Consider the following 72,089-nt stretch of genomic DNA (forward strand, 5'->3'; position numbering starts at 1 on the left):
TCTTTCTTTTTCTCTCTCTCTCTCTTTCTTTTTCTCTCTCTCTCTTTCTTTTTCTCTCTCTCTCTCTTTCTTTTTCTCTCTCTCTCTCTTTCTTTTTCTCTCTCCCTCTCTTTCTTTTTCTCTCTCTCTTTCTCTCTCTCTCTCTCTCTTTCTTTTTCTCTCTCTCTCTCTCTTTCTTTTCCTCTCTCTTTCTTTTCCTCTCTCTCTTTCTTTTCCTCTCTCTCTTTCTTTTCCTCTCTCTCTTTCTTTTCCTCTCTCTCTTTCTTTTCCTCTCTCTCTTTCTTTTCCTCTCTCTCTTTCTTTTCCTCTCTCTCTTTCTTTTCCTCTCTCTCTCTTTCATTTTCTCTCTCTCTCTTTCTTTTTCTCTCTCTCTTTCTTTTTCTCTCTCTCTTTCTTTTTCTCTCTCTCTTTCTCTTTCTTTTTCTCTCTCTCTTTCTCTTTCTCTCTTTCTCTCTTTCTCTTTCTCTTTCTCTCTTTCTCTCTCTCTCTCTCTCCCTTTTTCTCTCTCCCTCTCTCTTTCTCCTTTTTCTCTCTTTCTCCTTTTTCTCTCTTTCTCCTTTTTCTCTCTTTCTCCTTTTTCTCTCTTTCTCCTTTTTCTCTCTCTCTTATCTCTTTCTTTTTCTCTCTCCCTCGCTTTCTTTTTCTCTCTCTCTTTCTTTCTCTCTCTCTCTCTTTCTTTTTCCCTCTCTCTCTCTTTCTTTTTCCCTCTCTCTCTCTTTCTTTTTCCCTCTCTCTCTCTTTCTTTTTCTCTCTCTCTCTCTTTCTTTTTCTCTCTCTCTTTCTTTTTCTCTCTCTCTCTCTTTCTTTTTCTCTCTCTCTCTCTTTCTTTTTCTCTCTCTCTCTCTTTCTTTTTCTCTCTCTCTCTTTCTTTTTCTCTCTCTCTCTCTTTCTTTTTCTCTCTCTTTCTCTTTCTTTTTCTCTCTCTTTCTCTTTCTTTTTCTCTCTCTCTTTCTTCTCTTTCTTTTTCTCTCTCTCTTTCTTCTCTTTCTTTTTCTCTCTCTCTTTCTTCTCTTTCTTTTTCTCTCTCTCTTTCTTCTCTTTCTTTTTCTCTCTCTCTTTCTTCTCTTTCTCTTTCTTTTTCTCTTTCTTTTTCTCTCTCTCTTTTTCTCTCTCTCTTTCTTTTCCTCTCTCTCTCTTTCTTTTCCTCTCTCTCTCTTTCTTTTCCTCTCTCTCTCTTTCTTTTCCTCTCTCTCTCTTTCTTTTCCTCTCTCTCTCTTTCATTTTCTCTCTCTCTTTCTTTTTCTCTCTCTCTCTCTTTCTTTTTCTCTCTCTCTCTCTCTCTCTCTCTCTCTCTTTCTTTTTCTCTCTCTCTCTCTTTCTTTTTCTCTCTCTCTCTCTTTCTTTTTCTCTCTCTCTCTCTCTCTCTCTCTCTCTCTTTCTTTTTCTCTCTCTCTCTCTTTCTTTTTCTCTCTCTCTCTCTTTCTTTTTCTCTCTCTCTCTCTTTCTTTTTCTCTCTCTCTTTCTCTTTCTTTTTCTCTCTCTCTTTCTCTTTCTTTTTCTCTCTTTCTCTTTCTTTTTCTCTCTCTCTCTTTCTCCCTTTTTCTCTCTTTCTCCCTTTTTCTCTCTTTCTCCTTTTTCTCTCTCTCTCTCTTTCTTTTTCTCTCTCTCTCTCTCTCTCTCTCTCTCTTTCTTTTTTTCTCTCTCTCTCTCTCTCTCGTTCGTTGTGAAAGTGCCAGTTTCATTGTTTTTGAAAGCCGACCTGGGGAAAGATGATGACAATAGGAATTGTCTCATCCCTGAAATTACCAGGTCACATACCTCAATTTTTGTTTAACCACAGACACTGGCATCCGTGTATGGACACATTGCCAACCTTGGCCCTACGCCTTCCAAGATTTCTGTGCTCCTCCAATCCTGGCCTTTAGTGCATTCCCAATTTTCATTGCTCCATTATTAGTGGCCATGCCTTCAGCTGCTTAGGTGCTAAGCTCAGGAATTCCCTTTCTAAACCTCTCCGCCTTGCTATCTTTCTCTCTTCATTTAAGATGCTCCTTAAAACTGATCACTTCGATCAAGCAGACATTATAGTTAAGGAGGAGATATGTGAAATATTGGATGGGATAAACATAGTGAGGGAGGAGATATTAAGGCATTTAGCATCCTTGAAAGTGGATATATCAGCAGGCTGGAATGACTGCCAAAAGAAGCAAGGGAAGAAATAGCAGAGGATCTGACCATTTTCCAATCCTCTCTGGCTACAGGTGTGGAGCCAGAGGAATGGAGGATTGCTAATATTGTACCTCTGTTTAAAAAGGGAGGATGCGATAATGACTGATTACAAGCCAAGTCAGACTAACCTCAGTTATTAACCTCAATTATTAGTAAAATTCTGTGACAGGTTATAATTAATTATATAGAGAGGAATAGATTAATCAAGGCCAGTCAGCATGGATTTGTTAAGGGAAGGTCATCTCTTACTAACTTGGTTGAATTTTTTGAGGAGTTAACAAGGAGGGTCAATGAGGGTAACATGCTTGATGTAGTCCACATTGATTTTAGCAAGAGGTTTGACAGGGTCCCACATTGCAGGCTGGTCAGAAAACTAAAAGCTCATGGGATCCAAGGGAAAGTGGCAAGTTGGATGCAAGATTAGCTCAGTGGCAAGAAGCAAAGGGCTATGGTCAATAGGTGTTAATGTGACTGGAAGGCTATTTACAGTGGGGTTCCGCAGGGCTCAGTACTGGGACCCTTGCTGCTCGTGGTTGATATCTATGATTTAGACTTAAATGTAGGGGACATGACAAAGAAGTTTGCACATGATACAAAAATTGGGCATATTGTTGATTTATGAGGAAGAAAGATGTGGACTGCAGGAAGATATCAATGGACTGATCAGGTGGGCAGAGAAGTGGCAAATAGAATTCAATCAGGAGAAGTGTGAAGAAATACATTTAGGGAGGACAAATGAGGCAAGGGAATATCCAATAAATTGTGGAAGTTTGATACATGTAGAGGAGCAGAGGAACCTTGGAGTGTATGTCTAAGATCCCTGAAGATAGCAAGACAGATGGATAAGGTGGTCAAGAAGGCACATGGGAAACATTCCTTTATTGGTGAAGGCCTAGAGCATAATAGCTGGGAGGTTATGCAAGAAGTGTATAAAACACTAGTTGGACCACAGCTAGAGTCCTGTATACAGTTCTGGTCACCACAATACAGGAAGGATGTGATCTAACCAGTGAGAGTACAGAAGAGATTTACAAGGACATTGCCAGGAATGGAGAATTTTAGCTGAGGAAAGTTTGAAAAGGCTGGAGTTGTTTTCTTTGGAACAGCAGAAGGTGAGGGGGGCTATTTTATTGTGGTGTATAAAGAGTGGATAGGAAGGACCCATTTCCCTTAGCAGACAGGTCAATAACCAGGGGCCATACATTTAAAGTAATTGGTGGAAGGATTAGAGGGGAACTGAGGAGTAATTCTTTTCACCCAGAGGGTGGTGAGGGTCTGGAACCCACTGTCAGTAAAGGTTGTAGAGGCAGAAACCTTCATTGTATTTAACAAACACTTGGATATGCACATGAGGTGCTGTAACCTGCAGGGCTGCGAGCCTAGAGCTGGAAGATCAGGTTAGACTGGATAGCTCTTTATTGACTTGCATGAACATGATGGGCTGAATGGCCTCCTGTGCCACAAATCTTTCTATGTTTCTAAGCTTTTGCTCACCTGTTGTAATATCTCCTTTTATGGCTCCGTGTCAAATTTTGCTTCCTAACAGTTCCGTGAAGCTCCTTGGATCATTTTCTACATTAGTGGTATTATATACATGCCAACTGTTATCTACTAAACAGAAAGCAGAATCTCTAAAATACAGCATGAGAAATAGAAATTTGATGCATAAATATGAATCACATATATGTTGATTGCATTTTCACCTGATATGCTCCAGGCATAATGATATGCTAGTTTGTGCTCCATTATAAAGTGTACCATTGTCTAACACTGTCAACTTTCACATTAATGAACGCAGCATGAGGAAAAGAAAATACCATATTAAAAAAGGCACCCACATGTTAACAGTCTCTCAAAGAGCTGCTGTCATCTCAGCTGTTTTTCAACTGTTGCAATAAGACCAGATTATTACTAAGGACAATAATAAAGAAAATTACACTTTTATGCTGCTTGCACCCTGCTGAGAAAAAGATATGCTATTATTTAACCAGTATAAAACTTGAATAGCAATTATTTCTAAAATTATTCACTAAATACGTAAGATGAAAGAGTAACTTTTAAGTAAACTTTTAAGAAACAGAAACAAAAACAAGAAATGCTGGAATCACTCAGGTCTGGCAGCATCTGTGGAAAGAGAAGCAGAGTTAACGTTTCGGGTCAGTGACCCTTCTTCGGAACCCGAAGAAGGGTCACTGACCCGAAACGTTAACTCTGCTTCTCTTTCCACAGATGCTGCCAGACCTGCTGAGTGATTCCAGCATTTCTTGTTTTTGTTTCAGATTTCCAGCATCCGCAGTATTTTGCTTTTATTTTAAGAAACAGAGATGTCTTTTTTAGAATGTTGCAAGCAGCAGCCTTCTGCATTGATGGGGCTGGATTTTGTTCAGGCGGCAGTAGCCCCAGTGACGGGCTGGAAAGCCATGGGCAACCCTGCCTCGGCTGTTAGGGGGAGCCCCGGCTGGATTCTGTGCTAAGCTAACAGTTATTGAGCTGCCACTGGGCTTTTATCCCATTAAGGGATGAGACCCCGCTTCCAAGAGCTGCTGGCCAATCAAAAATGGTGGCCACTGCTGGAACTGTATCCAACTAAGAGATGCACGTTGTTCGCTGGCTTCGTAGCAAGTTAAAATCTGTCAGAGGTTACCGGAGCCATTCAGGCAGACCCTGGGGGTGGGTGGTGATGGGGGGCATGGTTGGTGAAGGTGGGGAGTGGGGTATTGCCGCAGGAGTGGCCAGTGATGCTAGGGACCCCTCCGTGGGCAACAGGGTGTCCAAATAAGAGGCCCCCTCCACCCCAAGACCGCAGGAAGGCTGCCACGATTAACAAATAGCGGAGAGCCTACCTGCCACTGGTAAAATGCCTGCGGCAGCAGGAAGAGGCACTTAATTGGCCACTTAAGTGACACAATTGGCCTCTGGGCAGTAGGGCCCTCCTCCACCTTCCCTGCCCCTGTCAAAATGCCATGGATAGAAGATTGGCCAGCTAACAGGAAACAGAGAGTAGGCATAAATGGCTCATTTTCTGGTTAGCAAGATCTAATGAGTGGTGTGCCATAGGGATCAGTGCTGGAGCCTCAAGTTTTTACAATTTATATAAATGACTTGGATGAAGGGATCGCAGGTATGGTTACTAAATTTGCTGATGACACAGATAGGTAGGGAAGTAAGTTGTGAAGAGGATATAAGGAGATTACAAAGGTATATAGATAGGTTAAGTGAATGGGCAAAGATCTGGCAAATTGAGTATAATGTGGGAAAATGTGAAATTGTCCATTTTGGCAGGAAGAGTAAAAAAAGAAACATATTACCTTACGACCATATGAATTAGGAGCAGAGAAGGCCATTCGGCCCATTGAGTATGCTTTGCCATTCAGTAAGTTCATGGCCGATCTGTTTGTGTCTTGAATTCTGCAGTCCCATCTAACCTTGATAATCTTTGATTCCCTTGCCTAACAATAATCTACTTACCTCCGCCTTAAAATATCCAATGACCTGCCTCCACAACCTTCTGAGGCACAGAGTTCCAAAGTCGCACAACCGTCAGAAAAAAAATTCTCCGCATCTCTGTCCTTAAAGGGCGACCCCTAATTTTAAAACAGTGCCCCCCTCGTTCTGGACACCCCCACAAGAGGAAACATCCTTTCCACATCCACCTTGTCAAGACTGTTCAGGATCTTCTTTACATCAATCAAGTCTCCCCTCACTGTTCTAAACTCCAGTGAAAACAAGCCCAGTCTGTCCAACCTTTCCTCATAAGACAACCTGCTTATTCCATGTATCAATCTAGGAAACCTCTTCTGAACCACCTCCAACGCATTCACATCCTTCCTTAAATAAGGAGACCAAAACTGTACACAGTATTCAAGATGTGGTCTTACAAATGCCCTGTATAACTGAAGCATAACATCCTTACCTTTATTTTCAATTCCTCTTGTAATAAAGGATAGCATTCCATTAGCCTCCTTTATTACTTGCTGTACCTGCATACTAACTTTGTGACTCATGCAGTCGAACACCTAGATCTCTTTGGAATTCTGCAGTTGTTCCCCATTTATGAAATACTCTGCTTTGTTATTCTTCCTGCCAAAGTGAACAACTTCACATTTTCCTACATCGTACTCCATCTGCCAGATTTTTGTCCACTCACTCAACCTATCTATATCGGTCTGCAACCTCCTTACATTCTCTTCACAACATACTTTCCTACCTATCTTTGTGTCATCTGCAAATTTAGCTACCATGCCATTGCTTCCCTCATCTAAGTCATTGATATAAATTGTAAAAGGTTGAGGCTCCAGCCCCTGCGGGACTCCACTTGTCACATACTGCCAATCAGCAAAGGACCCATTTATGCATACTCTCTGTTTTCTGCCAGCCAATCTTCCATCCATGCTAATATGTGATCCCCTACACCATGAACTCCTTTTATGTGGCACCTTGTCGAATGCCTTCTGGAAATCCAAGTACAGTACATCAATGGGCTCCCCTTTATCCACAGTGCATGTTACTCCTCCAAAGAACTCCAATAAATTGGTTAAACATGATTTCCCTTTCACAAAACCATGCTGACTATTCCCGAATACCTTGAGTTTTTTTAAGTGCCCAGCTATAGCCTCCTTAATGATCGATTCTAAGACCTTCCCCATGACAGACCTCAAGTTAACTGGTCTATAGTTACCTGTTTTCTGCTTCCCCCCCCTTTCTTGAATAGAGGGGTTATATTTGTAACTTTCCAGTCTGATGGAACCTTTCCATAATCTAGCAAATTTTAAAAAATTAGCACCAATGCATCTACTACCTCATTAGCCACCTCTTTAGATAAGACTCTTATCTAAATAGTGAGAGATTGCAGAGCTCTGAAATGCAAAGGGATCTGGATGTCCTAGAGTGTGAATCACAAAAGGTTAGTTTGCAGGTTCAGCAAGTAAGTAGGAGAGCTAATAGAATGTTCTCGTTTATTGCGAGGGGAATTGAATACAAAAGTAGGGAGGTTATGCTTCAGCTATACAGGGCATTGGTGAGACCACATCTGGAGTACTTTGTCGAGTTTTGGTTTCCTTATTTAAGGAAGGATGTTAATGCATTGGTAGCAGTTCAGCGAAGGTTGACTAGACTAATAGCTGAAATGAGTGGGTTGTCATATGAGGAACGATTGGACAGGCTAGGCTTGTATCCGCTGGAGTTTAGAAGAGTAAGAGGTGCCTTGATTGAAATATATAAGATCCTGAGGGGTCTTGACAGGGTGAATGTGGAAAGGATGTTTCCTCTTGAGTGAATCTAGAACTAGGGGTCACTGTATAAAATAAGGGGTCACCCATTGAAGACAGAGGCGAGGAGAAATTTTTTCTCTGAGGGTCATGAGTCTTTGGAAATCTCTTCCTCTAAAGGCAGTGGAAGCAGAGTATTTGATTACTTTTAAGGCAGAAGTAGATAGATTCTTGATCAGCAAGGGGGTGAAAGGTTATTGGCGTAGGCTGGAACATGGAGTTGAGGTTACAATTAGATCATCCATGATCTTATTGAATGGCAAAGCAGGCTCAAGGGGCCAAGTGGCCTACTCCTGCTCCTAATTCATATGTTCGTATGTCTGTATTCCATATCCCACCCTCCCTCCTGATTTTTCACCCTCCATCCCCAACACTGTAGGCCCCATAAAATTCAGCCCATATTGTGCATTGGAACTTGCAGAAATTAGGGTTTAGAAATTCAGTTGTGCCATGCTTGTTATACAGGTGCTAAATAGTTACATAACTGTTGTGTGACTGCCTTTAAGAGTGATGTCCCTTTAAGATTTTAGTATGCTAATCAGCTCAGTACCAGGACAGAGTCATGTGATTTCGAGCCTGAGTCACTCTGCTCCTGTAACACCTAGAGGCAAGTTATGTAAATAGTTCTGTACTGTATATACTAGTTAGCTGTTAATAAACCTGTTTTGAGATCTTCAACCAACTGGACTCCACGCATATAATTTATGCTGCATCAGGTAACATAAAAAGAACTGATTACATGGTGACAGCTGTGGTGAGAAGACAGAATCTAAGATTGAAGACCACCGGGAAAACAGCTGAAAAAACAATCTTCCTACTGCTAAAAGAGAGAAAGTTTCAAAGAAATACTGGCCCAAACAGTGAGAAAGAGAACTTACTGCCTGCTGTAGAAGACAGAGTGCTGAACAACAGGCTGAAAATCAATCATTGTGATTGGGTGAGTCATTGTCCCAATGATCCAAGAATCCCTGTTTTAAAAAAAGCTTTGAGGTGCTTGCAAAGTTGATTTTTTTTAAAAGGCTCAGTAAAGGAAAAACACAGGGAAAGCCCACTCCCTATCTTAGGCTGATCGATTGTTTTCAAAGGCTCCCCTCCCAGGCTGATCGAAGTTTGCGCCATTACAGGAGGCATTTGACAGCAAAAAGCCCGGTGATCCTCCATTCACGCAGCTAAAGCTTAAAAAAAACATTAAAACCACTCAGGCGAGAAGACCTTTTCTTCACTTAGCCAGGGATAAAAATCCCATTAAATCCACTCAAGCGTGAATAATTGCTCATTGAATGGCTGTATACAGCAAACTCTAGAAGAGAAACTAACACTTGAAATGCCTATTTCACAACTATGTAAACAGACAGACTAGAGTGCTGGAAGCAAGATAAACAGACAAGCACCTGCTCCTGTCGATCAAAGCAGCCAAGAGAGTTTTTAAGGGAAAGCAGTACAGAGTCACAGAACCAAGTCTTAAAGCAAGTTTTAAGCAAAAGAACAGCAGGAAGATGGATACCAAATTTCCTAGAATGAACTAGAAGGCCATGGACATCCTATTTGAATACCAACTTTTCAAACAAAGAATGCAGTTATGTTTTTCACACCAAGTAATTGCAGAATCAGGAAAAAAACAGGCTATAAAAATACTAATAACAGTTGGAAATGAGGAATTGCACAGAATCAAAAACTCCAGCTTATCTAAAGAGGGCCAGACAGATCCTGTAGAGATATGGAAAGTGCTAGAAAATCAACTCCAATTAAGAGTGAATTTTAGAATTCACCGCCTGGAATTGATGTCCTACAGACAACAGCCACAGGAAGCAATAGACCAATTCATCAGTAGAAGGCATAGTAAAGGTTCCAAATATGATTTCTCAGAAATTGAGCTGTCAGACAAAATAGTGGAGCTGGTGATTGTATCAACACCCATTGAAGCATTTCCAAAGGACCTCCTTGGGGGGGGAGAAAGAAAGGTCACAGCAAAAATGCAGTACTGGAAGATGGCAGGAAGGATGAAGCCATTGTAGCTGCACAATCGCATCTGCAAGCACTAGGTGCAGCCAGTAGTATCGGCACACTGACCAGGTTGCAAAGCAAACAAGCTGTGTGGTAGGTGTAGTTGGTCCCACTCTCGGTGAAGTTGTCCTGAATTTCAAGACCTGTGCAAGACGTGTAGTACAAAAGGACACTGGGTCCACCTATGAAAGGAATCTGGCTCTGAAGACAGAAATTACAGTAGGGTGCAGACAAACAGATGACAGGCGCAGAAACAGGGCAACAGCAGCACAGAGAGCTCCAGAGACCTACGTAAACACAAGCCAATACACAAAGTCCATAGCAAAACAGACCTTAGACAAGACTCAGAAGCAATTCTCAGCCAAAAGACAAGAAAGCATTCCACATTGTGAACCTGACACACCATGTTGATGAAGTCAAACAACTGGAAGCTTGTGCCACTATTAACATCACGTGCCCAAAGAAGGCTGGCAAAAACACAAGGTTAAGATTGGCACTGGCGCTAGTACAAATATCCTGCCAGTCCAAATCCTGAAAGATATGTACCCGAGTCATTGGAAATCAATGATAAAACCGACAACTGCCAAGTTATCTGCATACAACGGGTCACCCATCCTATGCAATGGCACACTAACAATGCAATGCAGCTATGGCAAGTCAGCATGGAAACCACATACTCTACATAGTAAACAAGAACTGTGGCATGACTACCAGCGTGTAAGGACTTCAACATCATAACTATCCAGGAGACCATTCCCAAAGGGAAATGTCCAAGCACCAGAACCCACTTATATACTCTGACCAGCATCAAACGGTGCAGTCTGGAAACCCAGCAACAGCACAAATATGCTGTGTTTTCACTTCTCTCTTGAGAATCGCCAACACCACAACAAGCCAGAACAGACAGGTACCTCCATAAGACCAAGTACTCTTGCCCTCACAAGTCCTCGACCTTGAGTCCCAAGCCTTCAGATGTGGAGGATGAAGAGAGGTGAAGAACACACAATGTCCTGAGCAGGCAGAGGAGGAATGAGTTGAAGCATTGTCGGTTGGATCTTTGAGATGAGGTGCCAGAACTTTCCAACAATGACAAGACCTCAGAGCAGTCAACTTGAGAAAAGCAACAGAGTATTCTAGAAGGCTGAAGCCAGAGCAACAGAAAATGAATGCAGAGAGGGAGAAACTTCAGAAAGAACAGCAACAGATGAGAGACACATTCCCCAAGCAAGAGTTGTCAAACCAATGAGATGATATATGGACTTTTGAGCCTCTATATTTGTAAAGTTCATAATCTCTATACATGTGTAAATAATTTTGATGCTACCTAATTTTACGTATTTTTACTTTTTGCATACAAGACCTATCTTTGGAAAAAAAAGGGTATGTTGCGATTCTGCCTTTAAGAGTGATGTCCCTTTAAGATCTTAGTACTGATCTCATTAGCATACTAGGACATAGTCATGTGGCTCGGAGCCTGAGTCACTCTGCTACAATAACACCTAGAGGTAAGTTCTATAAATAGTTAGCTCTGTACTGTATATAATAGTTAGCTGTTAATAAACCTGTTTGAGATCTTCAACCAACTGGACTCCATACATCTCATTTATGCTGCATTAGGCAACATAAAAAGAACTCATTACATGGTGGCAGCTTCTCATTACAATAACTATCCAAATATGGCAGACAGGAAGCACATACCCATTACAAGCTGTAAGTACACAACCCACCATATTGGATTTGGCTTTTCGTAGGCGTCCAAGGCACACACCAGGACTATGAAAACACTGAATTATATATTCAAATTAGGGTCCTACACTTATCCTGATATTTTCATGCCTCATCAGCTGACTCATATGACAAACTTGCCTAGCAACCCGTGGCAATAACAAGCAGGAAGGACCCCTTAGTAGCATCATTTAAAGGTTAGATATTGGTTTGTAATTTTGGGCTGCTGTTTAATTTCTGGGTAGCTCGGAGAATGTAGAGGGAGGAATCAGGAAGGATAGCTCAGTGCAGAAGGAGGAATCAGGAAGGGGAGCTCGGAGAGTCCAAAGTTAACTTTTGAGCTTTATAGTGGGATTAAGTTGGTGTAGACAGTGTAGTCTCAGCTTAGAGCACAACAAATTAAGATCCTGCTTCGCAGTTAGTTGCAGAGAGGAAGTGAAAATCAAAGTTGTTTGGCAGAAGAGTATCAGTGGGTGCACTGCTGGATTCTGTCCAGCAGATTAGAGATGTAAACCATGAGCTGGTAGAGGTTGATCCAGAGCTGCAGCAGTGGTGAATAGTGGCCTTAGATGTAGCAGAAACAAGGAAAGAGTACAAATTAAGTCTATGGAATCAGTGCAGATGAGAGAGCTAGTCTGAGGAGTAGCAGTAGGAATTTGAGGAGCCAGTGCAACTCAGTCAAGTGAATGGTGGCAGAGAAGATCAGCAGGTTGAGTGGAATCTGTGGCCATGAGTAGCAGCAAAGCAGAGTCCATTCAATAGCAACTATGTAGAATCTACAGCTTGGGAACGAATAGGAACAGGTCATGGTGAGCTCACTGTCAATTAAAAGAAATTCCCTCTGAATAGCAGAAAACTGAGCCTGCAGAAGTAGATCAGGTACTAAAATAGACACAGCCCAACAGAGGTTACAATCTCAGTGGAAAATGATTGTGAAAGTGTCTACCCTATCCACCCCCTTCAGAATCTTGTATGTTTCAATGAGATCACCTCTCATTCTTCTTAACGTCAGAGAATATGGACCCAATTTACTCAACTGGGCTGGATTATCTGCAAACTGGTAGTGAATGCTGTCTCCATATAATCCCCAAGGTCTAAACATATGCCAATGCTTCCCTTTGTGATGCATTGACTGGTCTGGCAGCCTCATTTATAAGAGAATGTATGCAGATGGCCCTCGAGATGCCACTCTCTCCAGAAAACATCGAATGGACGAAAATTTATCTTCTATTGTGCAACATTGGATACCTGAGCCCACCTGCCTCAGCTATGTTAAGAGGCTGCTTAATGTTTCCAGACTTGCATGTTGTTCTGTGTACATCCTTTGTTTCAGGACAGGACCCACAAAATCATCAACCATTTGCTATGCTGCTGTGGAAAGACATTTCAAATGCCTCCATTCGGCAATATTATGGTCCTTGTTTATCCTTTGGTCTCCTTGTGTTCACTGACTCAACCAGTGACCGTTTTTAATGTTGGCTATTCAAAGTAACTGTATCTGTCCTGTTGAATGCAAGTGCAAGTTAAAGAAAGGGTCATAGCATGTGAATTTTTGTAAGCAGTGCCAGATGTTTGCAGGCTTGATATCTCATCTTTAGCTGCTTCTTGCGCTGCTTCTTGGCTTGCTGGTTCTCAGAACACAAAAGAAAACTAATGAGTAGCACAGTTTTGCTGTCACTGAGTGATACGTTCAGCTCTTTGTTACTGTTTCTGAAACATTTTGTTCTGGCCTTTGCATTATTGTTGCTTTTCACGTCTGCACAGATGGCTGGAAGCCCTTTCCTGCCACTATGCCACCGGTGGAGTGGGAGACTGGGAATTTAAGGTCCTGATGAGTTTATCTGACTCTCCAAGCTGTTTAATAGGTTTCTCCATCTGTCCCAATTCCTGAGTGCAATTCATCTCCACAGCCCTATTAATCTCTCCATTCCAGTCTCTAAATTACAGGTCTGCATCTATGTTGCAATTAATTCCCCCTTTCCCCAGCCTGATTATCCACTGTCTCAAAATACAATGAGTGAGTAGCTCTCCTTCCAGTACAGCTCTATATTTCATCTCCAGCACTGTTTATTCCACTTGTTTAGCTGTAACTCTTCCCCTGCATTACTCCCTGCTTCTTTCTCCCCATCTCCTTTGCAGTTTCCTTCAGGCTTTTCCTCTAACTCAAACCTATTCTGTTACTGTCCCCTTTTCTCTATCACTCTTGTAAGTTCAAAGATCAGAATGTAATTGATTGCACACAACGCACTTGCTCCAGTCCAATTTCTTCAAGTAAATAGTCGTATGTACTTCCTCAACTGAAAACTGGGGTAATCCTATCTTTCAGATCAGTTTTTACATAACTTAACCTGCCTCAATCGCTGCTAAAGCACTGGTTGAGGTATATGATCAGTGCATATGATGCATCTTGAATATTATTGAATTACACTGCTGCACCATTGCATCGTAATCATGTTTTTGTATGAAAAATTGTCAGTCCCTCATATTATTTTTTATTGAAGTGTAAGATAATGAATAAATTCTGCACCTGCCACATTTTGTTGTTTTTCGGTATTCAAATGCCTCTTTTAAAGTTCAAGATGCATTTTACTCCAAATGATTCATTGGTTGAAAAGATGTTTCTCTCAGAGCATGACTCAATGTGATTAGCAAATCCTTCCAGACTGTTGGCATGTCAAATCTAAAAATATTCAATCTGACTGGTTTGCTCTGGGATAAAAAGGGAGTTGGCATTCCTCACAGAGACTGCTATACCCTCTTGTGTTGCATTTAAAACAGAGCTGTTCCAGTTGCTGTCAAAACAAAGCTCAGATCTTACAAAGCCAACTTAGAGTTTAAGTAATTACAAATTGATTAAAATACCTTAGTTGTGCTTAAGATTGTTGGTCAAAGCTAACAACTGAAAATAGTAACAGAATTATTCATCAAAATTGTTGTCTATTTTTGTCAAATTATCCCATTTTGTTCATGGCGACCTATTAATATATTCTGTTCACACTACCCTTTAATATAAATGCTTTTTTCTATTTTCTTAACTATTTTAAATATATTTTTGACAATGTTGTGTTTTCTTCTCCTTGTGTTAGTGCTGACCATATACAAGCACCAACCATGCAGAAGGAATCCGTTAACACAAAACATAGGTTCTTTATTAATGACTATGCTGCATGTGTATAACTAGGAGTGATCTTACATAGGTCTTGTCTGGACGACTTACTCTCTACAGACCAACACACAGAGTAGAAGTCACATGGCTCATTACATCATTATCCTTACACTATTGTACATCGAAAACATAATCCTCTTAAACGTGTACCACAACATACCCCATTTTTCCAAATGAAAATTATCCCCCTTAAATAAATAAACCATCACTATATACAATTCAGCAAATAGTGACAATATACAAATATAAATCTTATAAGGCTATAAACATAAAACGCATAGACTCAATAGTCTCGATGACACTGTGGTACTTTAATCATACACCCTGACTTGGTAACTGTAGATCTGCTCTCAGATTACTGAACAGTTTCACACAGATTCTTCTCTTTGGAATTAGTGTACATGGACTTTGCTTGAGACTTGGTTTTAGATCTTTTCCTGTTAGCAATGGAATCACGCAATGATCTAGGACCATGAACTTCTTTGATCTGACATCTGTTTTGTCTCTGTCGTACCATTGGGTGTAATAACTTCATATGAATGAGGTTCCGAACATATCTTGGAAACTTCTGCTGGACTCCACGTTCCACTTGTAGGATGTTGAATTCTGACTTACTGTCCTACTGACAGACTGGGTAACTCTCCACCTGCATGGCTGTCATGTATGTCCTTCATCCTCCCATTTGTCCAGAAGTGCTTCTTGGGCTTATGGATTGGTAGAATGATGGTAGCTAGGTAGATCTATGGAATACCTGTCTTCTGAACATCAATCCTGATGGAGATGGAATGGTAGAACTTAGAAGACTTGCTCTAAGATGCAGCATAGCTGTATGTAGATCTTGATTAGTCTGCCTGCACTCAAGAATGAAAGACTTTACTGTGTGGGTCATACGTTTGGCTGCATGTTTGATCATGGGTAATGAGGTCTATGCCCCATTTCTGACACACATCACGGAATGGCTTTCTGCTATATCGAGGCCCATTGTCAGAGGTTACCTCTTTGGCTTCTCCAAATGGACTGAAGATTGGAATTAATTTGTGTGTCACTGTAGAACTAGAAATGTCATGCAATTGATGAGTAATGGGAAATTTGGAAAAATAAATTGGTTACAACCAGAAAATCACCACCATGATGTGGAAACGATCAGTGGCTATTTTGGCCCATGGATAAGTAGGAACTTTTTGTGGTAAAAGTGGTTCCCTATGCTGACGAGGCATGTTGGATTGGCATGCCTGACATTACTTGACAATGGATTTGATGTCATCATTCATTCCAGGACAATAGACTTTTCCCCTGGCTAGTCTTCTGGTTCTGTCAATTCCCATATGCGACCGGTGCAATTACTGTAATATGTCAGCTCGCAACAATTCTGGAATAAGAACTTGCCAGCCTTGAAGATGACTTTTCGGGAACTCCCAAGCTCATTCCTATAAGCCCAGAATGGTCTGACATTCACATTCATGTCATGGACAGAGTCTGGCCGTCCTTCTATAATGGTCAGTCCTCCACAGTTCTTGAAAAGTAGAATCTTGCTGTTTCAGCTTTCATTCTATCAAGCTCTATCTTGAGTTTGCTCTGTAAGGGCACGCTGCACTTGCGGGGTGGATCAATTGATGGTGCAGCATCATCACATCGATGCAATGTGGTGTCCTCTTTGAAACTGCCAATCCTATTGAAGCAGTCAGGATACTGTGAAATAAGATCACTGATGGAATTGATTGTCTTTGACAATCGGTCTGCTTCCCTGTTGATAGCTAATCCCATGTAATGTAACTAATGTTAAGTCTCTACATGCCTGAAATCCTGAAATTGCTGATCGGGTAGTCAGAATGATGTAGAATACTAGGGATGTCCACGCCGATGGATTGATTATATCGACAGTCTAGCATGATGGAACCCAAACATGAAAATACTGACCCATTACAAGCTGTAATCTGGGTGCTCGTAAGTGTCATCATGGCTTGCCATGTCTTCCAGTACATATTCTTGAGAATTTACAGAGGGAATATATTCACACCCACCCCGTATCAACTTTTCCCCAAAGTATATGTTTGCCTTCTTTCCTAGGACAAATATTCTCTATGGATGCAAATGCTTCTAATCATGTAATGGAATCAATACATTCAATGACCTTCACTATGTGAAAAATGTGTTCCTCACATCCCCTGGAACTCTGATCACCATCATCATCATCATCTCTATGGTCATTTCCATTTGCTACCTCACGGATTTGTCTTTGTTTGTATCCCGAGCAGCCCCTGTGCTTATTTGGGTGTGGTACCTTCTTGTCAGCTTGACTCTGGTCATGATTCTTGTTCACCCCATCAGGTTTGGCTCTCCTGCACTGTCACTTCCAGAGACACTTTGTGCCACATGCTTTGCATACATCATAGAATACTGGACAGCACCTTGGGGCATGAAGGATCTCTTACATGTTTTTTTCCTGACAAAGAAACTTTGACCAATGTACTAATCATTGGGGTAGAACACAAAGATTGTAAACCTTGTTGTCCTGCAATAATCACTTTGTACTTGCATTCATCCTTGACTAGTGAATCAATGGTGTAACCTTTAGGTTTCTCCAAGAGATCCTTCTGGTATGCCTCAACCGGCATGGACACAATGATTGGTTATAGGGAGGTTTGGAGGCAGGACGGGCATAAAATAAGGTGGGATGATGGTGTGGGGGGGTGGTTTCCCACTACCATCCCACCTCCGCCGTAATTTAGTCCAGGGAAGGAAGGCCGGTGAACAGCCTTCCTGCACTGCCACCAATTGAGGCCCTTATCTGGGTAATTAACCCCCAATTAAGGGCTCCTTCCCACTGCAGCCTCAATTACCTGTGCTGTGGGCTACCCTGTCACTGCACAGAAAGCACGGTAGGAAAAACTATGTGGGGTGGGATGGGGGAGAGCCCTCATTCAAAGGCACTTAGTTCCTGAATGAGGGACCCAGAATCAGGAAGGGGGGAATCCCGCTGAGGGCCAACCCCTGTCCTTGCTGCCAACCCCCCCTCCCCCAAGACCCTCACCCTGCAAGACCCCTCCTGCCTGACTTAGCTGAGGCCTGGCTCTAGCGCTGATCCTCAGCCTCCAGGATGATGATCATCAGCAGCAGCCACCACCTCCGTGGTGATACAGCAGCTACTGGTCTGTGATCGGCTGGCAGTTCTGCAAGAGCAGGACTTCCGGCGACGGGGTCCTAAATCCTATGGAAGGTCCGCCGCTGTTCACAAGTGCTTGATTGGCACTAAATTTGGCAGTCCTTCCAGAAAAGAAGTGATGGATATCTCGGTGTCGGTTTCCCCCGATGTTGAGACCCCCGCCGCCAGCATAAAATTCCCCCCTTGGTCTCCTGTGCTGAGTCAGTTGATCTCAGCAGACAGTTGCTGTCAGGGTCCTCAGGATATGGGAGGGACTAGGATTCCTATTCACAATCACTATATAGTGACCTCTACTGGAAAATGTATTTACATGACGCTGACAGGCTCAGACTTGCTGAGATGTCATCCATGCTCAATGAGCTGCTTTTACTATTTATATTCATTTCAGAAAGGTGAATTGGCCAAGGCACCAATTGAACCATTCCGCAGTATCAATCATCATTTTCAAGATAGGAGGAGAAAAATGTGGAGAAAAGAAGAATTCGGATTAATTTTAGAATGTAAAAATAACTTTGAAATCTTATCTTCAGCAACCTTGCCTAAACACAAACTTTGATTGTTTATCCTTAGCATAAATTATAGCTAGGACAACATTGAAAATTTATAGGTTGCAAATCAAAATTGTGGCTGCCTCTTCTTAAAATAGAGAAATTCCTAAGAACGTAAGGATAGAAGCAGGCGTAGGCCATTCGATCCCTTGAAACTGCTCTGCCATTCAAATAGGTCATGGCTGATCTTCTACCTCAGCTGTACCTTTCTGCACCATTCCATGTCCCTTGATTCCCTATTGTATTGATATATGACTTGAATATACTCATCGACGAAGCATCTATAGCATTCTAGGGTAGAGAATCCCAAAAGTTCACAACCCTTTGATTCGGAGAAATTTCTCCTAATTTCAGACCTAAATGGCCAACTGCTTATTCTGAGACTGTGACCCTGTGTCTAGTTTCCACAGCCAAGGGAAAGGTCCTCCCAGTATCTACCCTGTCAAGCCACTTAACAATCTTAGGTGTGTTCAATGACATCACCTCTCATTCATCTAAACTTCAGGGAATATAAGTCTAATCTACCCAATCTTTCCTCATAGGACCATCCCCTCATCCCAGGAATCAGTTTGCTGACCCTTGGTTGCACTCTTTCTAAGGCAAATATATCCTTCTTTAGGTCAGGGAACCAAACCCGTACACAGTACTCCAGGTTTGTTCTCACCAAAGCCCAGTACAATTGCAGCAAGACTTCCTTAGTCTTGTACTCCAATCCCCATGTAATAAAGGCCAACATACCATTTGCTTTCCTAATTGCTTGCTGTACCTGCATGTTAACTTTCTGTGATTCATGTACAAGGACACTGAAGTTCCTCTGAATATTAGCATTTTCCAGTATTTCACCATTTAAAATGTATTTTGCTTTTCTATTTTCCTATCAAAGTGGATAATTTTACATTTCTCCACATTATGGCTGGATTTTGTTGTCCCCCCGGCATTGGGTCCCATGACGGGGGTGGGGGGAATGGCCTGAAGATGGATCCGGACGAGGCCCGCCACAGACCTACCGCTGGGAGGGCTCCATGGCTGCCCCCCCCCCCCGCCACTGGGCGACGGGACCTTAATTAAATGTATGTAATAAATGAACCCACCCACTTCCGGTTTAATCGTGGCAGATCTGGGGATGTCTGAGTAACCCGCTCTGGAGAGGTCGCTTGGTAATGATATTTTTTAAATGAGACTGTGTGCCACAGATTTTGGACGTATTTTGAGCTTAACTGCTGTGGGCTGGGTTTCCTAGGACTTGAGAAACATTGCATCATCCGGAGAAGCTATGGAAAGATGTCTTTTTTTTGGTTTGGCATCCCAAATTTGTATAGACGGCTGTCACTGGAACCTTCCAAGAACAGTTCTTTCCAGGCAATGTTGAAGATCAGTTTGGGTGGACTTTCCAAGAAATGTAGCTGCAGAGGCTCTAGATAGGTCTTACCGCAGAAATGCTGCAACAGGGGTTTCAGTTCCCACACATTCGATACTCAGGAATTTCTTCAAATACAGCGGGAAAGAGGAGACTGACACACTGGACACGTAGGGTTTCTTATAAAGAGAAAGAAAGAGAGAGATGAGCTGGGTTTTCTTGGCAGGCAAAAACAGTCTTTTTTAGCAATTCAAAGTGAAACAAAAAACATCCCAGAAGTGAAGCCTCCTATCCTTTATAAATCTTGACCTGTTGTTTCTCTGTAAACATCTTCTCCAAGTCAAAACAACAAGCTCCCTCCTGGTATTTTATCTGAAAACCATTGCCTTCCAGTAAGGGTTTGTTTATAAGCCAAGTCCAGGAACCTTCCGGTGACCTCTTGTTAAAAAAAAACACAAAGTTCACCATCTCTTCAAGCTTCCAGATGAATCAATGTTCATAATTCAACTGTAAGTCCTAAGAAACATATTTTACCAAAAAAAAAAGCACTCTTGTAATGGAACGCAGATGTTATGTTTAAATTGCATGCACCAGACCTGGCCAGATTGCATATATAAAGAGCACTTGTGGCTGTCCAATTCAGCAGCAGGTCCCATTTCATGAATTTAGATTATTAATCTGCCTTTATTACCAATCAGTTGCTATGACCATATTGAAATTAAGTGCTTAATTCTGGTTCAGATCCTTAATTAAATTAACTTTCTTCTTAGAATTAAAAGTTGCAATGGAACTGATAGCTGTTTAAGCATTTATCAGAAGGATATAGTTTACTGTATAATAATTATATGTTAGGTAGAATGATCAGAACAGAATTCAATTGCCTGTCATTGTAAGGGTTCACACCTACTATCTGAATTTTACTGGAAGAGGCAGGAAATTATTGTCTTCAAGGCATTTTGAGTTGGTTACTGGTTATTTGCAGCTTTCAGGTAGAAATTGACTATCTCTGGAGGAAGTTTACAAGGAAGGGAAAGAAACCATGGTAGTAGATGCGATTTTACTTTGTTAAACCTAACTATTGAGAATTTCTTAAAAGAAGAGCAATGTATTTTCAGATTAAGTTAAAGATTATGCTATGATTTTAAAAGTACAAAGAATTTGCAAATTCCTTTTTGCTACCATGTTAAATCTCACTGCTGTATTAAACTAATTGCAGCATTAGCTCTCCCTACCAACTTGCTGTCACAAATAATTTACTGATAAGTTTCTGAATGGACCAGCTTCCTAGTTTACAATGCTTGGTAAGGTGCATGCATCCACACACACATACATAAAAAGTTTCTTACTGAGCTTTTCAATGAGTATGAAAGACTCTATTCCAAGTAGGTACATTTGGTCTTTCACCTATGCAGTAATGGTTCTGGAACACATGGTCATGGGTGAAGTATGTCCCTGCTATTTTTCTATCCTTGTGTACGGAACTTGCTCAAACATGTCTCGAAAACAAAACCTGGAACCCTATGGTTTCTGCTGCAGACAAATGTTATTCCAGACATATGGGTTGTCATTTTGATTTTCACATGACTGAAATCCATCCTGTAGGCACTGACATTATCAATTAGGCTTCTAAAATAAAATAATAAAAGTAAAGCTTATTCGGGAAATTTGTTTTCAAATATCTCTGTGTCTATTTATTAATGGAACTAATTAGAATTAATTTGACAGAATTTCTGACAGCAGAGGGGACGGGGGAAAAACTTACTTTGCAATTAATAGAACATGACATTTTCACCTTCTAAAATCATTTTAGGGTTATTAACTCCAGAAAAGAGAAATACGAGACACCCTGAGTTATTTATGTTCATCTGGAAAAAAATAACAAAAATATAAACACCCCAAATCATGTCATTTGGCACTTATCAGACTTCTGTTACATCCTTTTCAAAATGCTCACTGCATATAAAATTCAAATAATGAACAATTCATTAAAATAACAGGCAGTCAGAGTTTATAAAACATTGGTTTTAGTTGTTGTTTATTATTGAGATTGCAACATCAACTATAAGGAATAGGTGGCAAATGGAACAGTAGGTCAGGCATCGACAATATCAATTGCAAAACATTTAATTACAACTAAGTGTTGCTTATAATGGGCGGTATTTTATGTAGGCGATGGGAGTCTCTGCCACCAGCTGAAGAGCTAGCGAGAGCCCCACATCGCCTCTTCTCATGAAGGCTTGCTGCATCATTTAACAATCAGGCACTTAACTAGGTAACAGCTGCCTTTCCCAGCATTAAGAACCCCGTGACTGAAGTCCCGCTCGCTGAGAGGTGCCAGCCAATCATGGGCTGGCAGCTCTTTTACTCAGCAGCACCAGTGCAGAGGCGGTGGCTGCTGCCAGGACTGCACCCACCCAAGGCCTAGGATTGTCGAGGGACCCAGGCCACAGGTGAGTCATGACGGGAGGGGTTTCGTGGGGTGGGGGTTGTGGGGGAGGGTGGTGTAGGGGGGTCAGCAGCAAGGGTGGGGGGGGCAGGGGTGGGTGTGGCTCTCAGCGGGCCCCCCCCCCTTCCTGATGCCAGGTCCCTCGATCAGGCATTGAGTGCCTTTGAACAAGGGACACCATCCCTCCCCCCCTCCCCCCCGGGGAGCCAGCAAGCAACCCGCACAGGTTTCCTTGTCATGCTCCCTGTGTGATGACAGGCACGCCCGCCACTGGGCTAATGCCAGCGGCAGTGGGATGAGGCTCTTAATTGGGCATTAATTGCGGACTCAATTGGTGGTGGGGCGGGAAGGCCGTCCATGGGCCTTCCTGTCACAGATTTAATTAGATGTTCTCCCCACCTTCAAACTGGCCATGGGGGACAGCATAAAATCCAGTCCACTAGCTCATGCATCTGGGATATTAATTGCAAAACAAGTAATTACAACAAAGTGTTACATATAATGTTTCCAAAATGTTTCTCTGACTCGCGTCTTAAGTGGGACTTAAAACATGGGCAACCTTTTCTGAAATCTCTGTGCCACACTGGCTGGTTGCAACACAATGTCCCCAGTAAACCTCCCACTGTATGTTGGGAACATTGTCTGCTATATCTATTCTATATTAAAAATGCTGATTGAGTTGCAACCTTCTATTTTATAATGCATTTAAAACTCCTATGTCAGGCGTTGTCAGTGGGAAACTCATTTTACAAGTGTTAACTTTTACCTGTAATATTTGTAATGCCTGTAAGCAACACTGCTTGACATTTAGAAAGTTTAAAGGCCTTTCATGTCGCATTAGCTCCACAGTCCTGTACTCCAAGTGTATTTTCATCCTCTTGGTCAGCATGGTTGTAAGCATTCAGTTCTATAACTTCAAGTGGCATTACAGAAAAATGTTTATATGGAAAAATCTCTTCACAGTTTAATGAATCGAGCATAACAAAACCTCCATGCTGGCTGAAATCGAGTAAGAAGTTAGCTGCCAAATTGTATACCTTCCCTCAGGCTTTGGGTCTGACCCCATTCCTGGAGTCTACTCTCGCTGCATTTCTGTTAGGCCTTCTGAAAGCCCACCCATACGTCAAAGGGCTTACGGCAGTGCAGGCCCCATTCCAACTTTTTCAGGCCCAACAGCCCTCTCAGACGGACATTTGCAACACCTAATGATTTTCTTTCCAGGTTTGCTGCCTCCCACCCGCAAAAACTGAAGGATATTTTACGACTATTCCACCCACCCCTCCAAAACCACTGAACTTCCTTCTTCCTAGGCTTTCGTCCCTCTCTTACCCCACCCCACAAAACTCCAATCCTCCACATTCCCAGACTGTCTCTCTGGACCTGCATGCGATAGAATATGCCACATCTTTCCTCACTCTTCTCCAATCGCAGTCGTCTCCATTCCCTCTTCCACATCTCTCTACTGTTTCCTTTTCCCCTCAGCCTATCCTTCATTGGGCTCTCTCACCTCCATCTCCTCTTCCAAGCTCCTTCCTGCTCTCCCGCACCTTTTTCCTCCTGTCCTTTCACTTCTCTCCTTCATACCGTTATCCTCTATCCCCACTAATCATTTTCCTATCCTCCATTGTCCTTAAGCTGAATTCATTACATTTGAATTGCAGGGGAATTTACTTGTAGTTTAAATATTATTAAAGCAAAACTTCACTGGCAGGCCCATGTATAGTGTCAGCCCAGGTGCAACTGTCGCATTCTTATCTCTGATTCAGAAGCTCATTGGTTCAAACCAGACTCCAGAGATTTAGGCATATAACGTAGGCTGACACAATATAGTTCAGTACTGAGTGAGTGCTGCACTGTTGTAGATGATAACTTTCAGATGAGACATTAAATCAAGGCCCTTTCGCTCTTTCAGATGGTGGTGTAACATACTACAACACTATTCAAAGAGGAGTATGGGAAATCTCCTTGTGTCTTGGTCAATAATTATTCCTCAACCAACACCACTAAAACAGATTATCTAGTCATTATCTCATTGTTGTTTGTGGGATCTTGCTGTGTGAAAATCAGCTGTCATGTTTGCCTATATTATCTTTGGCCTCCTTGCCTCGAGAGACAGTGGGTAAGCGCCTAGAGGTGGTCAGTGGTTTGTGGAGCAGCGCCTGGAGTGGCTATAAAGGCCAATTCTAGAGGTACGGACTCTTCCACAGGCACTGCAGAGAAAATTGGTTGTCGGGGCTGTTACACAGTTGTCTCTCTCCTAACACTACTGTCTCTTTTTTCCTGCCAACTGCTAAGTCTCTTTGACTCGCCTCTCTTCAGCCTCGCCTTTATAGCTGCCCGCCAGTTCTGCGAATTGCTGGCAACTGACTCCCATGACTTGTGGTCAATGTCACAGGACATCATGTCGTGTTTGCAGACGTCTTTAAAGCGGAGACATGGATGGCTGGTAGGTCTGATACTAGTGATGAGCTCGCTGTACAATGTGTCCTTGGGGATCCTGCCATCTTCCATGCGGCTGACATGGCCAAGCCATCTGAAGCACCGCTGGCTCAGTAGGAAGTATATGCTGGGGATGTTGGCCGCCTCGAGGACTTCTGCATTGGAGATACGGTCCTGCCACCTGTTGCCAAGGATTCCCCAGAGACAGCAAAGATGGAATGCATTGAGACGTCGCTCTTGGCTGACATACGTTGTCCAGGTACTGAGGACGCAGGCTTGAAACACTCGGACTTTTGCATTCCATGTCAGTGCGCCATTTTCCCACACCCTCTTGGCCAGTCTGGACATAGCAGCAGACACCTTTCCCATGCGCTTGTTGATTTCTGCATCAAGAGACAGGTTACTGGTGATAGTTGAGTCTAGGTAGGTGAACTCTTGAACCACTTCCAGAACGTGGTCACCGATATTGATGGATGGAGCATTTCTGACGTCCTGTCCCATGATGTTTGTTTTCTTGAGGCTGATGGTTAGGCCAAATTCGTTGCAGGCAGTCGCAATCCTGTCGCTGAGTCTCTGCAGACACTCTTCAGTGTGGGATGTTAATGCAGCATCGTCAGCAAAGAGGAGTTCCCCGATGAGGACCTTCCGTACTTTGGTCTTCGCTATAAGACGGGCAAGGTTGAACAACCTGCCATCTGATCTTGTGTGGAGGAAAATTCCTTCTTCTGAAGACTTAAACGCATGTGAGAGCAGCAGTGAGTAGACGATCCCAAACAGTGTAGGTGTGAGAACACAGCCTTGTTTCACACCAGTCAGGATAGGAAAGGGGTCTGATGAGGCGCTGCTATACTGAATTGTGCCTTTCATATTGTCATGGAATGAGGTGATGATACTTAGTAGGTTTGGTGGACATCCAATCTTTGCTAGTAGTCTGAAGAGACCACATCTGCTGACGAGGTCAAAGGCTTCGGAGAGATCTACGAAGGCAACGTAGAGCGGCATCCATTGTTCCCAGCATTTCTCCTGTAGCTGGCGAAGGGAGAACAGCATGTCAATGGTGGGTCTCTCTGCTCGAAAGCTGCACTGTGCCTCAGCGTAGATCTGTTCAGCCAGCTTCTAGAGCCTGTTTATTACACTATACCATGTTATACTCCACTACAAAAATACTTAATTGGCTATAAAACACTTTGGAATGTCCTCAGGCCACAGAAGGACATACACAGGGTTTGCTTTTCCAAGTATGAGCTGTTGCAGTACATTGGAAAAATCAATGGCCTTGGGCACACAAATATTTTAATACATGCTGTCTTGCCAGAGGTCAAGTACTCAGAAAATTTACACCCTAAGGGTTCAAGTTCATATCAAGTTGAATATCTCCTGCATGTGATATAGACTTTATCCAACAATAAGACAACAGTTTCTAAACCATGAGGTTTGCTAAGTTCAAACAGGAACAACCAGCAAATAAGGACAAAAGGATAAATAGGACTAAGTTGCTTGGATTTCAGGGGTTGCAATTAGAGTTGGCAACATTCTTGGATATTTCATTACATGACCTCGCATCTCCACCATTGGTCAACCAACATGTTCATCCTTGCAGAACACCACTTTCCCAAGCAAATAGATTCTTCAAGCGGGAATCTTCCCAGTCCCACGGAGGCAAGTTTGAGGCAGGACCAGGAGCAAAATTGAAGTTGGGTCAGTGGGCTGGAAAGTTCCCACCTCTGGGTGGTCTTGCCGGAGGCGGGTGAATAGCAACAGTGGCAGGTAGTCACTTAGGCCAATGTAGTGTCTAATGTGGGGGGTGATAGTGAGAGACCTTCTCGGCGTTGAAGCACACCGCTGCTGTACGGATCCTGGCAGCTCTGTGGAGGCAGCCTCCTGGCATCAAACTGGGGAGATGGGGGTTGCCATAGGAGCCAGAGGCTCCATGCCTCGATGACGGGGCCATGGGGATGAAAAGCTGCACTCACGCCCTATATGAATCCTCTGGACGGGGTTTCCCTCCACTCTGATGGCCCTATAGACCTTGGACCTCTTTATTTTTTGATCTTTTGTTAATGCTTCCAAGAGCACGTTCATTTTGAAGTCCCCTTGCAGTCCTCTGCATGCCACAGCAGTGCCAGCCTCATCCAGTCGGGATGTTGGCTATCCAAAGCTGCAGGCCCTCTGATTGCGCCTGCAGCCTCAGGAACCCACCCAGAATCATTGATTTGGTGGCAGATGTGGTGGTGGCTAATCAGGAGGCCATCTCCCGGAAGATTGGTCCGGAGGGCGCACTGCAGAGCCTTGTGGGGTTGGGATCTGGAAATGGTCCAAACTCACAAAAATAATCTATCAGTAGAAGACTCCACCCAACAGTACACAACTGGATGAATTCTCCACTTCAAACAGCCTTTTTCCCATGTTCCATGTTTATTTTAGAACTGATCAGCAAAAGTGTTCAAAGAAAATCGTAAAAAGCACATAATTTTTGAATATCATGATGGGTTTTCTCTAGGGTTGCTCTCACCAGTGCCCTGGAAATCAATCTTCAATTCCTGGAGAATCCAAAACAATGCTGGAGGGTTGACAACTCTACTGCATGGCCAGAGCTCGGGGCCACAGACTGGACATGTCTGCTCTAGGAAACATTGCAGATAGGGTTGCAGTCATTCAGGAAGAGTTTGCTTCACACTGACTGGATTATTCACTCTGGGTAGATGTGTCAGAGCAGCACATGTTTTATTTACTATAGTATCATTTATTCCTTAGTTTTTTTAACATTCATGAGTTAAACTGAAGAATTGTTTTTAAAGGTTAGCAGTATGAGGTATACAATCTAACTACATCTTCATGGATAAATGCCAAATTTGGCAGGACAATGTTCCTTTTTGAAAAAAAGGTGCAAACTGTAGTATCGCAATTCAGCCTAAGGCATTTTTAAGGACACTTAAGGACACATTTGGGAAAATAAATTTAGTTTGCATGAGGTAGAACAGTGCTGAACATGTCACAGCAGACCTCCTCCATTCCCAAGTCTCAGTTCCATGCTTATCTGAAATGAGCTACTGTGCAAAGGTGTAAGATTATTCCTTCTTTGTTCATTATTGAAAAGAATTTCATCTTTTAACATAACAAATTGCATTTCATAGACAGCTAAGCACAGACTGCTACATTAGCATTTTCCACGGCTGTCATGTACAACTCCTTTAACTTGGGACCCATTTATTAGATGGTGGGAAGTAATTAACTAGCTCCAAGCTGTAGATTTTATGACTATGCAAGCTATTATTATAAGGTGATGCTTCTGATATGACTTCACCAAATTTGGGATGAGATGTGAAAAACCTAAACATGGTAGAAGGCAAGAAAAATAATGTGAAGGATGCAAACGCATCATTATTCTGAAAGTGAGAAAAACATGGATTTAGGAAAAGCAATACTTATGCTGCAATATGAATTATACAAACAGCTTAAAATAGATACATCTCTGCAGTACAGAGAACCAATGGTAGGTAATACAGAGTGACTGTAAAATAATAAAAAAGTCAAACTATTTTACAGACTCTATCGAAATATACTGTAACTGGTTCACAGAGATAAACTGCAATCACTCTCGCACATCTAAAGCAGTCTAGGATTAGATTGCCGTGTATTGGAGTCCACCTGATAAGCGTGGTATGTTATAAGTTTGCTATAATGTGTGACAGAGATTGGGCCGTCAATGGAAGGAACTGAGCAAATGATTTTATTTTACTGAAGATAGCTTAATGCAAAGTAAATCAAATAAGTTAGTCTTGTTCCTGAATCCTAATCACTGTTTAAGTAACTAAAAATCTCAGATAGCTCTTTCTAAGTGGGCTAACTAGCTGTGTAGATATCACTAAACATTACCTTCTGTAGTTGATTTCATTTTGGAAAGTTTAAGGTGTACACCACTGTTCTTCCTGAAGGCAATAAGTGAACAATCTTTCTGAGGCTAAGAGTGACTCGGCTTTACAACCAGAGAAAAGATGGTAATGCTGATGGCAAAACCATTGATGCCAAATCATGTTATTCTGTTTGTTACATATATATAATGCCAGTAGGAAGTTCTGCTGCAGCGCACCATATGAATAAGGACATGCAACAAAAAAAGGCTCTTAACAGGAAAGTAAATCGTTTAATTCCGTTGCAAGTAACCCTTCAGGCATTTTTGCACATACAGCTTATTTTCCTGGCGATCAAGAGACATGGGGGGAATTTTCCCAGGTAAGGGGAGGCGGGTTTGGGTGCATTTGGGGAGTTAAATCCCCTAAAAGTGACGTCGGGTTGGGATCCCGTCATCACACCCTCTTCCGTGTTTCACCCGGGTGAGTTTGAAGATGAACAGGGAACCCACAGCCATCAGGTGAGGCATTTAAATAATATAATAGGAAATTAAGTTCTGTTTTAACCAAGGACTCTGAATTTAACAGGTAGCAGAGCTATTTCCCGAGCTATGTGGACCTCGCGTACAAGGAAACTGTCATGCTGAGAAGGCTTTGATCAGTGAACCTGAAGAGCTGTAGCCATGGTCAGGGGAGAGGCTGATTCTCAGAGCACTCCTTCTCAGAGAATGCTTTCAGTGCTTGAAAGATGTTTGCCAACTTTTTAGCAGTTGCTTCACCTGTCTCACTCACTTCACTCACCTACGGCTGCACTCCCCTGCTGCCAGCCTTCACCACAGCATACGAGCAGCTTACACCTCTGCCATGGTCCCTTTAGTTAGAATCCTTCCTTTGACAGATCCAGCACGTCATTCCACCGACCCTCCCTGAATAGCCAGGGAACCCAGAGGTGGGATGCTAAGAAATTCTAAAGGGGGAATTAATAGATTTACAATGTAGGCAACAGCTGGAGAGATCATTTTTGAGGATTAAAATTCCAAGTTTAATTAAATATATTGATTAATTACCAAAATCCATTTTGTTTCAGAACTAATAGTGAAACACATTTATGAACATACTGAAAACCTTCAAAGATCATAGCATATTATTTGAGAGACTGGGATCTTTATACTTTGGTGCAGAGAAGCTGGACATGCAATGTGCACTGCTCAAATTTATGGTGCAATAATGATGAGTCCTCATTTTACATTTTTTTAAGAGCTGTTAAAATGCAATATGAAGGATAATCTCACATCAGAGTATGATGGTGTAAGATTAAATAGACAATTCTATAGATTTAGAAATGGAATGAAATCTCGTATTATCTCACAGTATTTATAGTGTATCACATCCATTCTCCTTTTGTTATTACATTTATATGCAGTTGCACCCCCTCCCAATGCTTCATAGATACATAGAGATACAGCACTGAAACAGGCCCTTTGACCCTCCGAGTCTGTGCTGACCATCAACCACCAATTTATACTAATTCTACATTAATCCCATATTCCCTACCACATCCCCATCTTCCTTCAATTCTCCTACCACCTACCTACACTCTGGGCAATTTACAATGGCCAATTTACCTATCAACCTGTAAGTCTTTGGCTGTGGGAGGAAACCAGAGCACCTGATGGAAGCCCATGCAGTCACAGGGAGAACTTGCAAACTCCACACAGGCAGTACCCAGAACTAAATGTGGGTCGCTGGAGCTGTGAGGCTGCAGTGCTAGCCACTGTGCCGCCCCGCTTCATTAGGTAACGTATCATATTGTTGAGCTCCTCAATTTGCAAAGGCTTTATCTTTGAGCAGTGGTTTGTGCTGTGTTAGCCATTCTCACTAGGGGCGGCGGCAATGGCAGGATTACAATTGGTCCATATGCCCTTGAGCTAGTGGGGAGTGTCACAACTGAATCCAGTTGTGTCCTCACCCAAGTTATCACCGAATAGTAATCAGGGATAATACCTAAAGTTTGGCCTTTCTCTTTCCATTGTAGCCTTTCTTGACTATTTTCATTTTATCGCTATTAGTATGGCCACAGTTCTTCACAAATTATAGCAATCTGAAGAAGAGCACAGATAATCCCATTGCCTGGAATTATAGGCAAGTAAAAACTCCATGCTTTATGACTGACTAACAGGGGCCAAAGGCAAGGCAAAATAATGTCAGTGAATATTGTTTAATTCTGCCTAAAGATTGACATTAAAATACTTCTAGCAGTACAGAGAACACCTTTAAGCACCACAAGATGTATTAATTAGATGCAAAAAAACTGTGGTGCCAAGCAATAGTACATCAAAGTTCTATTAAAATATATTCACCATTTACCAATACAAAATATATCTTGTACGAATGCAAAGTATACTTTTTTCTTTTTTTTCTTTTTTTTCTTTTGGGCCTCCTTATCTCGAGAGACAATGGATACGCGCCTGGAGGTGGTCAGTGGTTTGTGAAGCAGCGCCTGGAGTGGCTATAAAGGCCAATTCTAGAGTGACAGGCTTTTCCACAGGTGCTGCAGAGAAATTTGTTTGTCGGGGCTGTTGCACAGTTGGCTCTCCCCTTGCGCCTCTGTCTTTTTTCCTGCCAACTACTAAGTCTCTTCGACTCGCCACATTTTAGCCCCGTCTTTATGGCTGCCCGCGAACGCTGGCAAGTGACTCCCACGACTTGTGATCAATGTCACAGGATTTCATGTCGCGTTTGCAGACGTCTTTATAGCGGAGACATGGACGGCCGGTGGGTCTGATACCAGTGGCGAGCTCGCTGTACAATGTGTCTTTGGGGATCCTGCCATCTTCCATGCGGCTCACAAGGCCAAGCCATCTCAAGCGCCGCTGACTCAGTAGTGTGTACAAGCTGGGGATGTTGACCGCCTCGAGGACTTCTCTGTTGGAGATACGGTCCTGCCACCTGATGCCAAGTATTCTCCGGAGGCAGCGAAGATGGAATGAATTGAGACGTCGCTCTTGGCTGACATACGTTGTCCAGGCCTCGCTGCCATAGAGCAAGGTAGTGAGGACACAGGCCTGATACACTCGGACTTTTGTGTTCCGTGTCAGTGCGCCATTTTCCCACACTCTCTTGGCCAGTCTGGACATAGCAGTGGAAGCCTGTCCCATGCACTTGTTGATTTCTGCATCTAGAGACAGGTTACTGGTGATAGTTGAGCCTAGGTAGGTGAACTCTTGAACCACTTCCAGAGCCTGGTCGCCAATATTGATGGATGGAGCATTTCTGACATCCTGCTCCATGATGTTTGTTTTCTTGAGGCTGATGGTTAGGCCAAATTCATTGCAGGCAGCCGCAAACCTGTCGATGAGACTCTGCAGGCACTCTTCAGTGTGAGATGTTAAAGCAGCATCGTCAGCAAAGAGGAGTTCCCTGATGAGGACTTTCCGTACTTTGGACTTCGCTCTTAGACGGGCAAGGTTGAACAACCTGCCCCCTGATCTTGTGTGGAGGAAAATTCCTTCTTCAGAGGACTTGAACGCATGTGAAAGCAGCAGGGAGAAGAAAATCCCAAAAAGTGTGGGTGCGAGAACACAGCCCTGTTTCACACCACTCAGGATAGGAAAGAGCCCTTTCCTATCCTGAAAGTATACTAAGTTTATATAAAACATTATCCTTTTTCTTTTTTATTGTTTAAACATTTCACTAATCTCAATTCATTAAGTCTACAGGAACAAGAAGTAAGGGATTGTCCAATTGTACATCAAAGTGGAAGAAACAAAAATTAACAGCGATGTATCATTCAAAAATTTTAGCTTGGAAGCCAAAAAAAAGTTAGTTGATAGTCTAGCATGAGGATTTCATAACTCAGTTACATATATATCACATCACCTTGCGCTTGTGTGTTTATAAATCTCCTGGATTAAGATCGGAGCCCAAATGGCAGAAGTAATGAATTTGTAAAAAATCCTCTTTTCAGAACATTCTGCAGATCAGTATGGGTCATTTTCACATCCCAAAGTAATCATATTTACATTTCTGGACACTTCTTTAAACAAATATTTAAAAACATTACAATGGAAGCACTCTTGATCATTCCTTTTTTTCAGGTTAATGACTTATGCTGGTAAGTGTGCTTTAATTACTTAACAGGCCAAATTACATTTTGGTACAAAGAGAGGGAGATAACCAGTGCATTTAATGTATGATCTTTCATCTAAATTGATCTATACCATATTAGGTTAGACAGAATATGAAATAGCAATAGAAATATTCACAACAAACAGCCCAGCTCCAAGTACTTTCCACAATGCTGAGCATATTGATGGATCTACAATAACAATTGAGAAAGGTCCAGTGGGGGTGGGATAGAAGGGGGTGGTGAGTGGAGGGAGTAAACACAGAGCACTGTGCAAAACAATTCGATTATATCAGCTCAGGAGTAATATAAAGAATTGTTTATCAGGTCTGGAAGACTTAACGGACTATAATCTGATTAAAAATAGCATATCACGTGATCTGGAAACAACTAGGTTTATCTCCTTTAGAATCATGAGTTGAGGTGAATCGGGTTCTTTATTGGTCTTTTATTTTTTATCATACTCATTAAAAGCACAGTAAGATCTGTACAACTAAAAATATTTTCTTTTGGTATAAGTAGAAATACACATATAAAATACATGCTGAAGCCTTCTCGTCAATATACCTGTGTAGACTATGCTATGAATTATATAAGAAAGCTTTATCTTTTTTGCCTGCTTTTGTGCTCACAAATTGGAACAGTAACAGTGTCAAAGAATGAAATAGTTCCTTACTTTATATCAGTAATGCCATAAAAGTCAAGTATGACACAAGTTCATGAATTGCAAATATTGCAATATCTCAGTCTCAGAAAGCATGTACGATGGAAGAAAGGCATCTTCATATCTTTTACTCACCAATCTTGTAGTCAGTGTTAAAATATGGATATTACCTTATACATAGTAATAATGCTGCTATTGGCTGATCTCAAGGATACACAATGATAGCTATGATAAATCTGTTGCCATGTTCATGTGGTACACTTGAAAGATTGAGATATAGAAGTACATTCCTTCAGTAAAATTTGGAAAAAGAAACACAAAAGAGAATAATGTAAGATTTATATACACCTTATGAATTTTAATAATCTCTTCAGAACCGTTTTCAGAATTAGTAATGCTACTAATCTAAATAATGTTTAAGTTAAGAAATGTCTTTAACAAAATAATCTGTTAATACTTCCTGATTGTATTTTTGCCAATGAAAAAGAGTTCCATGGAGATTCAGATTCAGCTACACCCATGGGTTGAATTTTATCAGCCCTTCGCCGCCGTGGGCTGGATTTTACCTTAGGTGGACGGGAATTCGCCACCGTTGTTTATGAACCCACTTCCGCCTAGCCCGGGGATCCATCCCGCATATGATGGGTCCCCGGGCTTTAATTGTCCCAAGGTGGGACTTCCACCCGCTTGAGAGAGGAAGTCCCGCCTCATTGAGCTGCCGGGAAATCAGTGGGCCGGCAGCTCTTAGTCCCAGCAGCACCACCTGGAGCGGTGGCCAGTACTGGGACTGCAGCCCAGCTGACCTGATGGAGCCAGCAGTCCAGGTAAATTGGGCTTGCCTCACCATGGGGATCGGTCCTTCACTGGTGAGGCTGGAGTGGTCATTTGGGGGGAGGGGGGTGAGAGGCAGGGGCGGCCCTCATTTGGGCACCCTGTACCCGACTGTCATGGCCCCCTTCGAAGCGCGGAAAGGCTGGCAGCTATTGCTGAACAGCCTTTCACGTCTCCAACACGCTCTCTTTCCACGGGTAAAATACCCGTGGAGGCTGGCGTGGGTCCTTAAGTGACCGTTAAGTGGCCATTTAAGGGCCTTGATTGGCTTCAGGTGGGCAGACCATTCCCACCGCCTGACCTCCGTAAAGTCGACCGGAGGCGGGAGCAGGGCGGGTAGGCATCCCGGAGCCTCCCACTCAATTTTACACCGTCCCCACGCCACCATCTAACCCGCTAGGGCGCTGTAAAATTCAGCCCCGTGAGTTGTGGCGGGAGGGGGGGGGGGCAGTAAAATCCTGTGGGGAGAGGTCCGCCTCGACCCACAATGCCGAGATTGGCCCTCCATATATTACCGGTGATGGGGGGACCTCGTTGTGGCCACCCCCTCCCCCAGCACCTGGTGGTGGGCCTTCATCTTAATATTCAAATTAACCTTAATTACATACCAATACACTTACCTGCTGGCGACGGCCGTCCCATGCCAATTTTACGGCCGCTGCTCGTCCTTCGTGTGCCATTGGAACTCTGTACGGAGTTCTGAGGTGAGATCCTGGTGGAGAGCGGGGAAGAATAACATTTTCAGAGCAGAGAGGGGGAGGAGTGGGGTAAACAATTTTTATTGGCTAATGGGATGGTGGGATGGGGTTGAGGGTCAAAGGGAACAAATTTTGAGGGGGGGGGGGAAGTTCGAAATACTATTAAAGGTTTAATATGGAGGAAGAGTGCGATTAATGTATAATTTACCCATGGTGGGGGTGGTGGCGGGAGAAGTGATTTATATTAGAAATGGCATGTTACTGTTTTATTCCGGAGATTGGGACCTTTAAATTTTAAAATGTAACTGAAGGGGTTAAAGCCCTTTAAAATGGCGCCTGCGTAGTGAAGCAGGACGCTGTTGCTGGGGACGCATCAGCCGCCCCCTCTACATCATTGGGGGTGGCCACTCCGCACCCTCTATTTAAATCAGCCCTTGTGCGTAATATCAGGGACGGAGCATCCGCGTGGGATGCATGCCGTCATCAGAATGCACCGCTGCGAATTGCGGCGCACTCTTTAAACTCAGCCCATAATGCTTATTCAGTCAAGATCTGACTTCTGCCTTCAATTCACTACATGATTATCATTATGTTATATTCTCATTATAAGAGCAAGCTTGCGGGGAACATAAAAAACTGACTCTAAAAGTTTTTATAGGTATGTGACGAGAAAAAGATTGGTGAAGACAAATGTACGTCCCTTACAGTCAGAAACAGGGGAATTTATTATGGGGAACAAAGAAATGGCTGACCAACTAAATGCATACTTTGGTTCTGTCTTCACAAAGGAGGACACAAATATCATACCAGAAATGTTGGGGAACACAGGGCTTCGTGAGAGAGAGGAACTGAAGGAAATCAGTATTAGTAGAGAAATGGTGTTGGGGAAATTGATGGGATTGAAGGCCGATAAATCCCCAGGGCCTGATGGTCTGCATCCCAGAGTACTTAAGGAAGTGGCCCTAGAAATAATGGATGCATTGGTGGTCACCTTCCAAGATTCTATAGTCTCTGGAAAAGTTCCTACAGATTGGAGAGTAGCTAATGTAACCCCACTATTAAAAAAGGGAGGTAAAGAGAAAGCAGGGAATTATAGACCACTCAGCCTGACGTCGGTAGTGGGGAAAATTCTAGAATCCATTATCAAAGATTTTATAGCAGAGCACTTAGAAAACAGTGAGAGAATCGGGCAGCGTCAGCACGGATTTACGAAAGGGAAATAATGCTTGCAAATCTACTAGAATTCTTCAAGGATGTACCCAGTAGAGTTGATGAGGGGGAGCCAGTGGATGCGGTTTATTTGGACTTTCAGAAGGCTTTCGACAAAGTCCCACATAAGAGATTAGCATGTAAAATTAAAGCGCATGGGATTGGGGGTAGTGTATTACGATGGATAGAAAATTGGTTGGAGGACAGGAAACAAAGTGCAGGGCTAAATGGGTCTTTTTCCAAATGGCAGGCAGTGACTAGTGGGGTTCCGCAGGATCGGTGCTAGGACCCCAGCTATTCACAATATATATTAACGATTTAGATGAGGGAACTAAATGTAATATCTCCAAATTTGCAGATGAGACAAAACTGGGTGGGAGGGTGAGTTGTGAGGAGGATGCAGAGAGGCTTCAGGGTGATTTGGACAAGTTGAGTGAGTGGGCTAATGCATGCAGATGCATTATAATCTGGATAAATGTGAGGTTATCCACTTTGGTCGCAAAAACAGGAAGGGAGATTATTATCTGAATGGAGATAAACTGAGAGAGGGGAATATGCAGTGAGATCTGGGCGTTCTCGTACAGCAGTCACTGAAGGTAAGCATGCAGGTCCAACAGGGGGTAAAAAAGGCAAATGGAATGTTGGCCTTCATAGCGAGAGGATTCGAGTATAGAAGCAGGGATGTCTTGCTGCAATTATACAGGGCCTTGGTGAGGCCACACCTGGAATATTGTGTGCAGTTTTGGTCTCCTTATCTGAGGAAGGATGTTCTTGCTATAGAGGGAGTGCAGCGAAGGTTTACCAGACTGATTCCTGGGATGGCAGGACTGACGTATGAGGAGAGATTGAATCGGGTAGGATTATATTCACTGGAGTTCAGAAGAGTGAAGGGGAATCTCATAGAAACCTATAAAATTCTAACAGGACTTGACAGGGTAGATGCAGGAAGGATCTTCTCGATGGTGGGGGAGTCCAGAACCAGGGGTCATAGTCTAAGGATACAGGGTAAATCTTTCAGGGCTGAGATGTGGAGAAATTTCTTCACCCAGAGTGGTGAGCCTGTGGAATTTGCTACCAGAGAAAGCAGTTGAGGCCAAAACATTGTATGTTTTCAAGAAGGAGTTAGAAATAGCTCTTGGGTCTAAAGGGATCAAAGGGTATGGGGCGAAAGCAGGAACAGGTTACTGAGTTGGATGATCATAATGAATGGCGGAGCAGGCTCGAAGGGCCGAATGGCCTACTCCTGCTCCTATTTTCTGTGTTTCTATGTTCTATGTCCACTTCAGCTTTGCCTCAAAATGCTGGCCACAGGTTTGATCTTTTGCAATATCATTCGTTTGAACTGTCAAAACTAAAAAGCAAAGCCTAAGTTACAAACAATTAGCATATGCTCTGAATAATCATTGAATATATTTGAATAATGCTCTTAGTATACTGAATATTTAAAGCATAGCAAATGTGGCAATTTTTAATGTCCATGTGTATTTTATCTTTCATATGGATAATCCAGGGAAACATAAGTGATATGGGTGGAGTTATCTCTTAGTAGTGCATGTGAGACCATCATGCATGCAAAATCCCCATTTAAAGGTTTCTTACACATCCTTTGTGAGCAAGAAAAGTGAGAGCCTGGATTGTGATCTTTAGGGGTGGATTGTAGGATACAAAACATAATAATTTATTTATTTAGAGATACAGCACTGAAACAGGCCCTTCGGCCCACCGAGTCTGTGCCAACCATCAACCACCCATTTTATACTAATCCTACATTAATCCCAGATTCCTACCACATCCCCACCTGTCCCTATATTTCCCTACCACCTACCTATACTAGGGGCAATTTATTATGGCCAATTTACCTACCAACCTGCAAGTCTTTTGGCTGTAGGAGGAAAATGGAGCACCTGGAGAAAACCCACGCAGACACAGGGAGAACTTGCAAACTCCACACAGGCAGTACCCAGAATTGAACCCGGGTCGCTGGAGCTGTGAGGCTGCGGTGCTCGCCACTGTGCCACTGACGTGCTGAGGAGCATAGCCATTTATTCCTAAGCACCAAGTATATGTCTAAGTTCCTGATAGACTAAGAATGGTCATTTCACTAGTCAACGGTACAAGCTTAAATTCAGACTTCAAATTCTGTGAACTTGACACTTTGGTCCTTTGACTTGGAATCCAAGGTCTGAATTTACTCCAGAAGCTTATCCCTAAGGGAATTTTCCAACACTAACATCATTGTGACTATCTCAGTTGTCTGTAGGAGATACTGTATAATGTGGTAAGTCATTCTTTTAATTATCCCTCTGTTGAGATGGAAAATGTCACCTTCACACCAGTGTTGCTTATGATTCCCTGCTAAGAATTAATGAATCCCACCTAATATATGCAAATGAGTTTGAGTGATGACTGTGGGTTTGAAAGATCTTCTTGCTACATGCATTGAAAAAGAACTTGGTTGGCAAATGTGGCAGAATTTGTCAATTTTGTTTAAAAAAGCCACTCAAATAAACAGTGGTCAGATGCTCTTTGGCATAGTTGAGTTATTATTTTCTTTTCTCACGTATTTTATTGGTGTTTCCCTAGACATCACAATAACTATACATAGCCAGACCCTGTAAATGTGATAATTCATTTTGAAAACAGTTAGGAAAATGAATGACTATGGTGAGACGCATCTAAGTACTTAGAATCATATAATGTATCCACAGAATTACTATTCATGCTCTAACCTCTGATGTTATAAATATGCAACTTTGGGTGGGACCCAAAGTAGTAGTCTCTCAGATGAATTAGTTGAGGCAAATGTAGGGGTTAAAGCAAGCAAGTCCAGTAGGCAGGCCAGGCATGGGCAGGACAGGGAGCGTGGAAGGTCTGGTAGGCTAAACTGCATTTACTTGAATGCAAGAAGCCTTACAGGTAAGGCAGATGAACTCAGAGCATGGATCGGGACATGGGATTGTGATATCATAGCTATTGAGGAAATGTGGTTGAGGGATGGGCAGGACTGGCAGCTCTCCGGGGTACCGATCCTTCTGGCATGACAGAAGTGGAGGTAAGAGAGGAGGGGGAGTTGCACTATTGATTAGGGAGGACATCACGGCAGTACTTAGAGAGTATATCCGGGGGGATGTCCAGCGAGGCCATATGGATAGAACTTAGAAATAAGAATGGGGTGATCACTTTGATGGGATTATATTAGAGGCCCCCCAATAGTCAGAGGGAATTGGAGGAGCATATATGTAGGGAAATCACAGATAGGTGTAGGAATTATAGGGTTGTAATAGTAGGTGATTTTAACTTCCCTAATATTGACTGGGACTGCCTTAGTGCTAAGAGATCAGATGGGAAAGAATTTGTTAAGTGTGTCCAGGATAGTTTTCTGAAGCAGTATGTGGATGGCCCTACTAGAGAAGGGGCTACCCTCGACCTCCTCTTAGGAAATGAGGATGGGTAGGTGGTTGATGTGTCAGTGGGGGAGCACTTTGGGACCAATGACCATAACTCTATTAGCTTCAAGATAGTTATAGAAAAGGATAGGACGGATCCTCAGGTTGAAGTCCTAAATTGGGGGAAGGCTAATTTCGGTGGCATCAGACAGGAACTCTCAAAGGTTGAATGGGAGAGGCTGTTTACAGGTAAAGGGACATCTGGCAAGTGTGAGGCTTTTAAAAGTGAGATGGGAAGAGTTCAGGGCCGCCATGTTCCTGTTAGAGGAAAGGGCAAGTCTGGCAAGTTTAGGGAACCTTGGTTGACGAGGGATATTGAGGGTTTGGTTAGGGCAAAAAAGGAGGCATATGTCAGGTATAGGCAGCTGGGATCAAGCAAGTCCCTCGAGTATAGGGGATGCAGGAGTACACTTAAGGAAATTAGGAGGGCAAAAAGGGGTCATGAGATTTCCCTGGCAGATAAGATAAAGGAGATCCTAAAAGATTCTATAAGTATATTAAGAGTAAAAGGGTAGCTAAGGAGAGAGTAGGTCCCTTAAGGATCAGTGTGGCAATCTATGTGTGGAGCCATGGGAAATGGGCGAGGTCTTAAATGAATATTTCTCATCCGTATTTACCGTGGAGAAGGTCATGGAAGCTAGTGAGTTCAAGGGAAGGAACACCAATATCCTGGAGCATATCAACATTACAAAGGAGGAGTTGTTGGAGGTTTTGAAGCGCATTAAGGTGGATAAATCCCCAGGGCCTGACCAGGTGTATCCTCGGATGCTATGGGAAGCAAGGGAGGAGATTGCAGGGGCCCTGGCAGAGATTTTTGTATCATCGTCAGCTATGGGTGAGGTACCGGAAGACTGGAGGATAGCTAATGTGCCTTTATTTAAGAAGGGCAGCAGGGATAAGCCAGGGAACTACAGGCCGGTGAGCCTTACATCAGTGGTAGGAAAGTTATTGGAAGGGATTCTGAGAGACAGGATTTATATGCATCTGGAAAGGCATGGTCTGATTAGGGATATTCAGCATGGCTTTGTGCGTGGGAAATCATGTCTCACGAATTTGATTTTTCGAGGAGGTGACCAAGAGGATTGACGAGGGCAGGGCGATGGACGTTGTCTACATGGACTTTAACAAGGCCTTTGACAAGGTCCCGCATGGTGGGCTGGTCCAGAAGGTTCGAACACATGGGATCCAGGCTGAGCTAGTAAATTGGATACAAAATTGGCTTGGTGATAGGAGGCAGAGGGTGGTAGTGGAGGGTTGTTTTTCAGATTAGAGGCCGGTGACCAGTGGTGTGCTGTAGGGATCGGTGCTGGGCCCTCTGTTGTTTGTCATATATATTAATGACTTGGATGTGAATGTAAGAGGCATGATTAGTAAGTTTGCAGATGACACCAAAATTGGTGGTATAGTGGACAGTGAAGAAGGTTGTCTCAGGTTACAAAAGGATAGAGATAAACTGGGAAAGTGGGCAAGGGATTGGCAAATGGAATTTAACGCAGACAAGTGTGACGTGATGCATTTTGGGAAGTTAAACCAGGACAGGACATATACAGCGAATGGCAGGGCCCTGGGGAAGTGTTCTTGAGTAGAGAGACCTTGGGGTGCAAGTACATAGCTCCCTGAAAGTGGCAACGCAGGTAGACAGGGTGGTGAACAAGGCGTATGGCATGCTTGCCTTCATCGGCCCAGGCACTGAGTACAAGAGTTGGGATGTCATGTTACAGTTGTACATAAGGTTGGTTAGGCCGCATTTGGAGTACTGTGTGCAGTTCTGGTCGCTGCATTACAGGAAAGATGTGATTAAGCTAGAGAGGGTGCAGAAAAGATTCACAAGGATGGTTCCTGGTTTGGAGGCTTGAGTTATAAAGAGAGATTGGATAGGCTGGGTCTGCTTGCCCTGGAGCGAAGGAAGCTGAGAGGGGACATGATAGAGGTACATAAAATTACGAGAGGCATAGATAGGCTAGATAGCCAGAGTCTGTTTCCCATGGTAGGGGTGACTAAAACTAGAGGGCATAGATTTAAGGTGAGAGGGAAGAGGTTTAAAGGGGATCAAAGGGGTAAATTTTTCACACACAGAATAGTGGGTATCTGGAATGAGCTGCCTGACGAGGTGGTGGAGGCAGTAACAGTAGCAACATTTAAGAGACATCTGGACAGGTACTTGAATGAGCAAGGCATAGAGGGATATGGAATTAATGCAGGCAGGTGGGATTAGTATAGATAGGCATTATGGTCGGCATGGACGCAGTGGGCCGAAGGGCCTGTTTCTATGCTGTACGATTCTATGACTCTATAAACATTTCATTGAATCCTTGATGAACATAATGCTGTTTAGCCAAGTATACAAGTCTAGTAGAGCTTCAATAGTCATCGATTATCCTCATAAATTTCCGAAATCTGCACAAGAAGGAAAGGAGAAACTTGCATCTATCTATATTGCACTTTCACAACCTCAGTACATCCCAAAATCCTTCACAGTCAATAAATTGCTTTTTAAGTTGCTGTTTTTCAGCAAACATGGTAGCCACTTTATACACAGCAAGATCCCACAAACAGCAATGAGATGAATGGTTATTCTGTTTTTGAAAATGTTGATTGATGGATAAGTTTTGACCAGGGCTCTCAATAGTGCCATGGGATCTTTTTTGTCCACCTGAACAGGCATCTGTTGGGACATTTCATTCAAAAGATAACACCTTTAACAAAGCAGCACTCCATCAGTGAGATATCAGCCTAGATTATGTACTCAGCTTCCCAGATGAGGCTTGAAGTTATGCCCTTCTGACTGAGAGAAGAGAATGTTCCCACTTGGCCAAGTGCAGCTCCCTGTTATAACAATAACATGTTTGTATTTAAGAAATGAGCTTGTTTAAGAGACAGCTGTGTATGTTTGCACTTAAATAAATAGTAATTACAATTTTCCAAATCTATATGGATTCCAATTTTCTACAATAAAATAGCCAAGTTGGCTACCAAAATGAAAATGATAACTCACTGAATTATTAGTGTTTCCATTTATATTATTTGCTGCCTGATTTTAAAATGGCCGAACTTCAATATTGAACATGGCGCACACATGACTCAAGTGGTGGCATGGCTCATAAAAAGAGATCTGGGACATCAATTTACACGTCATACAGCTTTGAAATATGATATCGTAGTAGGTAAAGCACAGATTCATGAATTTTGACAGAAAGGTCAGACTCTGCAGGATCTGCTGAAAGTTATTCATGTGGATGATAAGCTAAATTCAGTGAGTGGTGCGATCTGACAAGAACACACTTTTGGAAGCTGATGTTGAGTAAATTATTATAATTTGATCAACATTCATCAAGCAAGCAAGGAACAGTAAAAAAAAAAGGAGACTGTTACGGACAGGTGTGAAATTATGGGGATTGTTTCCCTTTTCATCTCTCAACTGACAGACTGTATGCTTTTATTAGAATTGCGTTTCAACCCTTGAGCATTTTAATGGTCAATAAACAGACAAATGACAGGTTTTTTCGTAGGTTTAAAGAAAGATAAATGTTTATTAAGCAATACCTGAAAATATTCACATCCTCACCCATTCCCGCACATGTGCATGCACACGCACAAGAAAAGATAAAGATTAAAAGGTAGCATGCACTTAGGTCTGATGGTTTTCAACATAGTTCGATGTGAAACCTTGTTTGTTCACACAGGAGGAAAATGTTAATAATGGTGCTGGCCGGTTTTTCCTTTTTCCTGGTTCACTGATGCCAAACTTTGGAAAGTTTTAGGTGGACGGCTGCTTTGGTTGCAAACTTCTCTGGTTAAATCTCAGTCACAGTTCAATGGAGAAGATCCTTTTACCATTTCTCGGGTAGGGAGTTTCAAACATCACCTATTGTCTCTGCCTCTCGAGAGTTTAAAGATGTTATTCCGGCTGGGATGCATCTCTCTCTCTCTCTTCCTTTTGGCTTCTGGCTTTTTTTCCTTTTCTGAAAATGTTTCTTTATTAAAAATTCCTTATCAGAGGCTTGGTTTCTGTCCGATGACCAAAATTCTCTTTCATTGTGTTTTCATAAATGGTATTTGATGGTCATTGTTAGACAATGGGCTGAATTTTACACTGCCCCGGCGAGTCAGTTGGTGACGTGGGGGTGGTGTAAAATTGAGCAGGAAGCTCCACTCCCGCCTCCGGTTGATTTTACAGCAGTCGGGTGGGGGGGTAACGGCCTGCCCGAGGCCAATCAAGGCCCTTAAGTGACCACTTAGCCAATTAAGGGCCCGCGCCCGCCTCCACGGGTATTTTACCTGTGGAAAGCGGGTGTGCTGGGGACGTGGAAGGCTGCCCAGAAATAGCTGCCGGCCTATCCGCGCCCCGGGGAGACCATGGCAGTCGGGCACAGCCTCCCAACCCATCCCCGGGACCCAAGACACAAGCCCCCCCTCCTCCCAAATGAGACAAGCACAACTTACCTCATCTCCAGGCTCCATAGCGTTGGCTGGGCTGCAGTCCCAGCAGTGGCCACCGTTCCCGGGACAATTAAAGACGTAAAATGCGGGACGGATCTCCGGGCTAGGCTGAAACGGGTTCGCCACCGACCTTTATTCTGAGTTTGAGCCTGGAGTCTCCAGTTCTGAAAAATAATTGTTAGCTCAACTTATTGAAGAACGGTAGCCATTAACATTGAAAAGGCCTGTTAGGGTCAGGTAAGGAGGGGTCGAAGGGCTTCCCTCTTTTCCCACTCCCTGTGGACCACAACAGGTTTAATTTTTTCTTAAAGTGGATGTACTGACCAATTCAGTGGGTGTTTGATTACTTACTTGCTATGATCATAGCAAGAACCAACTGGATAGGTTTTCTTGGGTTAACAAAGAAAGAGGTTAACTTTATTTTACCTAAACTGAACTAATAAAATAATAAACATCGCGCCATCTTTCACCCTCTCTCACACACTAGAGGGTTACACATACACAAATAGGTTACAGATTGAGGAAAGGTAGATTGGTTGAGTTAGAATCCATAAAAAGGTATACTGTCTGTGGAGTTTGGTGATTTAGCTGGCTTCTAGCTGAATTCAGTGGTCCTGAAGCTTTTAGTTTGAAAAGGTAGATGACTGGTTTGGTGAGTCTTTTGGAGACAGCCTTGCAGATGATCTCCTCCAATAGAGTTTCTGATTGTAGCTGGAGCATGCAGAGGAGGTCAGTCAACAAGCTGGATTTGAAAGCTTTCAAGTTGGAATGGAAAGAGAGAAAGAGCAACTCCCACTGAGGGTCTGCACATGTCAGTTGCTTCTCTACTGCAGAAAAACATGAGCTGAAAACCACAGATGGGGAGCGGCTTGTCACATGGCAGTAACTCAGTGATTCGAACATAGTAGTTATCAGTATTTCTCTGCTTGCAGAGAGAACAGGTGGTTCCTTTAAATTCCTGGATCTTGGTTCTTGCTGGGATCTTAGCAGACATTTTGTCTCCTTCCTCACAGTCCTATGCAAGGTAGGATGCAGTGTAATAAGCTAGGTGATCATCTGAAGCTGAAAGGATGACTTTGCTGGCAGCTTGTCTTTTTAAAATGTCTTTGTTAAAAAAAAATATAAAAATTGAGATCTCCAGTCAGTGGATTAAAGAAAATTATCATTTAACAAAGCACTTTGGCGTAACACCTCCCCACCATGTGAAATGAAATGTGACAACAGGAACATTTTATTATGAGGCCACAAATTTTAAAAAACCTGTACACACAGGGCTGAATTTTAATTCTCGCCACGAGATGTGCGCCGTGGAGCCACCGCAATATTTTGCATGGCGGCTCATTAACGTGGAGGGAACGGAATGTCTGCCCCTGAAAACAGAGTGTGCGGGCGCTGCATCCCCACTAAAGCCATCTGGCGCCGGTACCATTTCTTAAGGGCTTCAAACCCTAAAAGTTAATTTAAAGTTTTAAAGAGTACTGGATGTTCAAATTAAATTTAAACAGTCAATGAAAGATTGAAGCCCCTCTTCCACCTCCGACCAATGACCAAACAAGATATTTATTCCCTCTCCCCTGAAGAAAACTTTTGTGTTGGTCCTGACCTTTCACCACCAAACTTTATTATCTTTGCCCTTCAATGCCTTCCCACCTGTTTCTGTCACCGTGCGGCAGGGAGGCCTCCATGAGGCCTCGCTGCCACCAGTAAAATGGCGCGGGGACATTTTGGGGTCGAGGCCGGTGGCGGGTCTCTCCCGGAAGGATATTCCGGGCCCCCCTGCCATGATTCCTGACGTCGGGGGCCTTATAAAATTCAGCCCACACACTCACTAGTCTTACTGTCATAGCCATATTCTTTTTTTTTCATCCAGGGTTGTGCACAGTCACAATTGGGGAACTCCAACTGCTCTGACTGGGCTCAATCAGCTTGTGATCCAGCATACAGTGAATTTCTTCAAGTAATTCTACAATATCTTCCTTTTCCAGTTTCTCTACATCAGTGAACTCAACCCTGGATTCAAAGTTGTTCATATGTTCGTGAAGATCATCCAATGCTTTTTGTACATGGTTTTTTCCTGTGCTCATGCAGCCTGGCCCACAATTCCTCCTCAGTTAGGATACTTGACTTGTAATCACCACCCTCCAATTCTGCTACAAAAACCTTTTAGGGCTTAGGGTTTTCCTTTGGCTTATGAGCTTCAGAATTTAAATCTTTAATTTCGAGGTCTTTAGTCTAAATTTCCTCCTGAACCTGGGTAAGTTTCCTGGGACCTAGGCGATAGGATTTTGTTTTGTTGGAGGGGTCTCTCCTATATCCACATCGTATAGGGTTAGGGTTGTGTACCCTGATTTGTCCCTGCATATCCCTTTAAACGCTGTGAGCAGCCTTGTTAGGTCTCTTCTAGTTCTGCATTTAAATAGGAGGGTACGGTGCCTAATTGCACGTTAGGTAACTGGACAGTAAAGGGTTCAATTTGGGAATTCTCCAGGCCTCCATGAAACTTGTCCTCACTGTCTCTTTTGCCCTCCTCTTTCCTGACTGCCTGACAGACCTGTGCTTGTCTGTCCCCTTCTCGGCTGTGATACCATTTTAACATATTGATGTGGCACAGCCTTTGCTTTTTCCTACGATCTGTGGTGTCAATTATATAATTCACCTGCTAATTCTCTTTGTTACTCTGTACAGGCCACTGAACTGGGCTTTCAATGGTTCTCCCTGTATTGGTAATAGCACTAACATATGGTCTCCGGGTTGAAATGTTCTGGCCTTGGCATGTTTATCTGCCTACCTTTTCATAGTTGTCGGGGAGGTTTTTAAGTGTTCCTGAGCCACTGTACAGGCTCTTGTCAGCCGTTCTCAGAACATGGAGATGTAGTCTAACAGGGAAGATTCGTCCCCGTGTCCCGAAAACCTCTCCTTGTTTCATTTTCGAGGACCTCTCACCTCGTGTCCATAAACTAATTCCAAAGGACTAAAGCCAGTGGACTCATTGGGTGAGTGCCTGGTAGCAGTTCCGATGAAGGGTCACTGACCCGAAACGTTAACTCTGCTTCTCTTTCCACAGATGCTGCCAGACCTGCTGAGTGGTTCCAGCATTTCTTGTCAGAAATATAGGAACCTCTAAGTCCCATAATTGAGTCAGATAAAAAAAACATGGCAGCAGTGACTGACATTTTTCTTACAAAAGAAAAATATTGTGCACTTTTGAAAATACAAATGTCATTATTTTGTTATGCAATATCAATATAAAGACTTTTCAATTCATAATTATAACTGAAATATTCTGGATTAAGTCTCCACCATATTCTCCTCTTTTCCTGTCCTATTTTTGTCCTGTCAAACAAATTTCCACTATTTTATTCGCAATTCATTGCTGCAGCAGGTAACATTATCTTTTCTACTTACTTAAAATCTGGTTTCAGCAGCCTCTAGAGTATCCATAATTTGCTCAAAGAAATTGGAGGGCAACATTGTGAGGTTTGCAAAGTTTGTGGTTATGTTCCTAATCAACACATGATACAATAGCTGTATGCAATGATTTCTGCATGCAAAAACATAAATGGGAAAAAATGTGCACCGTGAAAACATAAATAAAAATATTACTTGCGCACATAGGAAAATAAATCTACATGCATGTTATTGTCCATTATACACCTTCCTTTTCAAATCATGCTGTCAAAGCAATTTCACTCGACCAGTATCCACTTTGGTAGTGAATAAATCTTTTTTGGATAAAATTTTATCTAAAAACCACTAAAAGATCAATTACAATTTTGTCTGCAAAATAAAAATGAGCTTCCCTGAAATTAGAAGTGAATTGAGTGTGGATGTTTTTTTGAAGGGATGTCTTGCAGCAACACGATCACTCACTTAGAGCATTCCCTCACGAGATTAAAGTAATGTTCATCATTGTTGCACTATCACCAACATTACAGTGTCAGTAAATACCTCAACTTTCTTAATCTATTGGTTGTCAGGTAAAACCTAGAAAACATTTTTTTTTGTTGTATTACTTGGAATTACACTGTAATCTCATGAGAGAGCCTCTGTTAGGTGACAATTCTATCCCATCTCATTTGGCTTGATTTTCCTATCTGCTATTGAAATATTGTAGTTTTTTTTTAAGCTGTTCTAAACAGCATTGAGATCGACCGACCACAGTACTGACCACATACTGTCACTCGTATGCTTATGCTCGAAGAAGTTCAGTGCTTGTGGAGAGGAGAACTATTTATGTTATCACTGGAGTCTTCATTCAAATTTACAGTTGTCATTGTTTCAAAAAGCAATTAAAGCTGGGAATTCGGCTGCCCTGTTTACATATGTATTGGTGCCTCAGCCATCCAGTGCTTCCTGGGAATGATTTTTATTGGAGCAAGTCAGGAGACGCATGAATGTGGGAAGCCAGCTCGCTGAGTGGGTGCCGTGAAGTATGAAAGCTACTGTGTCTCCAGAATCCAAAATGGACTGAAGTCAGGTTGTTTGTGGAAGAGAGGGGACAAAGTTGTTCGACCCAAATTTTTAAGTATGCTTCAGCATACTTTTTTTAATGATATATTTCACTCTTGTGAGTGTACGGTGGCTGGGTGGAAACTGTCTTGGCAGTTGTATCTCGAAAAAAATTTTGATGGCTTATGATCAATTAGATTTTGCTTTGGTAGAATGTGTAGAAAATTATGTTATAGAATGTGAATAGGTGATCAATTGGCTGATATCCATTCACCAAAATCAGGAAGCAGGAGACCGTCTGTGATCCACAACTGTTTTATTCTCTATACCCAGTTTAGTACAAATACCAGTTTACACTCTTCCCTGCTGGACTAACTCCCTGTCCAGAGGTAACTCTGCTGACTGGGGAAAAACCCAGCCCTTAAATACAAGCTGCAATGAGGTCTGCTAGTTATTAATTCTGAAGTAAGTCCTGGTTAATTAAAGGGATCAACATTTCCAACATTGTCATAGGGAGAAAATTGAAACCAGGGAGAAAGCTTGTTGGTGAGTGACAAAAGTCAAAAATAACTAACTAGATAGGAGAAAAACAGAAAACACCGAACCAGCATGGAAGAAGAAAACAAATCAACAACTTGACATAGATGACAGACGTAAATAAAAACAAGAAATGCTGGAAATACTCAGCAGGTCTGGCAGCTTCTGTGGAGAGAGGAGCAGAGTTAACGTTTCAGGTCAGTGACCCTTCTTCAGAACTGGCAAATATTAGAAATGTAAAAGGTTATAAGCAAGTAAAGTGCGGGTGGGGCAAGAGATAACAAAGGAGAAGGTGTAGATAGGACAAGGTCACAGAATAGCTGACCAGAAGGTCATGGAGCAAAGATATGTTAATGGTGTGTTGAAAGACAAAGCATTAGTACAGAAAGGGTGTTAACGGACTGAAAATTGAACAGCCGCAAGTGCAAACATGAAAAGAAAAGTGGGTAAGCAAACTGAACAAACTAAGATGAAATAAAATAAACACAAAAAATAATTTTAAAAAGAGGAAAAAGAAAAAAATAACTAAAAATAAAAGTAAAATGGGGGGCCCATCATGCTCTGAAATTATTGAACTCAATGTTTAGTCCGGCAGGCTATAGTGTGCCTAATTGGTAAATGAGATGCTGTTCCTCGAGCTTGCATTGATCACTGGTTCACTGGAACCTCCAGTGTGATGCCACTACCAAATGCATCTTCCCCTCCCTGCCCCTGTCAGCATTCCGATGGGATCGTTCCCTCTGTGACCTGGTCCACTCCTCCATTACCCCCACCACTTCATCCCCTTCTCACGGCACCTTCCCCTGCAATCACAGGAGGTGTATAACGTGCCCATTTACCTCCTCTGGCCTCACTATCCCAGGCCCCAAATACTCCTTTCAGGTGAAGCTGCGATTTACTTGTACTTCTTTCATTGTAGTATACTGTATTCGCTGCTCACAATGTGGTCTCCTGTACATTGGGGAGACCAAACGCAGACTGGGTGACTGCTTTGCGGAACACTTCCGCTCAGTCCGAAAGCATGACCCCGAGCTTCCGGTTGCTTGCCATTTCAACACTCCCCCCTGCTCTCATGCTCACATCTCTGTCCTGGGCTTGCTGCAGTGTTCCAGTGAACATCAACGCAAGCTCGAGGAACAGCATCTCATTTACCGATTAGGCACACTACAGCCTGCCGGACTAAACATTGAGTTCAATAATTTCAGAGCATGACGGGCCCCCCATTTTACTTTTATTTTTAGTTATTTCCTCCTTTTAAAAAAAATTTTTTTGTGTTTATTTTATTTTATTTCATCTTAGTTTTTTCTGTTTGCTTGCCCACTTTTCTTTTCATGTTTGTACTTGCGGTTGTTCAATGTTCAGTCCGTTAACACCCTATCTGTACTAATGCTTTGTCTTTCAACACACCATTAACATATCTTTGCTCCATGACCTTCTGGTCAGCTATTCTGTGACCTTGTCCTATCTACACCTTCTCCTTTGTTATCTCTTGCCCCACCCCCATTTTGCTTGCTTATAACCTTTTACATTTCTAATATTTGCCAGTTCTGAAGAAGGGTCATTGACTTGAAACGTTAACTCTGCTTCTCTCTCCACTGATGCTGCCAGACCTGCTGAGTGTTTCCAGCATTTCTTGTTTTTATTTCAGATTTCCAGCATCCACAGTATTTTGCTTTTAATTTAGATGACAGACTTGATGGTCACAATTTAGATTACAGTCCTGATGTGAGTGACAGGCACAGACAAAAATATTATAAAGATAGTGTTAGAGTCAAGTCAGGAGGGGTTGAAGGGCTTCCATCCTTCTCTCCTTGTTAGACCACAGCAAGTTTAATTCTTTCTTTAAGTGGATCTACAGGCAAATTCAGTAGGTGTTTGATTAGTTAATTGCTATGATCATAACCAGAAGCAACCGGACAGGTTTTCTTGAGTTAACAAAGAAAGAGGTTAACTTTAAACAACATGCCAACTTTCGCTCTCACACACACACACTAGAGGTTTACACACACACAAATAGGCTACAGGGTGGGGATAGTAAATTGGTTGAGTTAGAATCCATAAAAAGTTATACAGTCTGTAGAGATTGGTGAATTGGCTGATTTCTAGCTGACTTTCAGTGGTCCTGAAGCATTTAGTTTGAAGAGGTAGATGACTGGTTCAGTGAGTCTCTTGGAGATAGCGATGCAGATGACTTCCTCCAAACTGGTTTTTGCTTGTAGCCAGAGTGTGGAATGGTGGTCAGTCAACAGGCAAGATTTGAAAGCTTTCAAGCTAGAATGGAGAGAGAGAGAGAGAGAGAGGGACCCCACTTAGGGTCTGCTCATGTCAGTGTCTAGTTGCTTCTCCTCTGCTGCAGAGAAAGCACCAGCTTAAAACCACAGGGAAGGGCTTGTCACCTGACAGTCACTCAGTGATTCAAACATAGCATTTAACAGTATTTCTCTGCTTGCTGAGAGAACAGGTAGTTCCTTTAAACGTCCTGGGTCTTGTTTCTTGCTGGGGACTGAGCAGACATTTTGGCCTGAATTTTACTAGCAAGCCACAAATCGCAGTGCGCTTTGATCTCGGCAGTCCGCCACCCGGATTGGCCATCGCTTAGCCCCAGTGATATTTCACGCAGGGGCTCATTTAAATGGAGGGGGTGGAGCAGCCACCTTCGATGACATAGCGGGGTGGACGGTCCGTTCCCGGCAATGGCGTCTGCACCACAGCGGAGGTGTGGCACCATTTTTAAAGGGCTTCAAGCCATTAGGAGAAATTTGAATTGCTAAAGGCAAACTGTTTAACATTGACATTAAAAAATTAAGTAAAATTTGGAGGCCCTTTCCCACTACCCACCCCAATGTTTGTTTTTGGGCCTATCACTCCAAAATTAACTTTATTCCTAACCTGAACTATCCCCATTTCCCCACCCTCGTTACAATTACCCTTCAACCCCATCCCACCATCCCACAGCCAATACAAAATGCTTTTCCTGCTCTCCCCCTCCCCACCCACCCTGATAATTTCACTCCTCCCGCCAGTCCACTCGTGTCACGACCGGGAATTCCAAACGAAGTTCCGAAGGCACGGGAATTCCGGCAAGCAGCCGGAATATCGGTGTGGGACAGCCACCGGGAAAGGTAAGTTAATTTGCATTAATTTTAACTCATTTTAAATTAAAATGAATGCCCTGCTGCCAAGCAGCGGGGGGCCACACCAAGGCCTCACCGCCGCCAGTAAAATGCGACGGGGCCTTCTCAACGTCGAGGGTCGTGGCGGGCCTCTCGCGGAAGAATTTTCTGGGCCCTCCCTGCCATGACCCCTGACGTCACAGGGCTCGTAAAGTTCAGCCCTTTGTCTCTCTACACACAGTCCTTTGCATTGTAGGACACAGTGTAGCAAACTATATGATCAACTAAAGCTGAAAGGATGACTTTGCTGGCAGCTTGTGTCTTTTAAAAAATAAAATAAAATATATAAATTCAGATCTCCAGTTAGTGGATTAAAGTAAATTATCATTCAACAAAACACATTGGCATAGCAATAGATTTACAAAATAATAGAGGATTTGCGCTAGAAGTTAGTTTTCTTTTGATTACCATTCGCCTATAATGCTGAAGCTGAAAATTGTAGCAAGAAATTTGATAGGACGTTAGACCTGACTTTGTGCTATGCTATCAAATACTAAATCTAATTTAATTTCAACATGCATGATGGTGGGGAGTGGATAACACATTACTGGTCTACCAGAAATACTAAATTACTTTTGCCGAAAGCACCAGAAAATCTATTTATGGATTGTTCAACAGATATGTAAACAGTTTCCTGTTAGCTTCTGATGCCCAGAGCTTTAACTTGCAAACAGAGCCTCAGAACTGAATTTTCTTTTATTGGAGAAAAGTAGATTGAACAGCGAGTTGATCCAGTATCTTGAAATGCTGAGAAGAATGCACACGATATAACTGTTTAACTTGCGCTGAGTACAGAAGCAGAACACAGAAATATAACATTAACAAGCCTGAAGCAAGACTTGAGATTAGAGGTATTTTTCCCCACAGAGTATGATGAGGTAATATCATCTTCTCCTTCTTTGGCCTCCTTGTCTCGGGAGACAATGGGTAAGCGCTTGGAGGTGGTCAATGGTTTGTGGAGCAGCAGCTGGAGTGGCTATAAAGGCCAATTCTAGAGTGACAGACTCTTCCACAGGTGCTGCAGATAAAATTGGTTGTCGGGGCTGTTACACAGTTGGCTCTCCCCTTGTACTTCTGTCTTTTTTCCTGCCAACTGCTAAGTCTCTTCGACTTGCCACACTTTAGCCCTGCCTTTATGGCTGCCCGCCAGCTCTGGCGATCACTGGCAACTGACTCCCATGACTTGTGATCAATGTCACAGGACTTCATGTCGCGTTTGCAGACGTCTTTATAGCGGAGACATGGACGGCGGGTGGGTCTGATACCAGTGGCGAGCTCGCTGTACAATGTGTCCTTGGGGATCCTACCATCTTCCATGTGGCTCACATGGCCAAGCCATCTCAAGCGCTGCTGACTCAGTAGGATGTATAAGCTGGGGAAGTTGGCCGCCTCGAGGACTTCTGTGTTGGAGATACGGTCCTGCCACCTGATGCCAAGGATTCTCTGGAGCCAGCGAAGATGGAATGAATTGAGACGTCGCTCTTGGCTGACATACGTTGTCCAGGCCTCGCTGCCGTAGGGCAAGGTACTGAGGACACTGGCTTGATACACGCGGACTTTTGTGTTCCATGTCAGTGCGCCATTTTCGCACACTGTCTTGGCCAGTCTGGACATAGCAGTGGAAGCCTTTCCCATGCGCTTGTTGATTTCTACATCTAGAGACAGGTTACTGGTGATAGTTGAGCCTAGGTAGGTGAACTTTTGAACCACTTCCAGAACGTGGTCACCGATATTGATGGATGGAGCATTTCTGATGTCCTGTCCCTTGATGCTCGTTTTCTTGAGGCTGATGGTTAAGCCAAATTCGTTGCAGGCAGCCGCAAACCTGTTGATGAGATTCTGCAGATACTCTTCAGTGTGAGATGATAATGCAGCATCATCAGCAAAGAGAAGTTCCCTGATGAGGACTTTCCGTAATTTGGTCTTCGCTCTTAGACGGGCAAGGTTGAACAACCTGCCACCTGATCTTGCGTGGAGGAAAATTCCTTCTTAAGATTTGAACGCATGTGAGAGCAGCAGGGAGAAGAAAATCCCAAACAGTGCAGGTGCGAGAACACAGCCCTGTTTCATGCCACTCAGGATAGGAAAGGGGTCTGATGAGGTGCCGCTATGCTGAATTGTGACTTTCATATTGTCATGGAATGAGGTGATGATACTTAGTAGCTTTGGTGGACATCCGATCTTTTCTAGTAGTCTGAAGAGACCACGTCTGCTGACGAGGTCAAAGGCTTTGGTGAGATCAATGAAAGCAATGTAGAGGGGCATCTGTTGGCAGCATTTCTCCTGTATCTGACGAAGGGAGAACAGCATGTCAACGGTCGATCTCTCTGCACGGAAGCCACACTGTGCCTCAGGGTAGACACGCTCGGCCAGCTTCTGGAGCCTGTTTAAAGCGACTCGAGCGAAGACTTTCCCCACTATGCTGAGCAGGGAGATTCCACGGTAGTTGTTGTAGTCACCGCGGTCACTTTTGTTTTTATGGAGGGTGATGAGGAAATATACTTACAGCAAAAGCAATTGATTTTATTGAGATTCTTATCTCTGAAAAGAAACATCCAAATATCTGAGAATGGGAATTCTTCTGGTCATTACGTTCATTTTGAATGCAATAATGACGTAGCTGCATGTAATGACCAGAGAACTTGCCTCTTGTTCTCAGTTAAGAACAGGACTGAGGACATGAAGATAGAAACGATTTCTGTACCAACAACACCAAAGCAATGTAATGCAATGGATGATTATGGTTGGGTAGATATTTTGATGTTTTGTCTGATTTACCTTTTAGACGAGGTTCTTTGCAGAGTCTTTCCTCAGGAGATTAAGTTGCAATGTCCATCATTTGATTTGTAAAAGGAATGGGCCTGATGGACTCATAAAGGTAAAGTACATACAGATGAGTAAGGCCTTTGCCCACCCTTTCATCTTTCCTGAGAACCAATGGCCCTAATATTAAGAGAGGCGGGGAGGGTATGAGGTAAAAACTGCCAAAGTACCTGGAAAACCGTAGATGTAGAGGTCCAGCCGAACTTAACGCAGGACATGACCATTATTTTTTTCTCTATTTCCCATCTGGCAGCTGGCCAAGTTACAGCTTGATCGATAGCTGTGAGGGGCACAAATAATGGCAGGAGGCTGCATCCTAGGACTCTTGGGGACAGTCCACAGTAAACAGGAGAGAGGTAGGGCAACAAGCATCGTGTGGGGACAGGCCACAATGTGGTGATTAGAGGGAGAAGAAGTCTGCAATCAGGAGGTGAGATTGGTGATCAAGAGGAAGCAAGCGAAGTCAAAGATCAGGCAGAGGGAGAAGTGGTCGGCAATATGGAGGACAAAAGGAGTTGGCAATTGGGAGGGAGGAAAACCAAAAAGAGGTTTGGGATTGGGAGCAGGAAGGCCAAAGGCTTCATGAGGGGCTGAGGGGAGCACTTCATCTCCTTGCCCACAAACTGCTCAGAAAGGCTCTTAGCTTTTTTATTTTATTTAGAGATACAGCACTGAAACAGGCCCTTCAGCCCACTGAGTCTGTGCTGACCATCAACCACCATTTATACTAACCCCACAGTAATCCCATATTCCCTACCACCTACCTACACTAGGGGCAATTTATAATGGCAAATCTACCTATCAACCTGCAAGTCTTTGGCTGTGGGAGGAAACTGGAGCACCCGGCGAAAACCCACACGGTCACAGGGAGAACTTGCAAACTCCGCACAGGCAGTGCCCTGAATCGAACTCAGGTCCCTGGAGTTGTGAGGCTGCGGTGCTTGCCACTGTGCCGTCCTTGTATCTTGTAAAGATAGCAGCTCCCGCCTCCCTTTCTCTGGCAGATTTCCAAGGCTCTGCGAAATTCATGTAGCAGCAGTGAATTATAAATTAAACTCTCAAACCCAGTATGTTAATTAAGTGTCCTGCCTTTCATGGCAAGTCACTTGGATGCCTCCACAATTGCTACCATAAAAAAAAGGAAGCAAGCACATGTGTGGCGTGTTGGGGTCATGTTCCCTGTATTTAAGTTCCTCCCCTGACCCTCTTTTGCTAATCATGATGGGGGGGGGGGGGGGGGGCGGGGGTGCCATGCAATATCAAGGCCCTATAATTCTCCCATTGCAAGTGCTCTCAGTTTTTGCTTCTGATATTCTGTATGGAAGACAAATCTAGGTAATGATCACTGTTCGCATGAAAAAGAAATATTTTCTGGCAAACATCTTGAACTTGCATTTTGCTGGTCACCCAGTGATATAGGGAATGTACTGCATATTGCCATATTCAAATTTGAGGAAGACTGGAGATGGCTCCTGATTCTTGGCACTTTTGTGTATTTTCCAGCATTTTGGAGTAGACATTTTATACATACATAAATATTTTCTGATGTGTTCACTGGTTCACATGTGAAGATAATTGATGTTTCGATTATTTATTATTGGCAAAATAATATAATTGATTCTCATTTCCGGCTTTACACTACACTCAATCTAGAAGTTATTCTCTCATTGATAGCAAGTTCTTAGTTTAGTACCATCTGTAAATTTGACTAAATTGTAATTTTCTTCTGTTCCTAATTAGTATGTCAACTAACAAAAGTAAGGGGCCTGAATTTTATTAGCGTGGGGGCGCACTTTGAACTCAGAGGCCTTCCGACACAGAAGTGCCGCCGAGGAGCCCCCCGCGATATTATGCCTGGAGGCTCATTTAAATGGAGGGGGCGGAGTGGCCGCCCTCAATGACGTAGAGGGGGCAGCCGCTGCATTCCCGGCAACGGCATTCGGCACCATCACGCAGGCGCTGGCAACATTTTTAAAGGGCTTCAAGCCCTTCAGTTACATTGTAAAATTTAAAGGTCTCGATCTCCAGGAATTAAAAATAAACTGTTGTCAGGTGTCAATCACGTATCCCACCCCCAATGGGTAAATTATACATTAATTGCCCTCTACCCCAATGATAACATTTTATTAGTATCCCGAACCTCCTCCCTGACATTTGTTCCCTTTGACCCTCAACCCCTTCACACCAACCCCACAGCCAATAATAAATGTTTCCCCTGCTCCTCCACCCCTCACGCCCTGAAAATTTTATTCCTCCCCCCTCCCCACCAGGTTTTTGCCTCGGAACTCCGTAGTTCCGAAGGCGCGTGAGCTGCATTCGTTGGCAGTAAAATCTGCGTAGACAGCCGCCACCTGCAGCTAAGTCTATTTGCATGTCATTTGGGTTGATTTGCATATTTAGATGAAGGACCCGCCGCCAGGCGGTGAGAGGGGCCACACCGAGGTCCCCCTGCCACCGGTGCTATGCAGCGGGCCCTTCTCAATGTCACGGATTGAGGCGGGCCTCTCCCTGCAGAATTTTGCTGCGACCCATGGCAATGAGGGGCTGGTAAAATTCAACCATCTTTGTTGTGTTCCACCCAATACCAATATCACCCATAACTCATACAAACTTCCTCTCTTTCAGCTAATTTCTGATGCAAATGCAGGTTTTACCAAGAATAACAACTGTCTTCAGCTTGTATATCAGGCTTTCATGTAGATCTTTATTAAAGGCTTTCTGGAAATCCAAATATATTGTGTCATAGGGCTTGCCAGTCAACTGCTTAGCCATACAGGATGTCACCCAACTGAAATAATGTTTGTGGCCACTTATTAAGGTTAGTGTTTTGCAAGTGTAAATCTTTGAATGGCTTTTGAGTCATTCCACAATCTCTTACGTTAGAATAATATACTATACTTTACAACTGGTACTTCCTGAATAAAATTCAATCTTCAAAATGTCATTTTCATTTATGCTTCTTAAAATATAATGAAAGTCAAAGTATGCGTGCACCACAAATATTTTGTGGTAATTCAAATGTTTCTGCTTGTATTCTGATATATATTGTTACGACCGAGGTTGGAAAAATGCCCTGCCTCCCTCTAGTCCCACGACTCCACTGGTCACAGCATATATTTAAAAAGATTTTAACCAGTTATGGAGATGGCCAATTATATACTTTTATCGATCTATTTCAGAATACAAATCCACCAACTAGGTTTCTTTAATAAACAACATTATTAATTTATTATAAAACGAGACTTATTCAATAAATATGCAAAGCTTATTAACACACAGGTTGAAATATGAAAGTATAAATATATTCCCAACACACACATGCACATGGTTAAAGAACAAATAAAGAAGCTTTCTTTGCACAGATCAACTTTACAAAAAATACTTTGGCCAAATAATTGTTAACTCTTGAAGAGAAAAAGGATAAGATATGAAATGTTCCTGTCTGGTGTTCGGGTGCATGTAGACAGCTGTCACTGGTATCTTTCTGGAGCAAGGAGTAGTCTTGCAGGCTTTTCAGGAGAATTACTGCATCCGTGGTTTCAGTTTTCATGCTGGATTCTCGGAAGATTTGTCAAAATAGGTGGAAAAGGATGAGTTGGATGGCTTCTCTCTCAGCAGGATACACACCAACTGAACTCCAAACAATATCCAAAAATGAAACAAAATTCCTGAGCCATAAACCCAGACAAGTGACTTCTCCAAGTCCAAACAGTTCCATAGTCCATAGGGCTCCAGCTGGTCACTTAGCTTAAGACATGTGACTTCCAGTATGTGTTTGTTTTTAAACAAAGTCCCAACAGTCCTTCCAGTGATCCTTTTTTAAAAAAAAAGTCCAGCATCTCCTCAGGTATTTTCCACAGTCTTTTAAGCACAAGTCCTCAAAAAATATTAATAATGGAAGCACCTTCATGACAATATATACTCTGGCATCAGCTGCAAAGTATAAGTATGTTATTGAAAATATTAGTAATATAAATGTCAGGCAAATCCCCACCTGCTAAGACTGAGGCACACATTATTTTGCCACATGAGCAAAAACTTAAAATTGCAAGCCTTGACTGGAAGGACATTTACATAATACCAGACAATGTTAAAACAATGGGGACCCAGTAGTTGCTTCCCCAACACACACAAGTGGTCAAACCAGTTTTAGTCACACGATTAGCTGGCTGGAGTTTTTTGAATTTGAACTTCCAACAAAGGATTTTGAACTCAGAATGCCTTGAGCTCATGGACTGACAACATCTCCCCTCCTGTCTGCCTGCCTTCATCTCTTCCCATGAAACTGAATCTTGTGAAAACACATGAAACTCAAAGAGATAAAGGTTTCCTACGTGAACAAGGTTTTAAGAAGACTACTGGGTCCCAATGAAACGAAAGACCATATAGTCAATCAAGGACTACAGCGAGCTCCAGAAACAGTAACAAGATATTGCCTCAAACTGTGATAGAGTCATAGAGTTATACAGCACAGAAACAAGCCCTTCGGCCCACAGTGTCCATGCTACCCATCAAGCACCTATCTATTCTAATCCCATTTTCCAGCACTTGGCCCGTAGCCTTGTATGCTATGGCATTTCAAGTGCTCATCTAAATACTTTTTAAATGTTGTAAGGGTTCCTGTCTCTACTACCCCTTCAGGAGTGTGTTCCAGATTACAACCACCCTCTGGGTGAAAATTTTTTTTCCTCAAATTCCCTCAACCTTCTGCCCCTTACCTTAAATCTATGCCCCCTGGTTATTGATCTCTCCGCTAAGGGAAAAAATTTCTTCCTATCAACCCTATCAATGCCCTTCATAATTTTGTATACCTCAATCAGATCCCCTCTCAGCTTTCTCTGCTCTAAGGAAAACAACCCTAGCCTATCCAGTCTCTCTTCATAGCTGAAATGTTCCAGCCCAGGCAACATCCTGGTGAATCTCCTTTGCACCCTCTGCAGTGCAATCACATCCTTCCTATAATGTGGCGACCAGAACAGTACACAGTACTCCAGCTGTGGCCTAACTACTGTTTTATACAGCTCCATCATAACCTCCCTGCTCTTATATTCTATGCCTCGGCTAATAAAGGCAAGTATCCCATTTGCCTTCCTAACCACTTTATCTACCTGTGCTGCTGCCTTCAGTGATTGATGAACAAGTACACCAAGGCCCCTCTGACTCTTTGTACTTCCTAGGGATCTCCCATCCATTGTATATTCCCTTGCCTTGTTAGTCCTCCCAAAATGCATCACCTCACACTTCTCAGGATTAAATTCCATTTGCCACTGCTCTGCCCATCTTGCCAGTCCATCTATATCATCCTGTAATCTAAGGCTTTCCTCCTCACTATTTACGACAACACCAATTTTCTGTCATCTGTGAACTTACTGATCATACCTCCTATATTCACGTCTAAATTATTAATGTACACTACAAACAGCAAGGGTCCCAGCACCTATCCCTGCGGTACACCACTAGTCACAGGCGTCCAATCGCAAAAACAACCCTCAACCGTCACCCTCTGCCTCCTGCCACTAAGCAAATTGGATCCAATTTGCTAAATTTCCCTGGATCCCATGGGCTCTAACCTTCTTAACCAATCTCCCATGCGAGATTTTATCAAAAGTCTTACTGAAGTCCATGTAGACTATATCAACTGCTTTACCCTCATCTACACATCTAGTCACCTCCTCGAAAAATTCTATCAAATTTGTTAGACACGATCTCCCCCTGACAAAGCCATGATGACTAATCCTCATTAATCCCTGCCTCTCGAAGTTGGGATTAATCCTTTCCCTCAGAATTTTGTCCAATAGTTTCCCTACCACTGATGTTAGACTTACTAGCCTGGTTTATCCCTGCTACCCTTCTTAAATAGTGATACCACATTTGCTGTCCTCCAATCCTCTGGCACCTCTCCTGTGGCCAGAGAGTATTTGAAAATTTGTGTCAGAGCCCCTGCTATCTCCTCCCTTGCCTCACATAACTGCCTGGGATACATCTCATCTGGGCCTGGGGATTTATCCACTTTTATCCACTTTTAAGCCCACTAAAACCGCTAATAGCTTCTCCCTTTCAATGTTAATTTGTTGGAGTATATCACAACCCCCCTCCCTGATTTCTACACCTACATCGTCCTTCTCCATAGTGAACACAGAGGAAAAGTAATCATTTAAAACCTCACCTACGTCCTCCGGCTCCACACACATTGCCACTTTGGTTCCGAATGGGCCATACTCTTTCCCTGGTTATCTTCTTGCCCTTAATATATTTATAAAACGCCTTGGGATTTTCCTTTATCTTGCCTGCCAGTGTTTTTCATGCCCCCTCTTCATTCTGCTAATTACTTTTTTAAGTACTCCCCTACACTTTCTATACTCCTCTAGGACTTTTACTGTTTTCAGCACTCTGAATCTGCCATAAGCCTCCTTTTTTTTCTTAGCCAATCCTCTATATCCCTTGACATCCAGGTTCCCTGGACTTGTTGGTCCTTTACGGGAACATGTTGGCCCTGAACTCTTACTATTTCCTTTTTGAAGGACTCCCACTGGTCTGATGTGGACTTTCCGACAAGTAGCTGCTCACAGTCCACTTTGGCCAAATCCTGTTTTATCATATTGAAATCAGCCTTCCTCCAATTCAGTACCTTTATTTCCGGTCCATTTTTGTCCTTTTCCATAACTACCTTAAATCTTAGAGTTTATTTATTAATATTTAGAGATACAGCACTAAAACAGGCCCTTCGGCCCACCAAGTCTATGCCGACCATCAACCACCCATTTATACTAATCCTACATTAATCCCATATTCCTACCCCATCCCCACCTTCCCTCAATTCCCCTACCACCTACCTATACTAGGGGCAATTTATAATGGCCAATTTACCTATCAACCTGCAAGTCTTTGGCTGTGGGAGGAAACCGGAGCACCCAGCGAAAACCCACACCGTCACAGGGAGAACTTCCAAACTCCACACAGGCAGTACCCAGAATCGAATCAGAGTCACTGGAGTTGAGGCTAACCACTACGCCAACTGTCCCGCCCACAGTGAGTTATGGTCACTATCCCTGAAATGATCCCCCACTGACACTTCTGCCACTTGTTCGGCTTCATTCCCTAGGAATAGGCCCAGTACAACCCATTCTCTTGTCGGACTTTATATGTGCTGGCTCGAAAAGCTCTCCTGTATGCACTTTAAGTATTCCAGCCCCTTTAAGTCTTTTGAACTAAGTCTATCCCAGTTAATATTGGGGAAGTTGAAATCCCTTGCTATTATTACCCTATTATTTTTACACCTCTCTGAGATTTGCCTACATATCTGCGTATCTACTTATCTTTTCTGTCCCTATCTGCATGTTTATATCATGTGTGCATGCTAGCGTAGATGCGTCATATATCCGTAGGCGTGAACTGTATTAGAGTTTAAGTTTAAATAAATTTCATTCTTCTTTAAATCAAAGAAAGCCTGTTTGTGCTCATTTCTTTGTCTTATACTTGGAAAATTGTGAACAAGGATTCAGAAAGGGGAAGCTCAAAATACTGTGTGTTTAAAATTAAATCCTGTTACAATAAGACCAGATAAAGACAGCAAAAGACCCCTAGACACATTTCCCACCTGGTCATAACAGAAAATATTTCTGATTGTAAATTGCACTTTGTAAAATTTATTAAAATGGCAAATGTTGCTAGCTTTATGGATTTCTGTTAAAATGTTTTGATATTAGCCCTCTGGAACTGAGTTTCAAACCATCCATTATATCTGCAGGAAAGTACTCATTTTGGGAAATAGCAGATGAAGCATGCATGCCAAAGGCACTGAAGTGGAGTTTCAGTTCATTTGATAGTGTGAAAGAAGTGAAAATTTCAATTTCTTGAAGGTTAATATGCGTTGCTAACCTGAACATGACAATCTCTGATGCATTTAAAATCATACTTAACTATACGATCATCATACTAGTATTCCAGTAACCCAATTCAGATATTTGTGGACTTGTATAAAATGTATTTTCCTTCTCAATAGATAAATAACTGTTGTCTCTACAAAATTGCTGATAAAAATGCAAATTCACGAACACATGCGATTTAAAAATCATATAAATGACAATTTAGTTGTTGCACATTTGTGTAGGATTTTCTGGAGAAAAATATTTTACTGTATCTTAAGTAATGATTTTGATAAGACCATTTTGAAAATTGCATAAGATGTCAAATCAAATGGAATTTTCATCCTAATGGAGAAAATTAATTGCAGTAATAAAACTTCATTAAAAAGTGATAATATATGAATGCAATGTATTGGTCTGACTTTTTTTTTGATGGAAAGGTCAACCTATGGATTAAAGCCTCTGTTAAGTTAGTGGTCAAACTGATGTTGCACAAATGCCAATACCATCGAGCAATTTCTAATCTAGAGGGATGACATTGTGGTTCTGCTACTGCTACTCCTTGGATTCTGTGGAAAGCAGTAGTGCAGGCAGCTGGCCTTGAATTATAGGGCCTGAAATTAAGGCCTTCACACTGTAACACATGTTATTGCCTCCTAGCCCGTCTCCAGAGGGCCCATAAAATTCAGCCCATTGAGATTGTAATGTAGATCCAATTATTATGAAATAGATATTTCTAATGAGAATCAATAATGTACATTTAAAAATCAATAGCAACTCTGACTATTAATACGCAATATATTATGCATCATTATGACAATTATGAACAATCACTAGTGCCTGTTCTAACCTTCAGAAGATACTTCAAGAAACTGAGAAAGCTATCTGCAACTCACTCCCAACAAGAGAGCTCCTGGTTCTCCTGACACCTCTTACTTTCTCTAGGCTGCTTCCATGATCATTATTATTCAGGCACCTGGATAGATACTTAATTCCATATTGACAGAACATTTAGGAGATTTGTCCCTGTGTGCTGACACTCTGGCCTCACTTAAAAGGATAAACACATCTCCACCTAACCCTACTAAATTGTCTTTAAAATATCTAGCTTCTTAGGGAGCCAGTGCTGATGAATTGTGTGCTGAATACAGGAAAATTTCAGAGTGCAGGCTCTTTCCTGTTAAGAAATAGATTGAGACTGTCAGAATTGATGTCACTTGTAACCTTTAACAGCTGTCAAAAATGAAAGACCTTCATTGCTTTCTCTCTCGGGTGATTTGGAACCAACCAGTGAAATTTGAATGTTAATCTGGGTTTATCCTGTGCGTATTGATTGTTAACAGAGCTGCATTGGCGCTGTAAACAAGATACAAGGTAAGAATTCTACCCACTTCTCCAATCAATTCTTTTATTTTCCAACCTCTATTATTGTTGCACTGAGAGGGCAGCAAGTTTACAACAACTATGTACATGACACATCATGCTATTTGTGTCGATAACTGCCAGCTCTCATCAGACAGGTTAGTGAACCTTGCAGAGCTTTTGCATTCATGGTCTAGCACACATTTGTTTTACTGGCAGAAATTACATTTCACTAGCTATATAATTTGCAGCAGTGTGAAATGTCAAGTCGCCATCCCTGGAACCCAATGTGGCATTCCACACTTTGCAATAAAAATGTTTAAATTATCAACAGCATCTTTCAGCTAAACAGGTAATCCAAGGTCGATTAATGTCTGCAGGAAATCAATTAATCTTCATGAGCCATTAAACTTCAGCAGATCCAAAACATTTTCATTGATTGTTCACAAAGATCCATGAACATTAAATAGCAGCTTCTGTTAAATGGTTTGAGCACTGGACTGTCAACTGGGTGATCATTGGGGTTTTCTAAAGCTAGCTTTTCTATGTATGGTGCATATAAAGTGCACTTTTAATTAATAAAAGAGATGACAGTACAGTTGACTTCATATAAATTCATCCCTAATGCAAATATGGATTCCTAATTCACTGAAACCATATGCTGTGCAGTCTTGTGAATAATTATTGATCTGAAGCATAACATTCAAACACAAAATATGGATTGAACCATAAAAGTTCCTCACTTAATTTTATCCTCAGCTCACACACTGTGATGCTGAAAAATAAAATTCTATTATTGTTGTGTAAGGCTATTTCAACAATAATATTTAACTCAAAATATTAAAATAAATGGCTATAACATAATAAAAACAGAAAATGATGGAAATATTCAATATCTGTAGAGAGAGAAACAGAGTTTCCTGCCTACCCCGGATACCCTTTGACTCCCTTGTTTGTCAAGAATCTGACTATCTCTGCCTTAAAAATGACCCTGTCTCCACCGCTCTCTGGGGAAGAGAGTTCCACAGACTCATGACCCTGTGAGAAAAAAAATCTCCTCATCTCTGTCTTAAATGGGAGACCCCTTATTTTTAAACTGTGTGCCCTAGTTTTAAACTCTCCAAAAAGGGGAAGCATCTTCTCAACATCCACACTGTCAAGTCCCATCAGGATCTTATATGTTTCAATAAGATCACATGGGAGATTGTGAAAACCTCCATGGAATTTCAGGCCAATATTATATACAATAGAATAATCTAAACACTATAGGATTCATTTTACAACATGGCATTCTCAATGCAGAGTTTCTCATGACACAGGCACACATCAGAAATTTGGGTGCAAAAGTCAGTATACCCCATCATCGCAAGCATTTTTTCTTGACAGACATTGACTTGGTCTTAGCATATTGTCATTTCTACATTGGAAGCTCCAGGGGTAATCTTTCAAAATTGGCTAAATTCTCTTGTCACTCAGTATTGTAACAATCCTGTGTAAGCCTCTTTTTAATTGCTCGCATTGTATTAACATTGATATACTTTCATTTGAGTTCTTGTTATGCTGGAATTGTGGTAATGTCATTCCTAACTCCTCAGCTTCTTCAGATCAAAAACCAAAGTTACCAATGGGGCTTGTTAGCAACACAATTCAGTTTTTCAACATCTTGATAGATGCTGTATCAACAGGATAATTCAGGCAAACACTTGATCACCATAGGATTGTAAATGGGTGCAGTGATTGAAGGGCAGGATGAAGAAAACCTACTGAATACTTAGCTAAGCTGAAATTGCTGGAATTGAATTCATCCGTGACCTTTCGCAACTGTCAGAGATGGTACTTTCACTCAAATAGACTTAAATCTGAATCTCTAAAGGGCAAGGGTAGAAACTGAGACAAATGTCTTGCGGCACTAGCAATCATGCCACAAGAAAAGCATCCTAAAATTATCATTAATATGTAAGTGAAATATATCTGTGCTTAGTTAAAGCTGATTAATAATTTCAATGAACATTGTGGCCTTTAACAATTGTCAGCAAGGATAGTCCCTTTCATTGATCTGGATCCGCTGAGGCAGAAACTAACACGAGATGCCGCTTTCAAGCAGAAATGGCAATTACGCAAGAAAAATAATTATGTATTTCATTAACTGGGTTCAGTTTTTACATTGCAGACATCTATAGCATATAACTGAAAAGTTGAAAGTACATAAATAGTCATTTAAAGCTGAAATTCAGTAACACCTTTTCAATTATCTATTAAAAATAAATTTGTTTTGAGATGGTAAACTGCTTTGTTGATTGGTTCAACAGTTATTTTGATTTTGCAGCATAAATCAAGTTATGTTTTTGTGCGCTTTATTGCTCTGTGTCACTGACCTGCATTAAGTGCAGCTAGTTTCTGGCTCCAATTGACAGGATGTGGTGGAACATGGCAGAGGTCAGTCGTATTTGTTCCTACGCTGTCTCAGTCAATTTTAGTGGCATCAATAATATTATATTATCAACCTTTAGGATATAACAAATACTTGATACCCCATTTTGTGAAGGATATTTTATTTTTGTGCACCAGGACACAAGGTTATTCCTTTCCTTGTAAATGTATTCAAACTATAAATAACTGGAGACATTGTAAATTGCTTACTCAGATCTCTAAGTCCTGTCCTCCTGCATGCCAGGGACAGCAATTGCAAGGCAGCTCTTGCATGCAATGTATGTAGCTGAGTTGGGAGCTGCATTCTGTTGTAAAGTAGGAATGGTCAACACTTCAAAGCTCAAGAGCAGAAAGAAAGAAAAGGACCGAAAATCTGTGGCACCCCCTGTGCTCCTCTCCTGTAACTCTGACTCGCTAGATCCGAATATCAAAGTTTTCTGATTATCCACAGCCTCCACCCACCCCAAACAAAGCCATTTGTGCGAGACAGGGCAAGGATACTCAACATTAGAAATTCTAGTTTCTCCAGCTCTCGTACAAAGCTGGTGTATCATTGGCAGCAGCATAGCACTCTGAAATGCAGGTAGTGGGCCCCACTTGGGGGTTCAGGCTCACATTGTGCTGTTAAACACATTCAAGGTGCCTCCCACCCTGACCTCAAATATTTGAAATCATAAAACAGTTGAAAAAAGTTGTATCCACTCTCTGCCAAATGTTTGCCAGACACCAGCTGCAATAAGTGAGGTTTTATTCAGGTGGGACAATGACAAGTTTAAATACCCACCTGAACTGCTGCTCAAACTCGCTTCCATTTCCCTGGTCAGTTTCCTGAGCTCTGTGAAACCCATGCTGCACCAATAAAATTTGGAGCCAAATTAAAAACAATTTGAAAATACCTCATTCACCTATCCTAAGGACATTAATTACAGCAATAAGTACTCACCCACATCTACTATGAAATCCCTGATGCAGGTGAGGTCATTTCTCATCGACATTCAAAGGTGCCTCCATTAAACCTGGAAATGGGCATATTGGAGCCAGGTTGTGCTTCTGCTCCAAAAGTCCAAATTGTTTACTTCCCCACCCGCTCCCAACCCAGCAGTTCTTGGGAGTTAAAATTCCCTCCTTGATATAGCTCATGATATTAGTTCTCCAGCTGTTCCCTTGTTGGGTTCTGGCCCAAAAGGTTGCATAAGAACTGAGTGTTTGTGGCAGGCCCTCTGCTTGGTACATGGTACAATGGCCAATTTTACTAAACTGAGGAGTGATTTAGCGAAAGTGAACTGGAAACAGCTACTTGAAGGTAAATCAGTATCAGGGCAATGGGAGGTATTCAAAGAGGAGATTCAAGGAGTTCAGAGGAAACATGTTCCCACAAAGAAAAAGGGTGGGACGGCCAAAGCTAGAGCCCCATGGATGTCAAGGAGCTTACAAGGTAAGATAAGGCAGAAAAGGAAAGCTCATATCTGGCACAGAGAACTCATTACTACAGAAAGCCAAGAGGAATATAAAGAGTGGAGGGGTGACATCTAAAAGGAAATTAGGAAAGCAAAGAGAGGGTATGAAAGAATATTGGCAAGCAAAATCAAGGTGAACACAAAGATGTTTTATCAATACATAAAAAATAGGAAGATAACTAAGGAGAGCGTAGGGCCCATAAAAGACCAAAAGCGTAACCTATGTGTAGGGGCAGAAGATGTTGGTATGGTTCTTAATGAATGCTTAATGAGTGCGTCTGTCTTCACAAAAGAGGGGGATGGTGCAGATCTTGTCGTTAAGGAGGAGGAGTGTGAAGTATTGGATGTGATAAACATAGGGAGACAGGAAATCTTAATGGGATTAGCATCCTTGAAAGTTGATAAATCACCAGGGCCAGATGAAATGTACCCTAGGCTGTTAAAAGAACCAAAAGAGGAAATAGTGGAGGGTTTGACCATTGTTTCCCAGTCCTCGCTGGATGCAGGTCTGGTGCTGAGGGATTGGAGAACTGCTAACATTGTACCCCTGTTTAAAAAAACGAAGGATAGACCAAATAATTACAGGCCAGTCAGTCTCACCTCAGAAGTGGGCAAATTATTGGAATCTATTCTGAGAGACAGGATAAACTGTCAGTTAGAAAGGCACAGGTTAATTAAGAATAACTTGGATTTGTTAATGGAAGATCTTGTTTGACCAACTTGATTGAATTTTTTGAAGAAGTATCAAGGAATATAGAGTTGTGCAGTTGATGTGGTCTACATGGATTTTAGCAAGGCTTTTGACAAGGTCCCACATGGCAGATTGCTTAAAAAATAAAATCCCATGAGGTCCAGGGAAATGCAGCAAGGTGGATACAAATTGGCTCAGTGGCAGGAAACAAAGGATAATTGTTGACTGGTGTTTTAGCAACTGCAGGGCTTTTCCAGTGGTGTTCTGCAAGGCTCAGTACTTGGTCCCCTGCTTTTTGTGGTATATATTAATGATTTGGACATAAATGTAGGGGGCATGATCAAGAAGTTTGCAGATGTGTGGTAGATAGTGAGGAGGATAGCTGTAGGCTGCAGGAAGATATTGATCTGGTCAGGTGGGCAGAAAAGTGGCAAATGGAATTCAACTTGGAGAAGTGTGAGGTGATGCATTTGGGGAGGTCAAACAAGGCAAAGGAATACATGATTAATGGGAAAATACTGAAGTGTAGTGGAAGTAGGGGACCTTGGAATAAATGTCCACAGATCCTTGAAGGTAGCAGGACAAATCAAAAAGGTACTTAAGAAGGCATATGGAATCCTTTCCTTTATTAGCCGAGGTATAGAATACAAGAGCAGGGAGGTTATGCTGAAACTGTATAACTCATTGATTAGGCCACAACTTGAGTACTGTGTGCAGTTTAGTTTAGAGATACAGCACTGAAACAGGCCCTTCGGCCCACCGAGTCTGTGCCGACCATCAACCACCCATTTATACTAATCCTACACTAATCCCATATTCCTACCACATCCCCACCTGTCCCTATATTTCCCTACCACCTACCTATACTAGGGGCAATTTATAATGGCCAATTTACCTACCAACCTGCAAGTCTTTTGGCTTGTGGGAGGAAACCGGAGCACCCGGAGAAAACCCACGCAGACACAGGGAGAACTTGCAAACTCCACACAGGCAGTACCCAGAATTGAACCCGGGTCGCTGGAGCTGTGAGGCTGCGGTGCTAACCACTGCGCCACTGTGCCGCCCTGGTCACCTCATTACAGAAAGGATGTAATTGCACTAGAGGGGATACAGAGGAGATTTCCGAGGATGTTGCCAGGACTGGAGAAGTGCAGCTATGAGGAAAGATTGGATAGGCTAGGTTTGTTCTTCTTGGAACAGAGAAGGCTGAGGGGAGATCTGATTGAAATGTACAACATTTTGAGGGGCCTGGATAGAGTGGAGGTGAAGGGTTTATTCACCTTAGCAGAGAGGTCAGTGATGAGGGGGCATAGATTTAAAGTGATTCGTAGAAAAATTAAAGGGAAGATGAGGAAAAACTTTTCACCCAGAGGTTGGTGATGGTCTGGAACTTACTGCCTGAACGGGTAGTTGAGGCAGAAACCCTCAGCTCATTCAAAAGGAGTCTGGATATGCACCTCAAGTGGGCTACAGACCAAATGCTGGAAGGTGGGATTAGAATAGTTGGACCATTTTTAGGCTGATGGGACAAGTGGCCTCTTTTTGTGCCTTAAACTTTCTATGATTATGTGGTGTATCATATATATTATCTTACACAATTAATTCAACATATAGACTTTCTGGGTCAGAATAGAAAGAGGGATCTTCATTATCCTAAAACTCTCACATCAGGATTGTGTCTGTTGCTAAGGTGACTGATCAAATCATTCAAAGAATCATACTTCAGCTACAAATTAGCCACACTACACCCTATTGGCAAAACAGCAGTTGGTGCCTCTTGTTAAAAAGTAATGTCATTATAAGTAATGATTACAAACTGCAAGCCCTAGATTTTGATACAAGCTCCAGATTGAAGACTGACATGGCTATAACTATATTCTGATATCACTAGAATTAAGCATAATGTGACTGCGATAAATGAAATTGCCTCATAAAAGACAAATGAGACAAAAAATAGCTTACGTGCAAAATGTTATGAGCAGTGCACACCCATTAAATAATTCTCCTGGCTTACATAGCAAGCACACTCCAGTATCTTTGCAAAGTGAGAAGATGGTGCAACTCTGGTGGGATTATAGTAGAAAGGCTGAAAACTAAACTGAGACCTGGAAGTATAAGCTTCAACCTTCAAACCTCCACCCACCTCATGGTGCAGAGTGGGATCGGGACTGGGTGTCCTTACATTGGGGACTCTCACAACCTCAGCCTTTCAAAGGCCTGGAGAAACAGTGGTGGCCAAAATGCTCAGTCAGAAAAGGTGAAGGATTTGTTCTTCCATTGGAATTGGTGCCTACCTGGCAGTTCAGGCCTGTAACTACATTCATCACAGTGCACAAAGCACCTATCTAATGAATTTACCACAGTCCAAAAATCATGCATACACACCAGTGGATTTACTGAGGTCTGCTTACTCTGTACCAAAATGTCATTATTTTCAACATTAGAAAGGTGCTATCAGGCTGTCAGTACAAGATCATGACTACAGCATCAAAGAAGTTCATGGGGTGTAACTAATGTGGCCCTGTGGGGCGATACCATTGTTTCAGGAAAGAGATGGCATGGGTGCAATGGAGGTGCACACGGTCAGAGTGGCTGAGCATGGGATAGCATGAACCTAGTGTCCAGTGGTATACCACAGGGATCTGTGCTGGGTTCCCAATTGTTAGTCATCTATGTAATTTATATAAATGACAATGTGGGAGGTAGGATCAGTAAGTTCGCGGATGACACAAAGATTGGCCGAGTGGTTAACAGTGAGGTGGAGTGTCTTAGGTTACATGGTCAAATGGGCAGAAAAGTGGCAGATGGAATTTAACGCTGAAAAGTGTGAGGTGATACACTTTGGAAGGAGTAATGTGACACGGAAGTATTTAATGAATGGCCTGACACTGGGAAGTTCCGAGGAACAAAGGGGCCTTGGCGTGTTTGTCCATAGATCTCTGAAGGCAAAAGGGCAGGTTAATAGGGTGGTGAAAAAGGCACATGGGACACTTGCCTTTATCAATCGAGGCATAGATTACAAAAGCAGGGAGGTCATGTTGGAGTTGTACAGAACTTTGATAAGGCCACAGCTGGAGTACTGTGCAATTCTGGTCACATTATAGGAAGGATGTGATTGCATTGGAGGGGGTGCAGAGGCGATTCACCAGGATGTTGCCTGGGATGGAACATTTAAGCTATGAAGAGAGGTTGGATAGGCTTGGGTTGTTTTCGTTCGAGCAGAGAAGACTGAGGGGTGACCTGATCGAGGTGTACAAGATTATGAGGGGCATGGACAGGGTGGATAGGGAGCAGCTGTTCCCCTTAGTTGAAGGGTCAGTTACGAGGGGTCACAAGTTTAAGGTGGGAGGTTTAAGGGGGATTTGAGGAAGAACTTTTTTACCCAGAGGGTGGTGACTGTCTGGAATGCCCTGCCTGGGAGGGTGGTAGATGCAGGTTGCCTCACATCCTTTAAAAAGTACCTGGATGAGCACTTGGCATGTCATAACATTCAAGGCTGTGGGCCAAGTGCTGGGAAATGGGATTAGGTAGACAGGTCAGGTGTCTTTAATGCATCGGTGCAGGCTCGATGGGCCGAAGGGCCTCTTCTGCACTGTATTATTCTGTGATTCTAAGAGTGAGCAGCAGAGGCCCACAGATTACACCATGTAGAGAGAGGGTGCAGAAGATGGTGTTAGTGAGGGATGCAAGAACAGAACATAAGAAATAGGAGGAGGAGTAGGCCATTTGGCCCCTCGAACCTGCTCCGCCATT

The sequence above is a fragment of the Heterodontus francisci genome, chromosome 3 (genome assembly GCF_036365525.1).
Source record: "Heterodontus francisci isolate sHetFra1 chromosome 3, sHetFra1.hap1, whole genome shotgun sequence".
Lineage (NCBI taxonomy): Eukaryota > Metazoa > Chordata > Chondrichthyes > Heterodontiformes > Heterodontidae > Heterodontus > Heterodontus francisci.